The sequence below is a fragment of the Bos taurus genome, chromosome 1, assembly GCF_002263795.3.
Source record: "Bos taurus isolate L1 Dominette 01449 registration number 42190680 breed Hereford chromosome 1, ARS-UCD2.0, whole genome shotgun sequence".
Taxonomy (NCBI): Eukaryota; Metazoa; Chordata; class Mammalia; order Artiodactyla; family Bovidae; genus Bos; species Bos taurus.
The window spans coordinates 122,846,226-122,918,314 of NC_037328.1; positions in this window are offsets into that span (position 1 = coordinate 122,846,226).

The following is a 72,089-nucleotide window of genomic DNA, read 5'->3' on the forward strand; positions in this document are numbered from 1 at the left end:
GTAGAGAAACAGCAAATACAAGGAAACTTTTAAAATCAGGCGCAAATTTTTCTTTTCACAAGAAATTTCCATTTGTAAAGTTGTCTCCCTCTTGTACGAAGAGGGGGAGGACTCTGAACACCTCTTATCAATGGAAAAGGCACTTACTTAAGTCCTCATAGAAAAAGCTTATTAAAAACCCTTGTTTACTACACTTTACCTGGTCATCTTCATAAAATTTCCCTCTTCTACCCAGAAGCCCCATGTCCTATGTTGGGGCTTTATGTTGAACATTTCCTAAGTTCAACATAAAATAGTATATATGTCTAAGTTCTAAGCACCTATTTTGGTTATTCATCACTGGGTGCTCCCATATGTACATGAGCTATGTATATTAATAAATTTCTGTTTATTTTTCTCTTGTTTGTCAGTCTTTTTGAGGAAGGAGATAGATGGGCCCCAGGCTGAAGTTTGTGCCCTGTGGACAGGTACCCAAGGTAAAGATAATGACCAGTAGAGAGGAGCGGAGTCCTGCCCAGATAGAAGATAAAGAGGCCAAATATTTCTCATTTCTGAGATCAGGGAGACCTTCCTGGCTATACATATGAGGAAAGGCTCCTTGGGGGCCAAAAAATGAGGGGTGCCATGACATAATTTGTGATGTCAACCTTCCCACAGTCCTCTATGTTGGAATCTGTCTTAGCTAAGAGAATGAGTACACAGGCAAGGACTGTAGTTTCAGGAAAAGTAAGATGACTGGCCAGAGAAAACCCAGAAGAAATGCCCCATCTAAGTGACTCAAACTACCACGAAGGCACAATTCTCTGTGCATGCCCACGTGTTCCTCTTCACATGTACTTTTTTTCTCTCCTAATAAACCCTTGTTTCACTATTTTCTTTCTCTTTGTTAAAATTTAATTCTACAAAGCAGACAAGCCAGGGCCTTGTCACTAGCCACTGGCTCTTGTGGTCTAGTGGTTGGGATCCAATGTTCTCACTGCTGTGGCCTGGATGAAATCTCTGGTCATGGAACCGAGATCCTGCTTCAAGCCTCTGCAGCCTGAGGCCATCTGAGGCCATTCTGACAGAAATCTCCTCCAGTGGGGGCTGGAGAACCTAAGATGGGTAAAAGAAAAAGAGTTTCTCACCCTTCTCTATAATATAGAGCATCAGTATATATATATATGAACATTTAAATAAACTACTTCATTCTTATGCATATTATGCTTTTTATTTAATAATATGTGAGGTATTTTCCTTATCAATATTTCCTTTCCTTATAAAAAGGAAAGGTATTTTCCTTTCCTTATGTGTAGGTCTCTTTCTTTTTTTCCTCAATTGCATAGATCTATCATGATTTTTTTACACTAATCTTTCTATAGAATCTGAGGCTGTTTCACTGTTTTGCTATTACATAAAAATTGATATGAATATTTTACACAAATCTTTGTAGATTTCAATCATGTCTTTTGTATGCTAAATTAGCAAAATTTGTTAAATAAAGAAAAAATCTGGACTTGGATATAAAGAGCTTTTTTTTTTTTTCTTTTTGAAAAAACCTATTGTATTGGAGAGAAGGGCAATATTTTAATGGGGGAGAGGGTATGGTCATAGGAAGGTGCAATCAGAAGATCTATGAGTGTCTCAGAGGCAGACAAAGTGTTACCCAGCCAAACTTGAGTCCACTTGCCTTGTGCAGCAAAGCCAGTTCTACTGACACCAGGATGTGGTGGAGGAAAGCACAGCCTTTATTGCAGGACACTAACCAAGTAGTCTGGGACACCTAGTGCTGAGAAAATCTGAATTTCCAGCAGAGTTTCAGCAAGGCATTTTTAAGGCAACTTGAGGGGGTGGGGGTCCAGGCTATTTGATCAGTTCATGCATAGTTCTCTCATTGGCTGATGGTGAGGTAACAGGGTGGTGTCATAGGGGTTAGTGTTACCAATCCTTAGGCACCAGTAGACTTGGGTTTATGTGCTCATGGTCATCAAGTTATTAATTCCTTCTACTTGGTGGTGGTTTTGTCATAGTAGGCAGGTAGCTGGGTGTAAGCAGAGTACTTTCATTAGATGTTCTTCAGTCCTGAATGGCAGTGAGCAGTAAGATGGAGTTCCTTTGGTTGAGTCCTCATTTTTGATCTGATAGGAGATACCATTGACAATTGCTGAAACTGCGGGGAAGTACAGAGGCTGATGACCTCAGGCCACTTTACTTTCTTGAATAGCCTGGGAACTTGAGTAACAGACTTTACGAAGATAACAGAAAATCAGAGTGGAATATCCATCCTAAAGTAGACAATTTTACTAACCATGACTCAGCATCCCCCTTCATGTTTGCTATGGTAAACATTGGAAAGTGTGGATTAGGTAGATGAGAAATAATTATTCCATGACTGTGTATTTTTCAACTTGCTCATTTAGCTATTTATTATGCCTTGCGTTTATTAGTATTGTTGTTTTACAAACCTGTCTGATGATCCAATGTGACCATTTTTGAAAGAAAAGTGTGAAGTGAAAGAGGAAGCTTCTGTGTCAAGGACTTTTGACAATTCAGATAAATTTATTGATGAAAAATTACAATGTTTTGAGTCATTTCACTTAGTAGTATAACAAGGAATACAATGAAGTCTCTCTTCACAAGGAAGGGCACTTACCAATGGAACTAATAGTCCAAATTAGCCTCTCTGTGCATCATGAGTGGAAAACAACTTACGAATACAGCAATGGCTCCAGCAAAATTGGAAGGTCACTTACTACAAATCACAGTTGTTTGACAAGCAATGATACTGATTATGTTAAATACCTATTGGAACTTCAAAATAGATTTGAACTTCTGTTTAAAAAATCATGGTCAATGGAAAGACTAAAGAAGCTAATTATTTATACTGCCCAGAAAAGAAAAGCCACACAAATGGCAAGGATGTAATAATAAAGCAAATTGCACTGGAGTGAGTAAAATACTCAAACAATTTTTGTAGAAGAACTGATGCAATCCCACTCTCACACAGCTCCAGAAGTTGATATATTGATGACATGTCAAAGAGATTTTCTGCCAGGTTGATGAGTCATCAGTTTTCCTCAGTAAATGCTATGCCATTGTATTTGTAAGATTTGTAAGTGATAATGAAATTCAAGAAATGTTTTTCTTCTGCAAAGAGATGCCTGGAAAAGCAAAGGTTTAGTGTTTTGTCTTCCTATCTGGAAACAAAAAGGCTTGTTTTGGAGGAACTGTGTTGGCAGTTGTACTAGGGTGTCTCATCAATGGATGGCATTATGAAAACTTTGCTTCTCTCATAACAAGAAACATTTCTGATATTGTCACAATGAACTGCTTTCTTTGCAGATGTTTGCTGGTGTCAAAAATTCTTGAAAATGAAAGGAAAAACATTCTAGTTAGTCCTACATAAATGATTGGTGGTGGTTTAGTTGTTAAGTCGTGTCCAATTCTTGCGACCCCATGGACTCTAGCCCTCCAGGTTTCTCTATCCATGGAATTTCCCAGGCAAGGAAACTGTATTAGGTTGCATTTTCCTTTTCCAGGGCAGCTCCCCTATCCAAGGATCCAATACAGTTCTCCTGAATTGCAGGCAAACTCTTTACTGACTGAGCCACCAGGGAAGCCTATTAGTTTAAAAAGACCACTACATTCACTCAAAAATGTTTAAAATCTGGGGGAAAACTTGGACAAGGATCATATAGGCCTGCTATTTCATCCAGAAATCTGGCTGCTTAGCAGAGAATGATTTCCCAACAGAGAATTTGAGCCAAAAAGTGAATTGTAGGGGTGCTTTCAGAAAACAGAAATGCAGCTATTGCTTAATGCTTTGAAGATGAAGAGTGGATGCAGAGAATAGCTAACTTGTCAGAAATTTTCCTCCCATGAAGCAGTTGCAAGTCTGGAGAAAACGTGAGTTGTCTTCTTGAAATTTTCCATGTCTGCTCAGTTCAAGTGAGAAGACTCTTGGCTTTAAAAGAAAGCAAAATCTCTGGAAAATTCCCTTCACAAAAGAAAATCTTGAAATGTCTTTACTGTTGGTTGGTCTTAAGACTAAGGGAGAATATTAAGACATCAAAAATCTCCTGGAAGAACTTCAGTTCAAAATTAATACTTTTTTTTTTTTTTGCTTCTTTTCCATACAAGTATGTGATTGGGTAAGTAATCTTCTCTCTGCATTTTCTGTTAAACTTGAGAATTTGGCTTTGGAGAGAAAAGAGTAGAATTTATGAGCTGCAGTCTGATCGTGTACTCAAAAAGAGATTTATTCTATTCTTTTGAAAAAGTTCAGGATTATAAAAGACAACTATCCTCTCATTCTCTATTTAGTGTTTGTTTGCTGTTGTTTTCAACTTCTTCCATGTACCAGCAAGCTCTTCCACATTTAATAAGCTTCAAGACCAAGGACAGAATCATTTATTTTCCTCTGAAAACATCTCAGTGCTCATCTCAAAGTTAATCCTAAATTCAGTGCTGGTACTGCAAAATACAAGCTAAGTTCTCACATTAAAGAAACTTCTGTTCTTCATTTTTAGTTCAGGATAACACTGCTTATACATAGGCCTATAAAAGCAATTAAGAAGCCAAAACACAACATACATGAACAAAAATTTTGTACCTGATAAGCCTATACCATGGCCTTATTTTTCTCTTTCAGAAAGAAAATGTCTTTCACTTTTTTGTAGAATTGTATCATAGGGTGTGTGTGTGTGTGTGTGTGTGTGTGTGTGTGTGTGTAATATACATATATTTACATATATATAAATACATATATATTCCCCAATGGCTCAGAAGTAAAGAATTTGCCTGCAAAGTAGGTGATCTAGGAGACTCTTGTTTGATCACTGGGTCAGGAAGATCCCCTGGAGAAGGAAATGGCAATCCACTCTAGTATTTTGCATGAAAAATCCCATGGACAGTGGAGTCTGGTGAGCTACAGTCCATGTGGTCACAAAGATTCGGGCATAACTGAAGAGACTGAGTGTGGCACTGTTTAAACTGTCCCACTATTTATTTATTTTTTAATACGCAAAAGTAAAATTGCTCCAGCTGTAAGGTGTTCATTTTGTTCAACTTTTGGAGATGATAACTCTTCCCAGGATTCTGATTAAATGATTTCTGACTAAAGTGAAATCAGCTCCAACTCTTCAAGGCCCCTGAACATGACATCTGTTTAAATCAGATTTAATGATTTGAATGTAAGTGCTGAATGAAAGTGAACAAAGCAGAAGTCTTATTTAAAAAAAATAAATAAATCTTTTAACATTTTCAGTGTCCATCTGATGGTCTTGAGAAAAGATGGAACTGACTTTCCAGAGTCCTATAACTATGGATTTTGACATCTTAAACAATAATCACGTGGCTGCACTGCACTGGAGAGACTGAGGAGATACCCCATGTCCAAGGTCAGAGAAGCTCCAGCAAGATGGTAGGAGGGGCGAATGCATGTTTAGAATCAAACCCCATTCACACCAGAGACATTCAGAGGGCTCAAACAAACCTTGAGCACACCAGGATGCAGAGACCCCACAGAGACTGAAACAGAACTGTATTTGAGCATCTCCTGTGGAGGTATGGGTCAGCAATGGTCTGCCACAGGGGCAGGGGCTCTGGGTGCAGCAGACTTGGGTATGACATAAGCCCTCTTGGAGGAGGTTTCCATTAACCCCACCACAGAGCTGCCAGAACTTACATAGGTCTGGGAAATAGCCTCTTGGACAGCACAAACACAACGTTGTGTGCACCAGGACCCAGGAGAAAGGAGCAGTGACCCCACAAGAGACTGACCCAGAATAGCCTGTGAGTGTCCAGGAGTATTCAGCAGAGGTGTGAGTCAGTGGTGGCCTGCTGCAGGGTTTGGGGCACTGAGTACAGCAGTACATGCATGGGACCTTTTGAAGGAGGTGGGCATTATCTTCATTAACTCTACCATAGTTTGCTGCTGCTGCTGATGCATCACTTCAGTTGTGTCTGACTCCGTGTGACCCCATAGACAGCAGTAAACCAGGCTCCGCCGTCCCTGGGATTCTCCAGGCAGGAACACCAGAGTGGGTTGCCATTTCCTTTTCCAATGCATGAAAGTGAAAAATGAAAGTGAAGTTCTTCAGTCATGTCCTACTCTTCAAAATCCCGGCAAGAGTACTGGAGTGGGTTGCCATTGCCTTCTCCAAGGATAGTTTGGTCCCAGGTAAATAACAGGGAGGGCACACAACTGCACCCATCCACAGAAAACTGGATTAAAGATTTACTGAGTATGGTCCCGCCCATCAAAACAAGACCCAGTTTTCCCCTCAGTCAGTGTCTCTCATCAGAAAGCTTCCAAAAGCCTCTTATTTTTCTCCAGCAAAGGGCAGACAGAATGAAAACCACAATCACAGGAAACTAATCAATCTGATCACATGGACTACAGTTCAGTTCAGTTCAGTCACTTACTCGTGTCCACCTCTTTGCAACCCCATGAATCGCAGCACGCTAGGCCTCCCTGTCCATCACCAACCCCCGGAGTTCACTCAGACTCACGTCCATCGAGTCAGTGATGCCATCCAGCCATCTCATCCTCTGTCCATCCCCTTCTCCTCCTGCCCCCAATCCCTCCCAGCATCAGAGTCTTTTCCAAAGAATCAACTCTTTGCATGATGTGGCCAAAGTATTGGAGTTTCAGCTTCAGCATCATTCCCTCCAAAGAAATCCCAGAGCTGATCTCCTTCAGAATGGACTGGGTGGATCTCCTTGCAGTCCAAGGGACTCTCAAGAGTCTTCTCCAACACCACACTTCAAAAGCATCAATTCTTTGGCACTCAGCCTTCTTCACAGTCCAACTCTCACATCCATACATGACCACAGGAAAAACCATAGCCTTGACTAGATGGACCTTTGTTGGCAAAGTAATATCTCTGCTTTTGAATATGCTATCTAGGTTGGTCATAACTTTCCTTCCAAGGAGTAAGCATCTTTTAATTTCATGGCTGCAGTCACCATATGCAGCGATTATGGAGCCCCCAAAAATAAAGTCTGACACTGTTTCCACTGTTTCCCCATCTATTTCCCATGAAGTGATGGGACCGGATGCCATGATCTTCATTTTCTGAATGTTGAGCTTTAAGCCAACTTTTTCACTCTTCTCTTTCACTTTCATCAAGAGATTTTGAGTTCCTCTTCACTTTCTGCCATAAGGGTGGTGTCATCTGCATATCTGAGGTTATTGATATTTCTCCCACCAATCTTGATTTCAGTTTATGATTCTTCCAGCCCAGCATTTCTCATGATGTATTCTGCGTGTAAGTTAAATAAGCAGGGTGACAATATACAACCTTGTGTACTCCTTTTCCTATTTGGAACCAGTCTGTTGTTCCATGTCCAGTTCTAACTGTTGCTTCTTGACCTGCATACAGATTTCTCAAGAGGCAGGTCAGGTGGTCTGATATTCCCATCTCCTTCAGAATTTTCCACAGTTTATTGTGATCCACACAGTCAAAGGCTTTGGCATAGTCAATAAAGCAGAAATAGATGTTTTTCTGGAACTCTCTTGTTTTTCCATGATCCAGCAGATGTTGGCAATTTGATCTCTGGTTCCTCTGCCTTTTTCTAAAACCAGCTTGAACATCAGGAAGTTCATGGTTCACATATTGCTGAAGCCTGGCTTTGAAATTTTGAACATTACTAGCATGTGAGATGAGTGCAATTGTGCAGTAGTTTGAGCATTCTTTGGCAGTGCCTTTCTTCGGGATTGGAATGAAAACTGACATTTTCCAGCCTTGTGGCCACTGTTGAGTTTTCCAAATTTGCTGGCATATTGAGTGTAGCACTTTCACAGCATCATCTTTCAGGATTTGAAATAGCTCAACTGGAATTCCATCACTTCCACTAGCTTTGTTCATAGTGATGCTTTCTGAGGCCCACTTGACTTCACATTCCAGGATGTCTGGCTCTAGGTGAGTGATCACACCATCGTGATTATCTGGGTCGTGAAGATCTTTTTTGTACAGTTCTTCTGTGTATTCTTGCCACCTCTTCTTAATATCTTCTGCTTCTGTTAGGTCCATACCATTTCTGTCCTTTATCAAGCCCATATTTGCATGAAATGTTCCCTTGGTATCTCTAATTTTCTTGAAGAGATCTCTAGTCTTCCTCATTCTGTTGTTTTCCTCTATTTCTTTGCACTGATTGCTGAGGAAGGCTTTCTTATTTCTTCTTGCCCTTCTTTGGAACTCTGCATTCAGATGCTTATATCTTTCCTTTTCTCCTTTGCTTTTCACTTCTCTTCTCTTCACAGCTATTTGTAAGGCCTCCCCAGACAGCCATTTTGCTTTTTTGCATTTCTTTTACATGGAGATGATCTTGATCCCTGTCTCCTGTACAATGTCACAAACCTCCATCCATAGTTCATCAGGCACTCTATCTATCAGATCTAGTCCCTTAAATCTCTTTCTCACTTCCACTGTATAATCATAAGGGATTTGATTTAGGTCATACCTGAATGGTCTAGTGGTTTAATCTACTTTCTTCAACTTAAGTCTGAATTTGGCAATAAGGAGTTCCTGATCTGAGCCACAGTCAGCTTCTGGTCTTGTTTTTGTGGACTGTATAGAGCTTCTCCATCTTTGGCTGCAAAGAATATAATCAATCTTATTTCTGTGTTGACCATCTGGTGATGTCCATGTGTAGAGTCTTCTCTTGTGTTGTTGGAAGAGGGTGTTTGCTATGACCAGTGTATTTTCTTGGCAAAACTCTATTAGCTTTTGCCCTGCTTCATTCTGTATTCCAAGGCCAAATTTACCTGTTACTCCAGGTGTTTCTTGACTTCCTACTTTTGCATTCCAGTCCCCTATAATGAAAAGAACATCATTTTTGGGTGTTAGTTCTAAAAGGTCTTATAAGGTCTTCATAGAACCGTTCAACTTCAGCTTCTTCAGCATTACTGGTTGGGGCATAGAGTTGAATTACTGTGATATTGAGCGGTTTGCCTTGGAAAGAAACAGAGATCATTCTGTCGTTTTTGAGATTGCATCCAAGTACTGCATTTCAGACTCTTTTGTTCACCATGATGGCTACTCCATTTCTTCTGAGGGATTCCTGCCCGCAGTGGTAGATATAATGGTCATCTGAGTTAAATTCACCCATTCCAGTCCATTTTAGTTTGCTGATTCCTAGAATGTCGACATTCACTCTTGCCATCTCTTGTTTGACCACTTCCAATTTACCTTGATTCATGGACCTAACATTCCAGGTTCCTATGCAATACTGCTCTTTACAGCATCGTATCTTGCTTCTATCACCATTCACATCCACGAATGGGTATTGTTTCTGCTTTTGCTCCATCCCTTCATTCTTTCTGGAGTTATTTCTCCACTGATCTCCAGTAGCATATTGGGCACCTACTGACCTGGGGCGTTCCTCTTTCAGTATCCTATCATTTTGCCTTTTCATACTGTTCATGGGGTTCTCAAGGCAAGAATACTGAAGTGGTTTCCCATTCCCTTCTCTAGTAGACCACATTCTGTCAGATCTGTTCACCATGACCTGCCCATCTTGGGTTGCCCCAGGGGCATGGCTTAGTTTCATTGAGTTAGACAAGGCTGTGGTCCTAGTGTGATTAGATTGACTAGTTTTCTGTGAGTATGGTTTCAGTGTGTCTGCCCTCTGATGCCCTCTTGCAACACCTACCATCTTACTTGGGTTTCTCTTACCTTGGGTGTGGTGTATCTCTTCACGGCTGCTCCAGCAAAGCACAGCCACTACTCCTTACCTTGTAAGAGGGGTATCTCCTTACCACCACCCTTCCTGATCTTCAGCATGGGATAGCTCCTCTAGGCCCTTCTGCACCTGTGCAGCCACTACTCCTTGGAACACAGCTTTGTCTAATTCAATGAAACTATAAGCCATGGCATGTAGGACCATCCAAGATGGACGGGTCATGGTTGAGAGTTCTGACAAAATGTAGTCCCCTAGAGAAGGGAATGGCAAACCACTTTGGTATTCTTGCCTTGAGAACCCCATGAACAGTATGAAAAAGCGAAATGATAGGATACTGAAAGAGGAACTCCCCAGGTCGGTAAGTACCCAATATGCTACTGGAGATCAGTGGAGAAATGACTCCAGAAAGAATGAAGGAATAGAGCCAAAGCAAAAACAATACCCAGTTGTGGATGTGACCGGTGATAGAAGCAAGATACGATGCTGTGAAGAGCAATATTGCATAGGAACCTGGAATGTTAGGTCCATGAATCAAGGTAAATTGGAAGTGGTCAAACAGGAGATGGCAAGAGTGAATGTCGATATTTTAGGAATCAGTGAATTTAAAATGGACTGGAATGGGTGAATTTAACTCAGATGACCATTATATCTACTACTGCGGGCAGGAATCCCTCAGAAGAAATGGAGTAGCCATCATGGTCAAAAAAAGAGTCCAAAATGCAGTACTTGGATGCAATCTCAAAAATGACAGAGTGATCTCTCTTCGTTTCCAAGGCAAACCATTCAGTGTCACAGTAATCCAAGTCTATGCCCGAGCCAGTAATGGGCATAAAAAAACTCTTTTGCCAAGAGAACACACTGGTCATAGCAAACACCCTCTTCCAACAACACAAGAGAAGATGCTACACATGCACATCATCAGATGTCAATACTGAAAACTGATTAATTATATTCTTTGCACCCAAAGATGGAGAAGCTCTATACAGTCAGCAAAAACAAGACCAGGAGCTGACTGTGGCTCAGATCATGAACTCCTTATTGCCAAATTCAGACTTAAATAGAAGAAAGCAAGGAAAACCACTAGACCTTTCAGGTATGATCTAAATCAAATCCCTTACAATTATACAATAGAAGTGAGAAGTAGATTTAAGGGATTACGTCTGATAGAGTGCCTGAATAACTATGGACGGAGGTTCATGATACTGTACAGGAGACAGGAATCAAATTATTCCCAAGAAAAAGAAAAGCAAAATGGCTGTATGAAGAGGTCTTACAAATCACTGTGTAAAGAAGGGAAGTGAAAAGCAAAGTAGAAAAGGAAAGATATAAGCATCTGAATGCAGAGTTCCAAAGAATTCCCCAAATAGCTAGCCTTCCTCAGTGATCTGTGCAAAGAAATAGAGGAAAACAATAGAATGGGAAAGACCAGAGATCTCTTCAAGAAAATTAAAGATACCAAGGGAACATTTCATAAAAAGATGGATTCAATAAAGGACAGAAATGGTATGGACCTAACAGAAGCAGAAGATATTAAGAAGAGGTGGCAAGAATACACAGAAGAACTCTACGAAGAAGATCTTCATGACCCAGATAATCACGGTGGTGTGATCACTCATCTAGAACCAGACACCCTGGAATGTGAAGTCAAGTCGGCTTTAGAAAACATCACTACAAACAAAGCTAGTGGAAGTGATGGAATTCCAGTTGAGCTATTTCAAATCCTGAAAGATGATGTTGTGAAAGCGCTGCACTCAATATGCCAGCAAATTTGGAAAACTCAGCAGTGGCCACAGGGCTGGAAAAGGTCAGTTTTCATTCCAAACCCAAAGAAAGGCAATGCCAAAGAATGCTCAAACTACCACACAATGGCACTCATCTTACATGCTAACAAAGTAACACTCAAAATTCTCCAAGCCAGGTTTCAACAGGATGTGAACCGTGAACTTCCAGATGTTTAAATTCGTTTTAGAAAAAGCAGAGAAACCAAAGATCAAATTGTCAACATGTGCTGGATCATCAAAAAAGCAGGAGAGTTCCAGAAAAACATCTATTTCTGCTTTATTGACTATGCCAAAGCCTTTGACTGTGTGGATCACCACAAAGTGTGGAAAAATCTGGAATTGTTGGGAATGCCAGACAACCTGACCTGCTTCTTGAGAAATCTGTATGCGTCAGGAAGCAACAGTTAGAACTGAACATGGAAGAACAGACAGGTTCCAAATTGGGAAAGATTATATCAAGGCTGTATATTGTCAACTGTATATCAACCCTACTTATTTAACTTATACACAGAGTACATCATGAGAAACGTTGGGCTGGATAAAGCACAAGCTGGAATCAAGATTTCAGGCAGAAATATCAATAATCTCATATATGCAGATGATACCACCCTTATGGCAGAAAGTGAAGAGGAACTAAAAAGCCTCTTGATGAAAGTGAAAGTGGAGAGTGAAAAAGTTGGCTTAAAGCTCAATATTCAGAAAATGAAGATCATGGCATCCGGTCCCATCACTTCATGTGAAATAGATGGGGAAACAGTGGAAACAGTGAGTGACTTTATTTTTGGGGGTTCCAAAATCACTGCAGTTGCTGACTGTAGCCATGAAACTAAAAGGCACTTACTCCTTGGAAGAAAAGTTACGACCAACGTAGACTTCATATTACGAATCAGAGACATTACTTTGCCAACAAAGGTCCATCTAGTCAAAGCTATGGTTTTTCCAGTAGTCATGTATGGATGTGAGAGTTGGACCATAAAGAATGCTGAGCACCAAAGAACTGATGCTTTTGAAGTGTGGTGTTGGAGAAGACTCTTGAGATTCCCTTGGACTGCAATGAGATCCAACTGGTCTATCCTAAAGGAAATCAGTCCTGAATATTCATTGGAAGTACTGATGCTGAAGCCGAAACTCCAATAGTTTGGCCACCTGATGCGAAGAGCTGACTCATTTGAAAAGATCCTGATGCTGGGAAAATTTGAAGACGAGAGGAGAAGGGGATGACATGGTTGAATGGCATCACCTACTCAATGGACATGAGTTTGAGTAGGCTCCAGGAGTTGATGATGGACAGGGAGGCCTGGTCTGCTGCAGTCCATGGGGTTGCAAAGAGTCGGACACGACTGAGGGACTGAACTGAACTGAACCATAATCGAAGAAATACCCTGTTGTTCTCTGGTATAATGACAATATAGTAAGCTATTTGTACCTACTGCCTGATGGGTACTGCATGCCGTATTTCTGGAAGACTGTTTTAGTAAAATGACATGAGATGAAACTATGAACAAATACATAGCTTTGGCATTCCTAAAACTTGGAGTATGTTCTCTAGTACAAGGTCTATTTGCTCTGAAAAAGTGAGAAGGCCAGTTTTTCAGTGGAATTTGGTGTTTGAGGATTTAAGAAAATAAATAGTGGAACATATTTTCAAAATCACATTAATTCTGTAAGGAAACCACTGGTGCTATTGCTTAGCCCTATTTTCATTGAATACATTCAATCTCATTGAGTTAATTCAATTTTATTTCATTAGTGACAACTGCTAAACTTTTTCCAAAGTTGATTTCTTTCCAAGTGTAAAGGAAATTCTTGGCAAACCCACTATTGCTTATTAAATTATGAAAGGTAGAAAATGAATCTTTATTGAAAATAGTCTGAGAATCTGTTTGCAAAATTGAATGCAATTTCAAATTGTAACTGGAAACTCAGATTTGACAATGTTGAGGAAATAGTGCTTGAAGCCTTCAGAACATGTCACCTCAAAATATACAAGTTTACATGATGATTATTTTGAGCTAAAGGCAATCAAGATTCAACAGACTCAGAGAAAGCTCTTTACCTCCCCTTAACCCTCTTTGTGGAAGATATATACATTTATAAGGACGTTTACATTAGAAATTTTTATGCTTCTACTAGGGAGAGAGTTATTCCCAGAGATGATTTTTTGTACCTGAAAAATTACTTACATTGTGGGGCAAACTTGATGGTACATTTCCTCCTCTCACCTTTCTTCATTATTAACTTTCCATCACCATCTCCACCTGGAACCCCAAACCTCTATTTTTGACTCGGCTCAGGAGGGCATGTATGTCTTTATCATCTGGCCACATTTTTAGTCTCATATAATTGTGGGGCTCCTGTGTATATTGGTGCTAAGTCACTTCAGCATGTCTGACTCTTTGTAATCCCATGAACTGAAGCCCACCAGGCTCCTCTGTCCATAGGATTCTCTAGGCAAGAAAACTGGAGTCGGTTGCCATATCCTCCTCCACCAGATCTTCCCAACTCAGGGGTAGTGTCTTAACGTCTATCTGCATTGGCAGGTGGGTTTTTCTGTGCATACATGTAATTGATTTTTTTTTCTCCTGTTAATCTGTCTTGTGAAAGTGAAAGTGGTTCAGTCGTATCCGACTCTGCGACCACATGGACTATACAGTCCATGGATTTCTCCAGGCTAGAATACTGGAATGGGTAGCCTTTCCCTTCTTCAGGGGATCTTCCCAACCCAGGGATTGAATCTAGGTCTCCTGCATTGCAGGAGGATTCTTTTCCAGCTGAGCCACAAGGGAAACCCAGGAATACTTGGGTGGGTAGTCTATCCATTCTCCAGCGGATCTTCCTGACCAAGGAATCAAACCAGGGTCCCCAGCATTTCGGGCGGATTCTTTATCAACTGAGCTATCAGGGAAGCCTTATACCAAATTTAATTTGCCTTAAACACCAAATTTAATTTAATCTATTTTACACCGAATTTAATACTCAGACCAGCCACAGAACCTAGAAAAATAAAAAAGAAAAATTTTCCTTCCCTGAACACTACACTGCAAAGCTCTCACTTGACAGACACAGAAAAAATAAAATAAAAAATAACATTTAGAATATGTCTCTTTCATCTCCCCATGATAATTTATATGCCAAGAAAATAGTAATAATACTTCATAGGAAAGGCTATTTCACAACTAAAAGCCAATTATTGGACTATTATCTCTATTATACAGACACTTTTTTTCAGTGAAATTTTTCACATTTTGACATGAGTATTATGAAATGTTTCATATTTAGGAAATGCCTGCCTATAACTTCAACCTTAAAAATATAAGATTTTCCTTTCTAATAGATGTCTTGGAATTTTATCTTATGATCACTCTTTACCTTTCCCCTTTATCTTTTCTTTGATCACAACTTGCTGATTTATGTAGCTTATATTATCGTATTGCTTTCAAATCTTTTGTGAGTTTGGTTTTTACCTCTGATTTTTAAAAGTATATCTGGCAAAATATCTTATTCCCATAAGATTTTTATGAAGCAAATCATAAAAATTTAAATTTATGTGATACAAATAAAATGTGTTAGTAGTTATTTTTGATTTATATGAGCTTATTATACAACTCTAAAATATAAAATTTAGATTAACATGGAGAAGATATAAGCATTTATCATTTTATTTTTATCTCTTTTTCATAATAACATTCTTAAACCACTTCTGACTTCCTGGCTAAAATGTGAATATTAGAACTAAATATATAGGAATTTAAAAGTGGAGATAAAGGTATACAAAAATTGGAGTATACAAAAATTATGATTAATTTGTTATTATAGGAATTATCATGATGCAATTTGTAATATTTTCTAGAATTACATAAATTGCAAACTTCAGATTAATCCAGAAATATAGCTCACTTTTTTCTCTAAGGATCTGAACCACAAACTTTCTCTAGGATGCTTTGTGACTTTATTTAAAAGTTAAAGCAGAAACAGTGAACAAACCATCTTTAAAAGTTAAGAAAAACAGTGAATTAATAGGTCTAGTTTGTAAATATTTTTTATTTAATTGCTTGGATACATAGCTTTGGATTTTGTACAGAATTGTGATAGTTACTAGCCATTTCTAATAAAAAAGAAAAAATACTGAGAAAAGTTGAATAGCCCTGTTGTCAATTTTTCACATAACAATTTAGTCACATAAGATGGAGATGTCAAAGACAAATTACACTGTAAAATCTTGTTTGCCTGTTTTCTTACAAGTAGTGTTAGAGCAATATAGCCAAAACATGCAGGCAACAATCAATGATACTCTGTCAGGGTACTAATTATCATAGATTGCTTGCAACTACCCATCAGGGAGCTGTTACTGAGCTTGTAGGTAGCACATTTGTGTATGTTTGTGCCCCACTATTATACAGGCTTTCACAGAACTAAGAGAAGTAATAGGTTAGTCTTTTCAAAATGTCCATGCTGGGCATTTAAAATAGATTACCTTTAGTCCTCACAATAGTCTCATAAGGTAAATATCATCATTAAAACCATTTTATGATGGATTCACCAAATATTATAAGTATTAGGGAGCACATCCAAAGCCACAGAATTTGTCAGAACCAGGATTCCAACTGTTTCTTCTCTCGTTCCAAAGTCTATGCTTTTTCCTCTACATTTTACTCCTTCCCACCCTTTTTTTCTCCTTAAAGATTTTTTAAAAATACAGACCATTTTTAAAGTCTTTACTGAATTTGTTACAATATTGCTTCTGTTTTATGTTTATGGTTTTTTTGGCCACAAGGCATGTGGAATCTTAGCTCCCTGACCAGGAATTGAACCTACACCTCCTCCAGTGAAAGGGGAAGTCCCAACAACGGGACCACCAGGGAAATCACATACATCCTTCCTCTTTAAGATTATGGTATGATGAAAACCATTACAATTTTGTGAATGTTTGGTGTTAAGCACAGTGTTGAGTGCTTTGTATACATTTCCCTATTATATTATCCACTCAAGTGTCTTTGTAATAATAAAGGATTCAGACTGCTTTTATTTAAATCCTCCATTATTATAGATAAAAAAAGACTGGGGTTAAATAATTTGTCCCAAATCATGTGGCTCATAAGTGGACTAGCTAGGATTTAAACTACGACTCTCTGAGATCTCAGTTAAAGCCTTTGACATTTACACAGGGTTGATTTCAAACTGAGGCTTTGAGAAGAAGCTAAGGAAAGCTGAATGCATTCATAAAAGAAAGGATCATGTTTTAAAATAGTTTTCACTTCTCCAGAAGATTCTGTAGTCCCTGACAAAACTATCTGGTGGCTTTGGTCAGACTAGGAATGGCGATATTTTTCTCTCTTTTATTTATTTAGCAATAGCAATTACGCACTTGGATACCTTAGTTTGAAGTAAGGCATTGTCTCTGAAGTAAGGAATGTCTCTCGAGTTTCCTAAGAAAAGAGAGGTCAGGAAGGAAGAGAAAGTGTTCTTAAAAAAATACATTGGGCTTGTTAGGAAGTAGTTCTAGACATAATCATTCTTTTTCAATATCATACAGTTAGAGAAATTTCTATCAAAATTTTTGCAGGTATTTTTAACTTCTGAAGAAACTGGAAGAGGAAGCCGGTAGAGACAGTGAAAAAGGTGGGGAAGGAGCTGTGAAAGTAAGGCAACTGGTAGCACAGTTGCTGTGCTGTAGAATAACATGCACACATCTATTCCAAGTGCTGCAGGATTCACACTCTGAAATGTGGGAGACCTGGTTTTGATCCCTGGGTTGGGAAGATCCTTGGAGAAGGGAAAGGCTACCCACTCCAGTATTCTGGCCTAGAGAATTCCATGGACTGTATAGTCCGTAGGGTTGCAAAGAGTCAGACATGACTGAGTGACTTTCACTTTCACTCCTAGTTTCTGGTGACTGGCAGACCTTAGGTCTGCAGGGTTGACCCTAGGTCCTTGGGTTGCAGACATATCATTTCAATCTCTACCTCCATCTTCACGTGGCTTTCCCCCTGTGTTGCTGTGTGTCAAGTATCCCTCTCTGATTTGGAAATAAAGCAAAAGCTGAGGGGCAAGTCTCTTTTCAATGAGATCTTCTTTTTCAATTTCTCATCTATGCCCTATTTGGTATACCTATGTGGTATTCTGTAAGTTCTACAATCAAATATATATGAGCCAGCAGGTAAAAAGAGATGTGAATAACAGGGATATGAATAAATATTTCTTGAAAATCTATTACATTACAAGCACTGTATTTTACATATATTCAACACAGTTTTAAGAGGTAGTGTATCTTTCCCATTTTAAGAAATATAAACTGAAACTAATATCAAATATATTATTTTCTGATTCATGGTACATAGGTAAGTGTATGAAATAAAACCCAGGTTTTGCATACTTTGAAATCTCAGATCAGGCATAATGTACTTGAATATATGATGCAAACCTGCAATTCAGAAACATTTAAATAATAAATCCTTCATTATTGGGTTCTGAAAAGTTAAATGCACTTATTATAAAAAAGCAGGTCAGGAAGCAACAGTTAGAACTGGACATGGAACAACAGTTGGGTTCCAAATTGGCAAAGGATTATATCAAAGCTGTATTTTGTCACCCTGCTTATTTAACTTATATGCAGAGTACATCATGAGGAACGCTGGGCTGTATGAAGCACAAGCTGGAATCAAGATTGCTGGGAGAAATAGCCATAACCTCAGAAACACAGATGACACCACCCTTATGACAGAAAGTGAAGAACTAAAGAGCCTCTTGATGAAAGTGAGAGAGGAGAGTGAAAGAGTTGGCTCAAAATTAAACATTCAGAAAACTAAAATCATAGCATCTAGTCCCATCACTTCATGGCAAATAGATGGGGAAACAGTGGAAAGAGTGAGAGACTATTTTTTTGGGCTCCAAAATCACTGGAGATGGTGACTGAAGCCATGATATTAAAAGACACTTACTCCTTGGAAGAAAAGTTATGACCAACCTAGATAGCATATTCAAAAGCAGAGACATTACTTTGCCAACAAATGTCCGTTTAGTCAAAGCTATGGTTTTTCCAGTAGTCACGTATGGATGTAAGAGTTGGACTGTGAAGAAAGCTGAGCACCAAAGAATTGATGCTTTTGAACTGGGGTGTTGGAGAAGACCCTTGAGCGTCCCTTGGACTGCAAGAAGATCCAACCAGTCCATCCTAAAGGAGATCAGTCCTGAATATTCATTCACTGATACTGATACATACTTTGGCCACCTGATGCGAAGAGCTGACTCATTTGAAAAGACCCTGATGCTGGGAAAGATTGAGGGCAAGAGGAGAAAGGGATGACAGAGGATGAGATGGTTGGATGACATCACTGACTCAATGGCCATGAGTTTGGGTAAACTCTGGGAATTGGTGATTGACAGGGAGGCCTGGTGTGCTGCAGTTCATGGGTTGCAAAGAGTCGGACACGACTGAGCAACTGAACTGAACTGAACTGAACTGAATGGTGGTTTTATTCCCAGATTTTTAAGGAATCTTCATATATTCTTCCATAGTGGCTATATCAATTTAGATTCCCAACAACAGTGCAAGAGTGTTCCCTTTACCCTACACCCTTTCCAGCATTTATTATTTGTAGACTTTTTGATGGTGGCCATTCTGACTGGTGTGAGTTGATATCTCATTGTAGTTTTGATTTGCATTTCTCTAATAATGAGTGATGTTGAGCATCTTTTCAAGTATTTGTTAGCCATCTATATGTCTTCTTTTGAGAAATGTATGTTTAGGTCTTTTTCCCCACTTTTTGATTGGGTCATTTATTTGCCTTGTATTGAATTGTGTGAGCTGCTTGTATATTTTGGAAATTAATCCTTTGTCAGTTGTTTCATTTGCTATTATTTTCTCCCATTTTGAGGGTTGTATTTTCATCTTGCTTATAGTTTCCTTTCCTGTGCAAAAGCTTCTAAGTTTAATCAGGTCCCACTTGCTTACTTATGTTTTTATTTCCGTTACTCAAGGCGGTGGATCATAGAGGATCTTGCTTTGATGTATATCATCGAGTGTTCTTCCTATGTTTTCCTCTAAGACTTTTATAGTTTCTGGTCTTACATTTAGGTATTTAATCCATTTTGAGTTTATTTTTGTGTATGGTATTAGGAAGTGTTCTAATTTCATTCTTTTACATGTAGCTGTCCAGTTTTCCCAGCACCATTTATTGAAGAGGCTATCTTTGCCCCATTGTATATTCTTGCTTCCTTTGTCAAAAATAAGGTACCCATAAGTGCATGGGTTTATTTCTGGGCTTTCTATCTTGTTTCATTGGTCTATATTTCTGTTTTGTTCCAGTACCATACTGTCTTGATGACTGTAGCTTTGTAGAATAATCTGAAGTCAAGAAGGTTGATTCCTCCAGCTCCAATATTCTATCTCAAGACTGCTTTGACTATTTGGGGTCTTTTGTGTTTCCATATGAATTGTGAAATTTTTTGTTCTAGTTCTGTGAAAAATGCCATCAGTAATTTGATAGGAATCACATTGAATCTGTAGATTGCATTTGGTAGTATAGTCATTTCCACAATATTGACACTTCCTACCCAGGAACATGGAATATCCCTCAATCTGTTTATGTCATCTTTGATTTCTTTCATCAGTGTCTTATAATTTTCTGTGTACGGTTCTTTTGTCTCCTTAGGTAAGTTTATTCCTAGATATTTTATTCTTTTTGTTATAATGGTGAATGGGATTAATTCCATAATTTCACTTTCTGATTTTTCACTGTTAGTATACAGAAGTGCAAGTGATTTCTGTATATGTATGATTTTGTATCCTGCAACTTTGCTAAATTCACTGATTAGTTCTACTAATTTTCTGATACTATCTTTAGGGTCTTCTATTAAGTTGCTTCAGTCGTGTTCGACTCTGTGCGACCCAATAGATGGCAGCCCATCAGGCTCCACTGTCCCTGGGATTCTCCAGGCAAGAACACTGGAGTGGGTTTCCATTTCCTTCTCCAATGCATGAAAGTGAAAGTGAAGTCGCTCAGTCATATCTGACTTTTTGCGACCCCATGGACTGCAGCCCACCAGGCTCCTCCATCCATGGAATATTCAAGGCAAGAGTACTGGAGTGGGGTACCATTGCCTTCTCCGATGTATAGTATCATGTCATCTGCAATTAGTGAGAGCTTTATTTCTTCTTTTCCAATCTGGATTCCTTTTTATTTCTTTTTTTTTCTCTGATTACTATAGCTAAGATTTCCAGAACTATGTTGAATAATACTGGTGAAAGTGGACAGCCTTGTCTTCTTCCTGCTTATAGGGTGAAAGCTTTCAGATTTTCACCATTGAGAAATTGATATTTTGTCTGATATGAAGATTGCTTCTCCATCTTTCTTTTGCTTCACATTTGTGTGGAATGTATTTTTCTACCCTCTCACTTTCAGTCTATATATGTCTTGAGATCTAAAGTGGATTTCTTGTAGACAGCATATATATGGATCTTGTTTTTGTATCCATTCAGCCAAGCCAGTCTGTGTCTTTTGGTTGAAGTCTTTCATCCATTTACATTTAAATTACTTATTGATATATATGTTTCCATGGCCATTTTCTTATTTGTTTGGGGTTGATTTTATAAATATTTTTCTTCTCTTGTATTTTTTAACTATATAAGTCCCTTTAGAATTTGTTGTAAAGCTGGTTTGGTGATACTTAATTCCCTTAACTTTTGCTTGTCTGAAAAGCTTTTTATTTCTCCATCAGTTTTGAATGAGATCCTTGCTGGGTACAGTAATCTTGGTTGTAGATTTTTCCCTTTCAATACTTTAAATATATCCTGCCATTCCCTTCTGGCCTACAGAGTTTCTGCTGAAAGATCAGCTGTTAAGCATATGGAGTTTCCCTTGTATGTTACTTGTTGCTTTTCCCTTGCTGCTTTTAATAGTCTTTCTTTGTGTTTAGTCTTTGTTAGTTTAATTAGTATGTGTTTTAGCATGTTGCTCCTTGGGTTTATCCTGTATGGACTCTTTGTGCCTCCTGGACTTGATTGACTAGTTCCTTTTCCATATTGGGGAAAATTTCGAATATAATCACTTCAAAAATTTTCTCATATCCTCTCCTTTTTTTTTCTTCTTCTGTTTTTTTCAGTTCACTTCAGTTGCTCAGTGGTGTCCAACTCTTTGTAACCCCATGGACTGCAGCACACCAACCTTCCCTGTCCATCACCAACTCCTAGAGCTAACTCAAATTCATGTCCATCGAGTCAGCAATGCATTCTAACCGTTTCATCCTTTGTCATCCCCTTCTCCTTCTGCCTTAAATCTTTTCCAGCTTTCAGGGGCTTTTCCGAGTCAGCTCTTCACATCAGTTGGCCAAAGTATTGGAGCTTCAGCTTCAGCATCTGTCTTTCCAATGAATATTCAGGACTGATTTCCTTTAGGATGGACTCCTTACAGTCCAAGAGACTTTCAAGAGTCTTCTCCAACACCCCAGTTCAAAAGCATGGTGCTTTTGGTGTTCAGCTTTCTTTATAGTCCAACTCTCATATCCATACATAACTACTGGAACAACCATAGCTTTGACTAGACGGACCTTTGTTGGCAAAGTAATGTCTCTGCTTTTGAATATGTTATCTAGGTTGATCATAACTTTCCTTCCAAGGAGTAAGCATCTTTTAATTTCATGGCTGCAGTCACCATCTGCACTGACTTTGGAGCCCCCCAAAAGAAAGTCTGTCACTGTTTCCATTTTTTCCCCGTCTATTTGCCATTAAGTGATGGGACCAGATGCCATAATTTTAGTTTTCTGAATGTTGAGTTTTAAGCCAACTTTTACACTCTCCTCTTTCACTTTCATCAAGAGGCTCTTTAGTTCTTCACTTTCTGCCACAAGGGTGGTGTCATCTGCATATCTGAGGTTATTAATATGTCTTCCATCAATCTTGATTCCAGCTTATGCTTTGTCCAGCCTGGCATTTTGCATGATGTAATCTGCATATAAGTTAAATAAGCAGGGTGAAATATACAGCCTTGATGTTCTCCTTCCCTGATTTGGAACCAGTCTATTGTTCCATATCCAGTTCTCACTGTTGCTTATTGACCTGAATACAGTTTCCTCAGGAGCCTCTTCAGGTGGTCTGGTATTCTCATCTCTTGCAGAGTTGTTTTTTTTTTTTTTTTTAACAGTTTATTGTGATCTACACAGTCAAAGGCTTTGGTGTAGTCAATGAAGGAAAAGTAGATGATTTTCTGAAACTCTCTTGATTTTTCTATGATCCAATGGATGTTAGCACTTTGATCTCTGGTTTCCCTGGCTTTTCTAAATCCAGCTTGAAAATCTGGAAGTTCACAGTTCACATACTGTTGAAGCCTGTCTTGGAGAATTTTGAGCATTAATTTGCTAGTGTGTGAGATGACTGCAATTGTGCAGTAGTCTGAACATTCTTTGGCATTTCCTTTCTTTGGGTTTGGAATGAAAACTGATCTTTTCCAGTCCTGTGGCCTCTGCTGAGTTTTCCAAATTTCCAAATTACCTTCTTTTTCTGGGACCCCTATAATTTGAATGTTGGTCCATTTGATATTGTCCCATATGTCTCTGAGAGTATCATCAGTTCTTTTCATTATTTTTACTTTATTCTGCTCTTCAGAAAGTATTTCCACCATTTTATCTTCCAGCTCACTGATTCATTCTTCTGCTTCAGATATTCTGCTATTGATTCCTTCTAGAGTACTTTTCATTTTAGTAATTGTGTTGTTTGTCTCTGTGTGTTTATTCTTTATGGCATCACTGACTCGATGGACATGAGTCTGAGTGAACTCCTGGAGTTGGTGATGGACAGGGAGGCCTGGCGTGCAGCGATTCATGGGGTCGCAAAGAGTCGGACATGACTGAGCGACTGATCTGATCTGATCTAGGTCTTTGTTAATTGATTCTTGTATTTTCTCCATTCTGTTTTCAAGGTTTTTAGTTATTTTTACTATCATTATTTTGATTTCTTTTTCAGGTATTTTGCCTATTTCCTCTTCATTTATTTGGACTTCTGTGTTTCTAGTTTGTTCCTTCATTTGTGTGGTATTTCTCTGCCTTTATTATTACTAATATTAATTTTTTTTAAAGCATTGTTTTTGAGGTCTGCTTTTTCCATGGCTTCAAGGTTGAATTCTTTCTCCCTTTTGGTTTCTTCCCTCCTAAGGTGAGTCCAGTGGTTTGTGTAAGCTTCATATAGGGTGAGATTTGTGATGAGTCTTTTTTGTTTGTTCGTTTTTCCTGTGATGAGGAAGGCTGAGTGCAGCAGTAATCCTGTTTGCTGATGATTGCATTTGTATTTTTGTTTCGTTTGTTGTTTGGATGAGGTATCCTGCACAGGGTGCTACTGGTGGTTGGGTGGTGCTGGGTCTTGTATTCAAGAGGTTTCCTTTGTGTACATTCTCACTATTTGATACTCCCTAGGGTTAGTTCTCTGGTAGTCTAGTGTCTTGGAGTCAGTATTCCCACTCCAAAGGTTCAGGGCTTGATCTCTGGTCAGAAACAAAGGTCCCACAAGTCGTTAGTAATGGCATTAAGTGAGATTAAAAAAAAAGAATACCCAAATTCGAGAAACCAAAGATGAACCCCAGACAAATGGCAGTTACAAAATTAGGCAAATAATAATTAAAATAATGGAATATACACATGTACATATACACCCATAAGCAAAATAAAAACAGTACATCTAATTTACAGTATATTGACCCAGAAAACAAAGGAAATAATCTTCCAGTTAAAAGCAAAACTAACTAAAGCACAAACTGGAAAACCCAACTAAAGCAAGATGCCAAGTGAGGACTAAAGCAATGAAAACAAAACTAAGAAATATGTTGAGAGAAAAGGAAAGAAAGAAAAGAAAGAAAGAATAGCTATGCAAAGTTAAATAGAGGTAGACAAAGAAGATTTATATACATTAATGATTAACTGTAAGGGGAAAAGAACAGTAGGGAAAACAACCAAAGGGAAAAAAGTAGATAAAATAATAATAGATTTAAAAAATTTGAAATTAAAATTAAAGAAAAAAATGAAAAACTTCACAGAACTACAAAAGCCCAACATAGAGGCAGAGGTTTATAACAACAATAAAAAGTGTGACTGAATATACATATTTACATATACACCCATAAGCAAAATAAAAACAGTCCAACAAAAATAAAGTGAAATAGATTGAACGGTGAACAAAGGTAACAAAAAATGATATCTACCAGTTAAAAAGAAAACTAACTAAAGTACAAACTGGAAAACAAAACTGAAACAAGGTGCCAAGTGGGGAATAAAGCAATGAAAACAAAACTAACAAATGTGTTGAGAGGGAAGGAAAGAAAAAAAGAAAGAAAGAATAGATATGCAAAATTAAATAGAGATAGATAAAGAAGATTTATATACATTAAAGATTAACTGCAAGGGGGAAAGAACAGTAGGAAAAACAAACAAAGGAATAACATAGAAAAAATAATAATAGGTTAAAATATTTCAAAATTAAAATTAAAAAAAAAAAGAGGAAAACTCCACAGAACTGCAAAAGTCCACCGTAGAGGCAGAGGTTTATAGCAACAACAAATAATGTGACTGGGAAGGAAAAAAGAAACCTCAAAAGCTTAATTAGATTTCGTAGTGGCAATAAAATCAACAACTACATCAAAGGGGAGAGAAAAAGGGGAAAAAAAGAAAAGAAAAATAAAATAAAATCCAAAAGAATCTACAGAACAAATTAAAGCATAAGAATAATAAATGTGTTACTTGAGTCACTGCTTTGAGAGCCCTTTCCCTCACTGGGAGTCACAGTCCACCTCAGCTCTCTAGGATGCCCTCCAACACTCTGTTGGTCCCTGGACCTGGTCCTACTCCTGTGTGTTCTTGCCTCCAGTGTCCACAGCTATCAGTACTAGTGCGTTTTCTTTTGCGGGAGCTCTCAATGTCCTTTTATATATTCCGTAGACACAGAGTCTGCCTAGTTGATTGTGTGAATTTAATCTCCAGGTTCTACAGCTGGTGGGAAGATTTTTGGGTATTCTTCCTTAGCCACATTGCCCCTGGGTTTCAATTTTGATTTTATTTCCACTTCTGCATGTGGGTGATCCACTGGCATTTCCTCCTGAGGCTTCCCTGGAGGACTTGGACCTGCCCCAGTGAGGGCCAGGTGTGGAGGTGGTGCAGCTGCTTGGGTTGCAGGGTTTTTGGCAGGACCAGGTACTCAGGTGAGCTGGTGGCTAGGGCACAGGAACTATAGTGCTCTAGAAAGGTATCGCAACCTGTGTTGGCCAATACACTCCAGTATTCTTGCCTGGAGAAACCCCTTGACAGAATCCTGGTAGGCCACAGTCCACAGGGTTGCAAAGAGTTGGACATAACTGAAGCAACCCTGTGTGCATAGATGTAAGACTTCTTCTGCCTGTGGCAGCTCTGTCCCATTGAGGGTTAAGCATGAAGGTGGTGCAGCTACCTAGCTTGTGGGGACCTTGGTGGCGCCAAGTGTGCAGGGACACAGATTGCCTCTGCCACAGGAGTTACGGCCCTATCGGTATTTTTTTGAACTTCTTGTCGGTGGTGATCAGAAGGCCTCTTTGGCCAGTTTTTCTCCATAGTGCCACCCATTCAGGCACTTAGAGGGCTCCATTGCCTGGGTCCTTCTCTGTTGTTTGGTGTCTCAAGCACATAGAAGGCCTACCCTGGCTGGGATCCTACTCTGTAGCTGGAGCATCAGGCACTGAAAAGGGCACCCTTGGTGGGGTCCTACTGTGTAGTTCAGTGCGTCAGGCTGTTTGATGGGCCAGGCTCTCTATTGTTCAGCTGCTGATGCTGGCACATGGGGAGAGAGAGGCTAAGGTGATGGCTCCACCTGATATGCGTGGACTCAGCAGTATTGCCTTGCTTCCATGGCTGTCTGACTTTCCTCCACGGGCACTTCCCATCACAATCTCCCCCCTCCCATCCCCTTAATCTGTCTCTCCACAGTCAACAGCAACCCTTGCCCTAGAATTGCTCCACAATCCCTGAACTCCAGCTCCCAGCCTCTACACCTTCTAGGAAACCTGGGTCTGGTGTCTGGGGTATGTATGGCTTCATCAAGGACTGTGTTTGATTCTCATTCCATTTAGGCTGTAACAGATCAGTTGTTTCACTCTCAGCCTTAAATATTTCTCCTCTGACTCAGACAATTGCCTCAACATGGGGATTGGACCCCTGCTTCAGTTCCCCTGCCCGCTGAGCGCGGGTCCAGTCCTACTAATAGTCCTGTTTTCCCCCCTAGTTCCTTCATCCTATGAAGTTTTGCATGGTTCTATATATTCTTTTTCTCTGGTCAGGTACTCCTGTCGGCTCTCATCTGGTGTTCTGCACGCACTTCTCTGTCTGAAGATGTATTCCTGATGTGGAGATAGAGGTACTCCATGTCCACCTACTCCTCTGCCATCTTTTTCTCCCTCGGACTTATTGCTTTCTTCAGACTGTTACAAAAATTTCCATGTATTTTGTCAATAAATTAAAATAGTACAAATTCAGTGAAATTCACTTAGTCGTGTCTGACTATTTGTGACCCCCATGGACTATACAGTCCACAGGATTCTCCAGGAATAGGTTGCCTTTTCCTTCTCCAGGGGTTCTTCCCAACCCAGGGATTGAACCCAGGTCTCCTGCACTGCAGGCAAATTCTTTACCATCTGAGCCACCAGGGACACCCTAAATAGTACAACAGTGAAAATAAATACTTCACTTTTCATTTTTGGTGTGAACTTCACCATTCTGATCTTTCACTTCTTGGGCTAAGGATTGAAATCAGACCAAATTATGTCAAAATTAATAGCAAACATCAACTCTTACCAACGTTAACGGAAATACAAGTGACATTTTAGCTGCTAAATCTTTGTTAAAAAAAATGGATTGCATGCTAAGTCGCTTCAGTCATGTCTGACTCTTTGTGACACTATGCACCGTAGCCCACCAGGCTCTTCCGTCCATGAGATTCTCTAGACCAGAATACGGGAAGGGGTTACCATGCCCTCCTCCAGGGGATCTTCCAGACCCAGGGTTCAAACCCCAGTCTCTTAAGTCTTCAGAATTGGCAGTCAGGCTCTTTACCAGTAGCACCATTTGGGAAACCTCCTCAAAATGGCATGATAGTTTAAATCTTAGATTTCAAGAAAATAACTAAAATTTGATTGATTACATGCATTTCAAAACATTCTCCTTTTATGTTCTCTGAATATGTAGTTTCAGTATTTTTTAATTTGCCAAGTTCTAACTTTGAATTTAAATTATGACTTGAATTTTTAACCATTATGACTGAGTTTCCTTTTTACAAAATTGAATTTGATAGCATGAAGGTGTGTTTATAATTAAAATACATTTAATGAGTGCATTAATATGGAGCAATTATACTCAGAATTCACCATCAAAATACAAAATGAAAATATGATTATTATTTGGCAAAGTTAGATCATAGTTACTAAAATTAATAGCTAAAACTTTATTAAACTATACAGATTTGGATACAGATTGAAAATAAAACTATTTTACTCCATGTCAAATGCACTTGACATAAATTTCTCTGGTGTTTGGTATTTCACTTGAACAAAAATCCTGAATCATATTAATTTGAGTAATATTTCAAAACAGTTTTCTTAGTTGAAAAGGATATGAATAATATATAATAGAATAGGAAAAGATTAGAATCAGGTCTGGACCAAATATAATTTCTGTGTTAGATTTTCAGTTGAAGTTTTGGCTTAATAACTAACAATCTAAACCATTGATTTTGTGACTGAAAAATCAAGATGCTTTATGGAAATCTTGAAAAAAATAGTGAATTTAATAAAGTTCTGATTTTTATTTACTTATACTGTTCCTTATCTCTTTAATTTCTGTTGAACAACATAAATACTATACTCCTATTTGACTGTGTCTTATAATGAGACACCATGTCACTAAGATTAGCAATTGTTAAGAACACTTATGTTGTGCTGCATGTTCTATATAGATGTAATACTTACAATAATCTTTACAATGTGATAGAATAACACTTAAAATAAAATTTTACAAATTTTATCTTCTCTGTTAGATAAATATTCTTATTAGCAATTTAAATATCAGGACACTGAGGTACAGAAAAGCTACAGATTAGGAGTAGGTTACCATTTCCTTCTCCAGAGGATCTTCCCAACCCAGGGATCAAACCCACGTCTCTTGCATCTCCTGCATTGGTAGGCAGGTTCTTTACTGACTGAGTTAGTAGAGAAGCCCTTTTCTGATATCCAACCATCAACTACTAGCTATGATGATGTATCACTACAGTAGAACATTGAAAATGGAAAATTGAATTTATTAATAAGAGACTGTTTTACAATTTGATGGTAGTAGATTTTGGCCATGTTCTGAATGACTAGGTGAATTGGATAGTTACATGAAAGCCCTAAGGGCAAACAGTATTTTTATTTAATTAAATTAATTAATAAATTTTTGCTGTCCTGGGTCTTCTTTGCTGGACTTTTTCTAGTTGCAATGAGTGGGGGCTATTCTCTATTTGTGGTTCATAGGCTTCTCATTGTGGTGACTTCTTTTGCTGCCGAAGTTCTAGGTGCCTGGGCTTCAGTAGTTGTGACTAGCAGACCTGGTTGCTCCTGGGCATGTGAAATCTTCCCAGACCAGGGATAGAGTCCGTTAACTACTGAACCACCAGGGAAATTCTTAAAGGCAAACAGTTTTGACTGTATCACAAGTGATCTGCTTCAGATAACATAATTATGACCATAATAATTACCTATACAGCAGATCCAATGGGTGGCCACATGTCCCAAGGCTTTATAGGTAAATGCACACAGTTTTTAAAACAATTCTGAGAGAACTGTTTTTAAATTGTTTTAAAATTTTTAAAACCATTCTGTTTTTAAATCAATTCTATAGTGGTAAATTATTGAGTTCATAAGGGAGAGCAATGAGAAATCTGTGTTTGTTATCCTCATTTAGAGTGGAAATATGTGATAAGGGGAAGGAAAATAGGTTTTGCATAGAATCCAAATTATTAAACACAGTCTATTTTTTTCTGCAAAAAAATCAGGTTATAAACAAGCTTCTTTGAGGCTGATAATAATGTAATGTTTAGATTAAATGAGTGAAAAACAGTTTTGCACCACTGACTATGCAGAATCTAGTCACTGAGGTCAATGCATTCAGTTTCCATTCTGTGCCATCAGTACAGACAAACCAGGTAAATGAAGATATATCCCTGGGATATAGCTTTGGTTTGTCCTTTAATTTTTCTTATATCTTGAGGTAGTGATTATATTTTATCCAAAGCAAACAACATTCTCACGTCCACAAAATGTCTCCAGTTTTCCCATATAAAGTGACACCACACGTTGTTCTGTTTATTATTCTTGCATCACCATGCAGCACTTATCTGTTTTAATGATATATGGCTGCCTCAGTGATTGTTAATCTAATGATGGAATATGTCCCTGGAGGTTACAGGTACCATTTCCTGAGCCTCTTGCCTACAGCTGAATTACAAGATGATTGATATCATAAATATTTTTTATTCTTTACTAAAATACGTGCACATTTATAATAATAGGAAGTTATAGTTATGATCCTAATAAGAGCACTTCCCAGATAATCATGTTGCAGGCTTTGCAGAAATGGCCATTTTTTTTATACAATTCAATCTCTTTCTCTGACATTGAGCTCTTGCAGAAGATAGAGAAGCCAGAAAAATAAGAATGTCAGCAACTTATGCATTCTGATTTCACTCCCAGTTGAATATCAATGTAAATATAATAAATATACATTATGTAAATATATTTAAATATGCAACATATATTTATATTTAAATGTAAATTGGATATATTCATGTTAGATTCTGAATGTCAGTAATTAAAATCCACTGATTTCCTGACCCAATGCTACCATTCAGTATAATGTATGCTTGTTAATTAACCATTTAGTAAGTCCACAAAAGTGATAATTCTGACCCAGGTGCATACTGTAATTTGCAGGATGGATCTCTTAAAGGAACTGGCAATTGGAGTGTGGGGTGACCAAATTGTAGAGGTGGGAGGAGATAGAGATAAATATAGAACTGAAATAGGAAAATAGAAAAACAAAGGTCAAAAAGGAGAATGTAAATGTGTATGAACCAAAGAGATTCAAGTTTCCAAATAAATCTATGTTACAATGATGTTAAAGAGGAAGAAATTTTCCTCTAACCTTCCAGGTTTTCTAGTTGGTCTAAAAATTAAATTGACGAGATCGATTAACAGGAGACAGTCAAAATTCACTAATGTGTAAATATGAAAGGGACACATGAAAACTAACTCAACAAAATGGCTGGAATCCTCATCTTAAATATCATCTTTAGCAAAAGACAAAATAGGAAGTTGGGGTTGTGGTTTGGGACATGAAAGGGGAGGAAAACTAAACATGTGAAGATAGAAAAGCAAACATTTGGCAAACAGACATTGTTGGGCATTGCAGACACAATAGGGACACACAGTGGACTCTGATCTCTGGGTCCTGCTGAGTTTCCTTCACCACTTCTAGGCCATATTTTTTGCAGATATCTCTGGAGATAGTTGTCTTCTGGAAGCAGGACATTTACCTAATTCTTTTGGGCAGTTAAAAGGAAGGTAACAGAAAAGATTCCTGACTCTTCAGTTACTTGATTATAAGCAATCTAACTGAATTTTCATGCCAAAGATACACATTTTGGAGTCACAAATTTTGGCCCCCTGGAATGACTTTAAAATCTGGTATTAAAAGACTGGTCAAGTAGCATGTCAGTAAAGAATCTGACTACAATGCAGGAGACCCAGGTTTGATACCTGGATTGGGAATATCCTCTCAAGAAGGAAAGAGCAACTCACTCCAGTATTCTTGCCTGGAGAATTCCATGAACAAAGGAGCCTGAAGGGCTACAGTTCATGGGGTCGCAAAGAGTTGGATATGACTGAAGCGACTGAGCATGCATGCATGCACTAAAAGAGTGGTCAAGTACCATGTTCCTATAGGTAACTAGGTAAAATGTTGTTGTTCAGTCACTAAGTTGAGTCCAACTCTTAGCAACTTCATGAACTGCAGCATGCCAGACTTCCCTATCCTTCACTATTTCCCAGAGCTTGCCCAAGCTCATATCCACTAAGTCAGTGATGCTATCCAACCATCTCATCCTCTGTTGCCCTCTTCTCTTCTTGCCCTCAATCTTTCCCAGCATCAGGGTCTTTTCTACTGGGTCAGTTCTTCCCTCAGGTGGCCAAAGTATTGGAGCTTCAGCTTCAGCATCAGTTCCTCCAGTTAATATTCAGGGTTGATTTCATTTAGGATTGACTGGTTTGATCTCCTTGCAGTTCAAGGGACTCTCAAGAGTCTTCTCCAACACCACAGTTTGAAAGCATTCAATTCTTCAGTGCTCAGCTTTATTTATGGCCCAATTCTCACATCCATACATGACTACTGGAAAAACCAGAGTTATGACTAGACAGATATTTGTTGGAAATGATGTCCCTGATTTTTAAGAAATTGTTTGGGTTTATCATAGCTCTTCTTCCAAGGAGCAAGCACCTTTTAATTTCATAGTTGCAATCACTGTCCACAGTGATTTTGGAGCCCAAGAAAATGAAATATGACAATTTTCACTTTCCCCCCATCTATTTGCCATGAAGTGATGGGACTGGATGCCATGTTCTTAGTTTTTTGAATGTTGAATTTTAAGCCAGCTCTTTCACTCTTCTCTTTCACCCTCATCAAGAGGTTTTTAGTTCCTCTTCACTTTCTGCCATTAAAGTGGTATCATCTGCATAACTAAGACTGTTGATATTTCTCCTAGCAATTTTGATTTCAGCTTGTGCATCATCCAGCCTAGCATTTCATATGATGCAATCTACATATTTTACAAGTAAAATAAGCAGAGTGGCAATATACAGCCTTGATATACTCCTTTCCCAATTTTGAACCAGTCTTTTGTTCCATGTCCGGTTCTAACTCTTGCTTCTTTTCCTGCATACAGGTTTCTCTGGAGGCAGGTAAAGTAGTCTAGTATTCCCATCTCTTCAAGAACATTCCACAGTTTGTTGTGATCCACACAAAGGCTTTAGTGTAGTCAATGAAGCAGAAGTAGATGTTTTTTGGAATTCTCTTGCTTTTTCTATGATCCAGCAGATGTTGACAATTTGATCTCTGGTTCCTTTGCCTTTTCTAATCCAGCATGAACATCTGAAAGTTCTAGGTTCATGGACTGCTGAAACCTAGCTGCAAAGATTATGAGCATAATCTTAATAGTATGTGAAATGAGTGTAATTGTATGATAATTTGAACATTCTTTGGCATTGCCTTTATTTGGGGCTGAAATGAAAACTGACCTTTTCTAGTTCTGTGGCTGCTGCTGAGTTTTCCAAATTTGCTGGGATATTGAGTGTAGCAACAGCATCATCTTTTAGGATTTAAAATAGCTCAGCTGGAATTTCATCATGTCTTCTAGTTTTGTTTGTAGCATGCTTCCTAAGGCCCACTTGACTTTATATTCCAGGATGTCTGGCTCTTGGTGAGTGATCACACCATTGTGGTTATCTGGGTCATTAAGAGCTTTTTTGTACAGTTCTGTGTATTTTTGCCTCCTTAATCTCTTCTGCTTCCATTAGGTCCTTGCCATTTTGTCCTTTATTGTGCCCATCTTTGCATGTAATATTCCCTTGTTATCTCCAATTTTCTTAAAGAGATCTCTAGTCTTTCCCATTCTGTTGTTTTCCTCTCTTGCTTTACCCTGTTCATTTAAGAAGGGCTTCTTATCTCTCCTTGCTTTTCTCTGGAACCCTGCATTCAGTTGTTATATCTTTCTCTTTTTCCCTTACATTTCACTTCTCTGTTTACCTCAGCTTTTGTAAGTAAGGCCTCCTCAGATAACCACTTTCCTCTTGCATTTCTTTTCTTGAGGAATGGTTTTGGTTACTACCTCCTGTACAATGTTATGAACCTCCATCCATAGTTCTTCTGGCACTCTGTCTACCAGATCTCGTCCCTTGAATCTATCTGTCATTTCCACTGTATAATCATAAGGGATTTGATTTATGTCATACCTGAATGGCCTAGTGATTTTTTCTACTTTCTTCAATTTGAGCCTGAATTTTGCAATAAGGAGCTAATGATCTGAGCCAGTCAGCTCCAGTCTTGTAAATAATTAGATATTTACAGTCAGTTCCAGGTCTTGTAAATAAGCTCCAGGTCTTATAAATAGGCAATTGAGAAATGAATAAGGTACGAGGTACCTGTTAATGACAAATCATAAGAGAGTCTGTAGTATAGGAGTTTAAAATGTGCTAGAAGTGCTCACTGGTATCATCTAAGTTCAGACTTTCAACATTCATCCCATATATTACTAAAGCAGTCTTCTTTCTATTTTCATTTTCTTATGGATGAATTTCTATTTTCTTTACTACCTGCCCATACTAACTACATCCTTCTAAACACAAATCTAATCATATAAATTCCTCTTTAAAGGAATCCAGCTGTTTCCTTTACAATGGCTTCATCTTCAAATCCAAACACCTTCAAATACTTCTTCTTAATTTTACTTTTTTATACTTTTTTACTCTTATACTTTTTACTTTTGCTTTTTACTTTTACATCAGGTCTTAGCTTCTGCCATCCTTTGGCTCACACCTCATAATGTTATCATTCCAAATTACTTTACCTTTCCCAAATTACCTGGCTTTTGTCTGTTTGCTTTTGTTTGGATCCTCCTAGAATGTCAGTTTCTTGTTTTATCCTGTGAGTATATCCTGTGTTCTCTTTGAGGCTCACGTCAATGGTGATCTTTTGTGGAAAATCTTTATCCATGTTCTCCCCAAGCATGTTCACACCATTACAGTCCTCTTTCTCAGGTTCCTGTCATCCCAGAAAGCTCCCATTCTTTTGTGTTTGAAAAGGACCATCCTAACCTCACACGTTTGGATAAAACTCACTTACACTTTTCCTCGATGTCTCAAATGACTGTTGACTGTGTTGAATATTAACTATTTTAATTTATAAAGGTCAGGTTTTTTTTTTCCCCGCATTTTTGGACATGTTTCTCAGTAAAGAATAGTCTGTATTGCAACATTTTGAATATGGTTATCTCCTAAGTTATCTTGGGTCTTTCGTCTTTCACACTGGGCAAATGAGTTCAGTGACCTCATCGGTGCGTTCGTATTGTACTGTAACTGTGGCTTTGCTTGCCTGTCAGGCTTCCCTGGTGACTCAGGTGGTAAAGATTCTGCCTGCAATGCAGGACACCCAAGTTTGATACCTGGATTGGGAAGATCCCCTGCAGACAGGATTCCAATATTGTTGCCTGGAGAATTTCATGGACAGAGGAGCCTGGCAGGATACAATCCATGGGGTGACAAAGAGCTGAACATGACTGAGGGACAAACACTTTCACTTTCATCCTAATTAGACTAAGCTGGAACTTTTGCTAATATAAGATTCTCAAAAGTCTTGGCCTTTGTGTAATTCATGAGGGTCTAACCATTAGGCAAAGGGGATTGTCCATCCATCTTTCCCAGAAAGTTGCATCCCTATTCCTGGCTCCTGTTGAGATGGTTGACTAGATTCATGAGTTGTACCTGTAATCTCTTTAGCCAATGATTGTCCAGCTGCACTTTTCAGAACTCTGCAAATCAACTATGCATCAATTTAAAATGAATGAATGAATAAATAAAAAAAAATATTATGGATAGTTTCCCCCACTACCAAAGCCACTTCCACGTTTTCATGTGTCTGTTAGAGCAGCACCCCACTGCCTGGTACCAAAATCTGTTTTAGTTTGCTAGGGCCATAACAAAGTACCACAGATTGGGTAACTTAAAAAACAGAAATTAATGAGTTCTGGAGATTAGTTGCATAAGAGAAAGTGGAATTGCTTTCTTGGTTTTAGAAAAGGCAGAGGAACCAGAGATCAAATTGCCAACATCCGCTGGATCATAGAAAAAGCAAGAGAGTTCCAGAAAAACATCTATTTCTGCTTTATTGACTATGCCAAAGCCTTTGACTGTGTGGATCACAATAAACTGTGGAAAATTCTTCAAGAGATAGGAATACCAGACGACCTGATCTGCCTTTTGAGAAATTTGTATGCAGGTCAGGAAGCAACAGTTAGAACTGGACATGGAACAACCGACTGGTTCCAAATAGGAAAAGGAGTTCGTCGAGGCTGTATATTGTCACCCTGTTTATTTAACTTATATGCAGAGTACATCATGAGAAATGCTGGACTGGAAGAAACACAAGCTGGAATCAAGATTGCTGGGAGAAATATCAATAATCTCAGATATGCAGATGACACCACCCCAATGGCAGAAAGTCTTGAAGAGGAACTAAAAAGCCTCTTGATGAAAGTGAAAGTGGAGAGTGAAAAAGTTGGCTTAAAGCTCAACATTCAGAAAATGAAGATCATGGCATTCTGTCCCATCACTTCATGGGAACTAGATGGGGAAACAGTGGAAACAGTGTCAGACTTTATTTTTCTGGGCTCCAAAATCACTACAGATGGTGATTGCAGCCATGAAATTAAAAGACGCTTACTCCTTGGAAGGAAAGTTATGACCAACCTAGATAGCATATTCAAAAGCAGAGACATTACTTTGCCAACAAAGTTTCATCTAGTCAAGGCTATGGTTTTTCCTGTGGTCATGTATGGATGTGAGAGTTGGACTGTGAAGAAGGCTGAGCTCCAAAGAATTGATGCTTTGAACTGTGGTGTTGGAGAAGACTCTTGAGAGTCCCTTGGACTGTAAGGAGGTCCAACCAATCCATTCCGAATGAGATCAGCCCTGGAATTTCTTTGGAAGGAATGATGCTAAAGCTGAAACTCCAGTACTTTGGCCACCTCATGCAAAGAGTTGACTCATTGGAAAAGACTCTGATGCTGGGAGGGATTGGGGGCAGGAGGAGAAGGGGACGACAGAGGGTGAGATGGCTGGATGGCATCACTGACTCGATGGACGTGAGTCTGGGTGAACTCCGGGAGTTGGTGATGGACAGGGAGGCCTGAAGTGCTGCAATTCATGGGGTCGCAAAGAGTTGGACACGACTGAGCGACTGATCTGATCTGATCTGAGGCCTCTCTCATTGGCTTGCTGCTGACTTTCTTCTCTCTGGGCTTCCATCTGTACATATCTTTGTTATAATCTTTTCATTTATAAAGATACTAGTTATATGGGTTCAGTTCAGTTCAGTTCAGTCGCTCAGTTGTGTCTGACTCTTTGTGACTCCATGAATAGCAGCACGCCAGGCCTCCCTGTCCATCACCAACTCCCGGAGTTCACCCAGACTCACATCCATCGAGTCAGTGATGCCATCCAGCCATCTCATCCTCTGCCCTCCCCTTCTCCTCCTGCCCCCAGTCCCTCCCAGCATCAGAGTCTTTTCCAATGAGTCAATTCTTCGCATGAGGTGGCCAAAGTCCTGAAGTTTCAGCTTTATCATCATTCCTTCCAAAGAAATCCCAGGGCTGATCTCCTTCAGAATGGACTGGTTGGATCTCCTTGCAGTCCAAGGGACTCTCAAGAGTCTTCTCCAACACCACAGTTCAAAAGCATCAATTCTTCGGTGCTCAGCCTTCTTCACAGTCCAACTCTCACATCCATACATGACCACTGGAAAAACCATAGCCTTGACTAGACGAACCTTTGTTGGCAAAGTAATGTCTCTGCTTTTCAATATGCTATCTAGGTTGGACATAACTTTCCTTCCAAGGAGTAAGGGTCTTTTAATTTCATGGCTGCAGTCACCATCTGCAGTGATTTTGGAGCCCAGAAAAATAAAGTCTGACACTGTTTCCACTGTTTCCCCATCTATTTCCCATGAAGTGATGGGACCGGATGCCATGATCTTCGTTTTCTGAATGTTGAGCTTTAAGCCAACTTTTTCACTCTCCACTTTCACTTTCATCGAGAGGCTTTTGAGTTCCTCTTCACTTTCTGCCATTGGGGTGGTGTCATCTGCATATCTGAGATTATTGATATTTCTCCAGCAATCTTGATTCCAGCTTGTGTTTCTTCCAGCTACCCTAACGACCTCATTTTTACTTAATTACCCATTTAAAGACCTTATCTCCAAATACAGTTGTAGTCTGAGAGCCTGGGGTATATACATTTTGGGAGAATGCAAATTAGCACGTAACAATTATCCATGATGCCCAATATTGATGTCAAGCTTTTGGTTCTTGATAACGCCTGAATCCTGCTGGCCCAGTGACCCTTCTAATTTTCTGTCTTTGTGTTTTAACCTATTTTTGGCTTAAATAACTTATTTCATGCTTTGCCATTATATTTTCCCATGTGATCCTTCCCTTTGGAGTCACCACATTCTTGAGAAATGTGAAAAATTCTGTGTACCCCCTTAACATATAAGAACTAAAGAAGGCCTGGGAGTAAAAACTCTAAGGCCTTCTGGTTTGACCTTATTGCTTGGCTAAAGTTACCTCATTTTGGAGTAAGACAATCTTGCTTAGGTGTACACTCCCAGAGTTCCAAATGCAACAACAGTTTGACTCTTTTCCTCTAGCTATGACCAAATGCATTCTATTGATATTATCATCCTTGCCTTGAACTTATCTTAAACATTTGTTTTTCTCTCAGCTTCACATCTGTCAAAGATAGGTCCAAGGAGGATATTATTTGATTTAATTTGCTTCTCCAAACTATGTTTGTCTTCCTTCTCAAATTCCCCAGGTGAAAGGGTATGATGGATTTATTATTATTATTATTATTTGGTCATGTTGACTTTCTACTTTAGGGCAGGTGGTCTTATGACCATCATGGGCTAAGGGAACATACACTACTCAATGAACTACATTCTAAGATATGAGTCTCTAGGGCTTTATTTCTGATAAGTAAAATGGCAACAAATGAATTTATAAAGCCATTTTTTCTCTAAAAAGCTTGGTTTTGAAAACCATTTTTAAATTATAATATTCCATTTGCTAGTCCAAAAATGTAACAAGATACTTTTTTTTGTATTCCTGATAAAATACTCTCCCTAGCCACTCACTCGGAGAAGGCAATGACACCCCACTCCAGTACCCTTGCCTGGAAAATCCCATGGACAGAGGCACCTGGTGGGCTGCAGTCCATGGGGTCGCTAAGAGTGGGACACGACTGAGCGACTTCCTCTTTCACTTTTCACTTTCATGCATTGGAGAAGGCAATGGCAACCCACTCCAGTGTTCTTGCCTGGAGAATCCCAGGGACGGGGAGCCTGGTGGGCTGCCGTCTATGGGGTCACACAGAGTCGGACACTACTGAAGCGACTTAGTAGCAGCAGCAGCAGCAGTCCCTCACTGGCAATTTCCCTAAAGTGTATGCAACTTCAGTTGGAGTAAATACAAAGAAGAAACTCACAGTTCACTGGTGTTATACTCATTCTGTTTTTCATAGTATGTCTAAGTCTATCATGTTGTATGATATCTTTTTTTGGAAATTAACCAGGGAAAATAGATGAGTGAAGTTTGTTTTTACTCACATAATCATATTAAAGGCATTTGGATAAACTTGTTTTAGATGAGCCCCTTACCACAAATGTTGAGTGCTCAAAAACATTATTCAAAGGTTGCTATTGTTTATTCATGGGTTTTGTTTAGGCTTCACTTTTTTCCAGTAGGAACACAAAATATCCATGTTTAGCAGTATCTGTATATTCCTAGCTAGAAGGCTCTTGGATCCAGGTGTTTGGGACTTGAATTAGCCAATGAAAATTAAAAGACTGTGGAGCCAAGTTTTCAGCTGTAGATTTCATTTTACAAATTGTAACTTTTACTTTTGCTATTAATCTCACCTCTAAAATTGCATACACAGCTAATTAAGCCACCAGGTGGCTTATTACAAGACTATTTAATTGCTTGCATCTTATTTTGAGGGCAATGGTTATAATTATCAAGTTGCAAGTGAAATTAAATATGATACCATTTCCCTGCCAAATGAACTGTGATTATAAAAGGAAGGCTAACTTAGGTCAAGCTGGAAGACTAGTGTTAGAATTGCTTTTCGATCTCACTATGCAGTCTCATTGTTAATCTCTGCTGCTGCTAAGTCACTTCAGTCGTGTCCGACTCTGTGTGACCCCATAGATGGCAGCCCCAGGCTCCCCCGTCCCTGGGATTCTCCAGGCAAGAACACTGGAGTGGGTTGCCATTTCCTTCTCCAATGCATGAAAGTGAAAAATGAAAGTGAAGTCACTCAGTCATGCCCGACCCTCAGTGACCCCATGGACTGCAGCCTACCAGGCTCCTCCGTCCATGGGATTCTCCAGGCAAGAGTACTGGAGTGGGGTGCCATTGCCTTCTCCGTGTTAATCCCTATGCCAATTTAAATGCAAAACATAAACATCACAAATTAGATTCTTATGATTTGCTATTCTTCAGTTATAAATTAGGCAAATTGGGAGATTCATAATTCTCAGAATTTTCCCAAATATGTTCTTTAGATCAAATTTTAGAAGCCCAATATTAGATATATTTTACATATTGACTTCCAAGACAGAGTAAATATGAGAATTCTGCATTAGATATGAAAATCATTATATTTTAAATATGTCCCCATAGTAATCTACAAATTTATGTAACATTTCAAAACATATTTGAGCAAGGACACTATTTCAGAACATCTTAGAAATAGAGTGAAAGAAGGAAATTCCAGGTTTCAATGAATTTATTTTAGAAAATATTGCATTGACTCATAAACCTTATTGTTCATTGATGCAGGAAATGATAGGTCTAGATCAATAAATGTTACCAGGAAAAAATATGTGTTGCAAAATGCTTAAATGTCAAATCAACTTGTTGTTGTTTTTTGTAAAGTGTATACTTTTAAGTGATTAATTGGCTTTTTTAAGTCTAAAAAAAAGAGATTTCAAATATACATTCAAACTAGGGCAGTCTATCCATCTATAAAATTGAGTAGTACACCATGGCTCTGATTGAATTTCTTATAGACATTGTGGATATAAAACTTGGTGAACTTTGGACACGTTTATGGACTTATTAAAATGTCAATGGTTTAAAGACTAAAAGTGAAAAATGACCTGTCAAAAATTCTGTCTTTATGAACTTTTATTCATCTCAAAAATGAAATTTTTAAGACAACACATTAATTTTCCTAATAATTTCTTAGAATGACTTTAGTCACTCCAAATTGTGAGAGAAAAAAAAAAAAAAAAAAACATGCAACGTTTCCCACTCCTTAGGTAGTGAAGCTATATTAAATTTGATTTTAGTCAAAGAAAAAAATCTGAAAGTATATTAAGGCAATAATAAACTATATATTAATATATGGTTATTATCTTAATATAATAATATAATTATTATATATAATAATATAAAATATGATCACATACTCTGGAATCTTTGTTTGATAGAACTTAAACAATGAGTGAATTCTCAACTGTCTGAAATAGGCTAGATACAGAAATATCTAAAGATGATGAAGGGAAATAGTACTTCCTAGGGACCCCATCCATTTTTTTTGATAATTTGTAACTGGTTTGAACTGCTGCACCATACTTAGCAGATAAGGATTTGCAACTCTAATTTCTACATAACAAAGGAAAATCAGGTTGGGCTATCACCTGTCAGATTGCCTGGGTCTTCAGTGTTATCTTCTTGGACTAACCCAGTTCTCCTGGTGCATCCAAGAAGATTATTATTTTTCTCTTGTGTGTGAATTCCCTGGTGGTCCAATTGTTAGGACTTGCTGCTTTCACTGTCAGAGGGCTGGGTTGAGTCCCTGGTTGGGGAACTAAGATCACACAAGCTGTGCAGTGCAGCCAGGGAAAAAAAAAAAATTAAAAACCTTTTCTTGTGTGTGTGTGGCTGCGATGGAAGTGTTGCTGAAACTTACGTAGTTTACATGAAAGGACCAACTATTTGGTCCTCTTTTTTCAGAAAAGCTGAGGAGCCAAGGTGTCTGGTGATGATGATGGTGATGTGATTGTTCCTTACTGCCTCATTGTCTTGATGTTGAAAGCTGCATGTGCTTCCATGATTAAATACTTAAATGGTGTGAGGTCTGCTGATACATTTCAAGGAAACTGTGAGCTTTTGCTCAGAGCACAACACTGAAGGTGAATCCCCTCTAAAATGCCAGTTTATTCAAAGAAATCTTGGTAGATTTCCCGGAAGCTCTGAGAACCTAACCATGTCACTTTGCAATTTGCATTTTGCAATTCTCATTTAGGACCCAGTCATCCTGGAAAGGCTGTGCCGAGTTGGTTTGAGTATCTATCCTGTTCTTTACCACAAACATGGCCAGTAATTCTAATTCCAGCAAATCTATTACTGCTGGGTTATATTCATTTCAATACTCAGAGCACAAACAAACTCTTTTATCCCACTTCTTAACTATTGAGAGGGAAATGGCAACCCACTCCAGTATTCTTGCCTGGAGAATGCCATGAACAGAGGAGCCTCATGGGTTCATGGTGTCACAAAGAGGTGGACATGACTGAGCAACTAACACACTGACTATTGATTTACCCAGATATACTTCTGTCTCCTCAGAAATGCCTCCTTGTCACCAGCCACAATATCCGGTTTGACTTAATCACAAAAGACAGGTTGGATAATACATTTTTAGATAATAGGCTTCATTATTTATCTTACACATAAATGTTTGAAATCAAGTATCTTCTTTTATCTTTTGGAGGATAATTATGACTATAAAGCCAAAGTTTAAAATTCTTTAATATTGTCATACACATTAGAATATTTTATGTTCTAAGTTATTATTGGAATGAGTAGCCATACCCTCCTCTAGGGAAGAAGGGTCAAACCTGAGTCTCCATCATTGCAGGCAGATTCTTTACCATCTGAGCCCCCAGGGAGCCCATAGGTATGATACTAAATGGAACTATGAGGTTGAGAATTGTTGGTAAAGTTATAGAGGTATACTTTGAAAGTTTTAAGCACAATAAAATGATATGGAAGCATAAAAGAGGTTTAAGTAGATTGGCACCCTAGATAAGAAATTGCTCTGAATATATTTGAGAGAGAAAAAAGGAAGACAAGAAGGATATATAAGAAGCAATTGGGTTAAGCTGAGTTAGGAACCAGTTATAAGGTTGGCTGCACTTCCTTATTTTTCTCTTTGAGCTTGTCATAGTTTCACCCATTAATATCAGTAATGGAAGTACCAAATGCCCATCGTTTCATGTTCCAGAAGCTTTATTTTTCATGTGTTTCTTTGTTCCCCTACTATCATCTCCCATCCCATCCTTCCAAACTCCAATAGGGCAGGGAGCTATTTTCATTTTAATTTTGATGTATTCCAAGTGCACAGAGTAGTTCTTTACACATGCATATAATGGGAAACACAAGTAGACATATATACAATTATTTGCTGTATTTCTTTATTCATTATTCAGTTATTTCATTTATGGTTTTTATAATTCTAAAAAGGCATTTTTCATGGATCATAGAAATACAAACAACACACTAAAATAAAATTTAACATAAAGCTAGGTGAGAGAACTGAGGAAAAGAAAAATAAGTTAGAAATAAGTTAGATGAAGAAAGGAACAGATTAAGGTTGCCAAAGGTATTCTGCAAAATTTTGTTAGACTCTCGTTATAGATCACCACAAATTTGGCTCTAAAGTTTGTAACAACTAACATAAAAAAAGAAATATAATAAATTATATAATTTATGTTTCGATGCCACACACATACATAAATACATAGAGACAGTCAGGAAGATGCTAGTTATTCATGATGTTGAAATCAGAAAATCTTCTGATCTTCATGGAGAGAACACTTTGTAATGAGCCTGGTAAAGACCTCAATGAAAACTCTATGAACATGTATAATAGCAATTTCAATAAGTTGTTTCTTAGATTATTCCTACCATAAATATATATGGGCTAATAAAGGCTTTGTGAAAGATGAACAGAATTGGAAATATTCGATTCCTCTTAGGAATAAAATCTCTAATTTTATAATAGTTTTAAGCAAAGATGATGCCTCACAATGGTACTGTGTGACTTAGGGTTTATCAGTGCAGTTTCCTCAGTGGCTCTGAATAAGGTTCCCAAGTTAGATTTATAGATTAGACAATAAAATCTGAGATAATTTCTCTGTTGCACTTTCCTCATCTGTAAAATAGGCTTAACCATAATACTTACTTTGCATGTTGTTAAAGACTTGAACTATTTCAGGTATGAAGTGAAGTGAAGTGAAGTCACTCACTCATGTCTGACTCTTTGAGACCCCATGGACTGTAGCCTACCAGGCTCTTCCGTATTTTCCAGGCAAGAGTACTGGAGTGGGTTGCCTTTTCCTTCTCTGTCGGGGAGTGTTTAACAGGAGGATTCCTACGTGCTGTTTCTCACAAGTCCTTTGTTTCTTTTTAAGCAGAACAGCAGGCTGCTCCCAGGAACTGAGGTCATTCTGTGAGGCAGGATTGAGTCTCCTTTAGTAAACATTCTCTTTAAGACAAACTCAATTAATCAAGACCCGTTTTACAAATATAATAAATAAGGGGGAATTGTCAGGGAACATTTAACAGGAGGATTCCTGCATGCTGTTTTCTATTTCTCAAGGATTCTCTGTTCCTTATCAGTTTCTATTCCAAGAATGAGTAAAGCTGCATGCAGTTCTCAGGACTGAGGTCATGGGATGAGACATGCAGTGACCCTTTTCAGCGTCAGTAACCTTTTATGTATTAGACTATCCATAATGTGGCTATTGATAAAATTTCATCCTGTGTAATAGCTGAGTAATCATCTTACTAAAGATATATAAGCCTGTATTTCTGCTAATAAAGCACCTTTGCTCCATCAGAGCTTGGGTCCCCATGTCTTTCTTTCTTTCTGTCTCTCTCTCTCTCCTCGGCTAATTCTCTGGCGTGCAGAAACCCATCTTGCTCACTCTCCTGTCTGGGCTTCTAAGACTCTCTTGAGAAGGCACCCCGTGCCTTCACCCCCCCAACCCCGCCTTGAGAGGGTGCCTGGTGCCTTCGTGAGAGATGCAAGTGCTGTGTCAAGGACTTTATTGGTTCTCTGCGTAAACCAGAGAGTATCAGCCTCTTTCTCTCTTTCACTTTTCTTATTGTCACCTCTGGACTGCCAGGTCCCGGTCCATTAAAGGACCCCAACACTTCTCCAGTAGATCTTCCTAACCCAGGTATCAAACCTGGGTCTCCCACGTTGTAGGCAGATGCTTTACCCTCTGAGCCACAAGGGAAGTCCCATTTCAGGTATAATTATACATAAATCACTCTGGTAAGAGCTTTGTCATTTAGATTAACCTATACAAATCTGCCAATAATTCTATATTCACAAATTGTCTTAGGTATCTATCAGTTTAAAGCCAACTATTTGAAAATTATGAGCTTTTCTATTGGACCCATTGAATAAAATAATTGTGCTCTTCTGTGCCTAGTCACTCAGTTATGCCCTACTCTTTGTGACTCTATGGACTGTAGCCCACCAGCTTCCTCTATTCATGGGATTCTCCAGGCAAGCATACTGGAGTGGGTTGCCATTTCCTTCTCCAGGGGATCTTCCTGACCCAGTGATCAAACCCAGGTCTCCAGCATTGCAGGAGAATTCTTTACCATCTGAGCCAACAGAGAAGCCCAGTTCAGTTCAGTTCAGTTCAGTTGCTCAGTGGTTGACTCTTTTCCAACGCTATGGACTGCAGCACGCCAGGCTTCCCTGTCCATCACCAACTCCTGGAGCTTACTCAAACTCACGTCCATCAAGCTGGTGATGCCATTCAACCACCTCATCCTCTGTCGTCTCCTCCTCCTGCCTTCAATCTTTCCCAGTATCAGGATCTGTTCCAATGAGTCAGTTCTTTGCAGCAGGTGGCCAAAGTTTTGGAATTTGAACTTCAGTATCAGTCTTTCCAATGAATATTCAGGGCTGATTTCCTTTAGGATGGACTGGTTGGAATTCCTTGCAGTCCAAGGGACTCTCAAGAGTCTTCTCCAACACCACAGTTCAAAAGCATCAATCCTTTGATGCTCAGCTTTCTTTTATAGTCCAACTCTCACATCCATACATGACTATTGGAAAAACCATTAGCTCTGACTAGATGGACCTTTGTTGGCAAAGTAATGTCTCTTTTTTTTAATATGCTGTCTATGTTTGTCACAGCTTTTCTTCCAAGGAGCAGGCATTTTTTAATTTCATGGCTGAAGTAAACATTAGTTTTCTAGTGTGTGAGAAAAGTGCAATTGTGTGGTAGTTTGAACATTCTTTGACATTGCGTTTCTTTGTGATTGGAATGAAAACTGACCTTTTCTAGTCCTGTGGCCACTGCTGAGTTTTCCAAATTTGCTGGCATATTGAGTACAGCATTTTCACAACATCATCTTTTAGGATTTGAAATAGCTCAACTAGAATTCCATCCCCTCACTAGCTTTGTTTGTAGTGATGCTTCCTAAGGCCCACTTGACTTTGCATTCCAAGATGTGTGGCTCTGGGTGAGTGATCACACTATCGGTGTTATCTGGGTCATGAAGATCTTTTTTGTATAGTTCTGTGTATTCTGGCCACCTCTTCTTAATATCTTCTGCTTCTGTTAGGTGAAACAGGGAAGCCCAATGGTTGACAAAAGAAATATATTTAAGCTGATGAGTCATTAGGAAAATGCAAATTAAAAGCATTTTGAAATACTATTTCACACCTACTAGAATAGCTAAAATTCAAAAATAATTTTAAAAAGTTAATAATTTAAAAAAATTGAAATACTATTTCACACCTACTAGAATAGCTAAAATTCAAAAATAATTTTAAAAAGTTAATAATTTTAAAAAATTGAAATACTATTTCACATCTACTAGAATAGCTAAGATTCAAAAATAATTTTAAAAAATTAATATCATGCTAAAGAGAATCTGGAACAACTGAGCTCTCTTAATGTCCTAGAAGATAAATAAAGTAACAAAACCACTCTGGCACCTGTTTATTTGTTAAATAAACAATGTCTTCCCGGGTATTTACCCAAGTAAAACGAAGATATATACCTCCAAAACTTGCTTACAAATGTTTTCAGTAGTGAAGAGCAACAAGAATAATTGAACCTTAAATATGCCACTTTGGCATAAAGCTTATTTTGAGCCACAGGCATTTAAGAAAAAGCAGATACAAGAAAAGTTCCATTCCTTCCTTCTTTTTGCCTAAAAGGAGAACATAAATTTACAATGGCTCTACTCTATCTTTCTACCAGGATGGACAAATGCTAATTCACCTAGACAAGTTCATGGCTTATGAGCCTGGAGGCAATACCAGAGAAACATGACAAACTTCATTAATTAGACTTTAACCACCTTTGAAGCTTAAAATGGCTTATTTTATTGCAGCATTTTTCCCTCACAAATTTATTTTTCATAGTTATATTATAAGATGTTATATTAGCCAGAGTTCTAAGCAATCTCTTTGAGTTACTCATCTCCCTTCTCATGTCCAACTCTGTGCGACCCCATAGATGGCAGCCCACGAGGTTCCTGTCCCTGAGATTCTCCAGGCAAGAACACTGGAGTGGGTTGCCATTTCCTTCTCCAATGCATGAAAGTGAAAAGTGAAAGTGAAGCCGCTCAGTCGTGTGCCTTCTCTGCCATATGAAGTATACAAGCTAGTAAACTTCTGTTTGTTTTTCTCTTGTTAATCTGTATTTTATTATGTACTTGAATATGTAAATTCAGAATGGCACCCAATTCAACCCTTAACAGTTTCAGGATGAGAAAACAAAGTTAAAGCACACTAGTTACTATTTTCGGAGAAGGCAATGGCACCCCACTCCAGTACTCTTGCCTGGAAAATCCCATGGGCGGAGGAGCCTGGTAGGCTGCAGTCCACGGGGTCGCTAAGAGTTGGACATGACTGAGCGACTTCACTTTCACTTTTCACTTTTCACTTTTCACTTTTATGCATTGGAGATGGAAATGGCAACCCACTCCAGTGTTCTTGCCTGGAGAATCCCAGGGACAGGGGAGTCTGGTGGGCTACCATCTATGGGGTCACACAGAGTCCGACACGACTGAGGTAACTTAGCAGTAGCAGCAGCAGTTTCCCTCAAGCTCAGATGCTAGCTTTGCTTTCTCATTAGTGTGAGCTGCTGGGTGGGCTCCCTGGTCATGCACATGTAGAGCCTATGCTTATCAGCTGGGAGGGGTTGCTGGCTTGTTTTGTTTCCTTCCAAATCTGAGCAAGGCTGTTTTACCAGTTCCTTGGCTGCCAAGGATTTACTGTATGAACTTTACTTGTGGGTAGAGCTAGAGGTTCTGCCCAGCAGTTGGGTGAAGCTGTTTACTTGATTCCTTGATGGAATAGAGTCATAGGCCAGGCTCTGAGGCTGTCCTAGGGTCACTGACTGGGTTCCCTGGTTAGGTGGGATTGGAGACAATGGTCATTATATGTCAGGGCTGCTGGCTTGTTTCTCTGCCTGGGTAAACCACACAGCCTATTTGCTGGGGACCCAAACTAGGCAAAACTAATGGCCAGGCTCCCTGGACAGATAAGACACAGCTGGGCTCTGCAAATATGCAGAGCTGCTGACTGGAATCTCTGTTTGGGTACCTTCCCAACAAATGTAGTCTGCCAAGATCCACTTGCTGGTTGCTGTGAGCCCTACGAATGCCTTTCTCCATCTCTAACTGATCCTGGATGGTCTAGTCTAGACTCAGGATTTATTCTCTCAATAATCCCCATGAGGCAAGACCTAAGTAGACCTGCAGGGAAATGTCCTGCAGCACTGGATAAGCAGGATGCCCACCTTGGACTCCTTTTTTTTCCCACTGAAGAATCTATAGGCCCAGGGGACTGTCTCCATGCTCCACTGTGCATGGGGAAAGGGTGATGTAATTAAAGTAAAACAACTCCTGTTATGCCTCTATTGGGTTTTAACTTGTTTTTTCTAGTCAATAGGGATCTTCAGGCTCACCTCGGTTTGTGGGATACCTATAGTTGGTAGTTAGTCATTTTTGAAGGGGACGGAATTCACGAATCATGTATCCTGCCATCCTGCTGATGTCACTCTCTCTAAAAATTATATAAAAGATTCAGAAGCTATAAGCAGTGGCATTAATTTAATGCAAAGATTTAATATTAAGACTGAAGTTAGAGGTGTTACTAAAAATAATATAAAACATTTAAAAATTATTACTTTTCTTTTTAATTTAAAAATATTTTAAATTTTATTTATTTATTTTAACTGAAATATAATTGCTTTAGAATGTTGTGTTAGCTTCTGCTGTGCAGCAATGTGAATCAGCTATATACTGTATCTCCTGTGTATACATGTATATACAGCTAAAGCTCCCTGTTGAGCTTCCTTTTCACTCACTCCTATCTCATCCACCCATCTAGGTCATCTTAAAGCACTGAGCTGAACATCTTGTTCTATATAGCAGCTTCCCACATTTAAAAAAGATGTGCTTGATATTTCCCTTTTCCCCTCCACTTCCAGTCTTTATCCTATTTTTAACTTTCCTGCCTTGGAGTAGGAAGGGTAGAGGAACTTTGATGGGCCATTTGCATCAACTTTCTCTTGAGGTTGGCCAGTGTGGGCACCAGCAGATATTAATGTTTGAGGCAATTGTTCCACTCTGCACATTTTGAGGGTTATCACCTGCATCCCATTACCACTGTCCCCTACTCACTGGATACCCATGTTAACTCTCTTTGCCCTTTGGGGTGATACACTTGCTCCCATGGGTGATACACTTCCAGCTGATATTTGTTCCTGGTTGCTTTGCCATTCCATGACAAACTTAGTGTATTAAAAAGCAAAGACATGATTTTGCCAACAATGATCCATATATTCAAAGCTATGGGTTTTTCCACTAGTCATGTATGGATGTGAGAATTGGATCATAAAGAAGACTGAGTACTGAAGAACTGATACTTTCAAACTATAATGTTGGAGAAGACTCTTGAGAGTCCCTTGGACTGCAAAGAGATCAAACCAGTCAATCCTAAAGGAAATCAATCCTAAATACTCACTGGAAAGACTGATGCTGAATCTGAAACTCCAATACTTGGGCCAACAGATGTGAAGAACCAACTCCTTGGAAAAGATGCTGATGCTGGGAAAGATTGAAGGCAGGAGGAGAAGGGGATGACAGAGGACAAGAGGGTTGGATGGCATCATTGACTCAATGGGCATGAGTTTGAGCAAGCTCCAGGAAATGGTGAAGGACAGGAAAGCCTGGCTTACTGCAGTCCATCGGGTTGCAAAGAGTCAGACATGACTGAGCGATTGAACAACAACAACACTACTATGTGTAAAATAGATAACCAACAAAAATCTACTGTATAGTACAGGAAACTGTACTCAATAATATGTAATAAGCTAAGTGGGAAAAGAATTTGAGGAAGAATAGATATATGTATATGTTTAACTGAGCATCTTTGTTGTAAACCTGAAACCAACAGAACATTGTAAATCAACTATATTGTAATATAAAATAAAAAATGTTTTAAAAGAAATAAAAGAACACTCATAATAGTAGCAGAATATGGGCTACTGTTCTGTTCAATTACAACCATGCAGGCCATATGCACATAAATGCATAGGGCTGACTGAAAACAAAAGATGAAAAGAGGAAGGGAGGGTGAGGGAAGGGCAGAATAAAAAAACCCCACCAAAATTAGATCAATGATACATTTTCTAGGATAATTCTCTCTGTTTACATTGCTTACAGGATAGAATTTCTCAAGTCCATTCAACCTTTAGGCTGCCTACTCCTCTGTAGCTTGGTCAACAGAAACTTGATGACATTCTCTTGATGACAGAGAATCATATTTCCCTTGTCATTGCTTCTCAGTCTTATTTAGGTCTGTTTTTAGTTTACCTTTCCTAGAGAATATAATCATTTTAAAAAGGAACAATAAATAGAGTTAGAGTTGAGATGGTCACATGTGTTGAGAGAAATCTTATTTTAGCAGGAATATAATGCATCCAGTAAGTACAATCACCACTCATGATTAAATGAGTTAGTTTCAAACTATATTTCTTATTTACTAAACATTTATGTCTTCTCCAAATATGTGTGAAGTACTATTGTAAATGCCTCACAAATATACCTGCTTGACTTCTCATAACTCTATGAAGTGTGTACTATGGCCACTCAATATTTTACAGATGACAAAAATAAGACATGGAAAAATAAACTTGTCCAAAGACTCAAGACTTGAAAGTGATATAAGAAGGATTTAAACCTAAGCTGGCTGACTCCAGATGTTGTACTCAGTTGCAATTGCTGAATCAATAAATATAAACATCTAAGTGTCTTAGGAAAGGCAACTAAGTTTCTCAAAATAGAGGAGATACACATTGATCATGTCCTAGTTAAGAGACTTTAATAGGAATCACAGAAGTCAGCAAAATCTACCTAATTAAAAAAAAAAAAAACTAAGGAGTTAATAAGAAAATTAAAGACGTTTTACAGAAATTGAGAGCAAAGATGAAGCTATCAGGGTATGAAAGGACAAAATATTAAAAAGAATAAAATAAAAAAATAGATATCATGATAAAATTTTCTCTATATCTCCTTTAACTGCATTTTTTTTTTTTTTTTGCTTCATTCTCTCTTGAACTAATTTTTTTGGCCTCTTCCTGAGTGAGGCAAGTCAAGTATTAACAGAATATAATCTCTAGGATGCTTTTAGGTTTATAACTTCTCCATTGGGAATCCCTACTCTCAGTCCCCTTTTCAACTTCTTTGACAGAATCTCTGTTGTTTGGCTTTGGTCTAGTGTCCACTTCTGGTCTGATGGACAGAGGCAGGTTTGTCAGAGTCACAGAGTACAGATTGACAGCGGTGACCAGTTCTCAGAGAAAGGAAGTCACTTTGTCTAGGCAAATTCTGCCAAATGCATATGCCATAAATGGTACCTTGAGAACTGTGCTCCATTGAACAGGTGGGCATTAAGTGTGAAGCATGCCTGGAAGTTTTCAAGCTCTAGTTATGAGAATGGTCTTTAGAGCAGAACTCAGAACCCTGAGAAAGAAATTGACAAAGGACAAGGAAAGCAGCTAGAACACTCTTGGGGAGGGGGTGGGGGGGTGGGCGGGGGAAGTGTGAGATGCAAACGTAGCATGATGTTGAAAGAGGTTGCTGTTGTTATCAAGTTGTGTCCGACTCTTTTGTGGCCTCATGGACTATTGCCTACCAGGCTCCTCTGTCCATGGGATTTCCCAGGCAAGAATACTGGAGTGGGTTGTCATTTCTTCTCCAGGGAACCTACTCACCCAAGGATTGAACCTTGGTCTCCTGCATTGGCATGCAGGTTCTTTACCACTGAACCATCTGGGAAGGCCATTGAAAGAGGTACTTATCACAAAGACTGCTAATTATGTGCTTGCTCCAAAATTTTTCTTTGCTTTAGTTCTTATTCATTTATTTCTTCATTTAACAAATATTTTTTCAATATCTCCTGCCTCCCTGGTGGCTCAGACCTGCAATGCAGGAGGCCTGGGTTCAATCCCTGGGTCAGGAAGATCCTCTGGAGAACAGAATGGCCACCCACTCCAGTATTCTTGCCTGGAGAATTCCATGGACAGAGGAGCCTGACAAGCTACATTCCATGGGGTCACAAAGAATCAGACACTACTGATTGACATTCACGTGTAAGAAATGTGTGTAAGAAATGTAGTGCTGTTTTCTAGTTCATAGGTGACTAAAACATGTCCTTCCTTTTTGTTGAAGGGAATCACATTTAAATTACACAATGCAATTACAATGTCTATCTACAACTTCTCTGATATTTTCAAGGTAAACACCCTTGCTGCAAGTAGTTTTATTGCATAACTAATAGGCCATAAGAAAAATTTTACCATAAAAGATAAAATAATTAAATAAAAGAGGGACAGTCAATGGGATTGCAAAGAGTCGGACATTACTGAGCAGCTAACACATTATAAAAGACATAATAAAAAATTAAAAATTAATAAAATTTAAAAAGACTTTACCTTGGAAAATGAAAATATAAATAAATTGAATACATTTAAAATGTGTGTAGATTCATGGTTACAGTTGTATCTTGATATATCTTAGAGAAAGCCTTGACACTTCCTTTCTCAAAGTTGATCATTAAAGATTCAGGATCTAATGTTGGACATAATTCTTTATGATATGAAAAAAAATTGCTTTAAGTCTCTGCTGCTGCTGCTGCTAAGTCAATTCAGTTGTGTCCGACTCTGTGCGACCCCATAGACAGCAGCCCACCAGGCTCCCCCGTCCCTGGGATTCTCCAGGCAAGAACACTGGAGTGGGTTGCCATTTCCTTCTCCAATGCATGAAAGTGAAAAGTGAAAGTGAAGTCGCTCAGTCGTATCCGATTCTTAGCGACCCCATGGACTGCAGCCTACCAGGCTCCTCCGTCCATAGGATTTTCCAGGCAAGAGTACTGGAGTGGGGTGCCATTGCCTTCTCCAACATTTCCCCAAAGGTAAAATGAACAGATGAAGGACACTGGTAGGTCTTGTTAATATATGTAACTATATGTGACTGGTAGTATACATACGGACTGCATTTAAATGTACCATCACATGCTCAGTTCTTATATTTTAACAAATAATCTAAGCCAGATTCTGTGCCAAAGACCAAAATTCTGTCCATACCATGTTCTCTACTATCAAATAGTAGAACATCTTCAGACTTTTAAAAACTCTTATAATCACCAGGTATCACATAACCACTTCTTTTGGAGGGGATAAGAGAAGCTTTATTCTTTTTTTGTCTCCGACTTATAATAACACATGATAAATTTAAAAGATGGCATTAGAGAACAAGCTGTTGTATCTAAATTAGCTGGAAAATTGATAAATAATGCTCTCAAAGATTGCTGTGAATTACTAGTTGCCTCTTTTATGTTTGCCATAGCTTGGTATGTGTTTGGCTTTGACAGGTGGGAGGAATGTCTGTGCTCACTGAAGGATTTAAAAAACTGATATGTTACCATTTTCTAGTGTAGTAACACCAAAACTAGCTATTTTGTCTTTTACAACAAAATGTTCTTAAAGCCGATAGTTGTGTGATGAAACTGATTGTGGCAAAGATTTTAATGGCTAAAATAACTAGAACCTATCTATCTGTGTCTATTTATATTATTTTCAAAGAAATATTAAAAAGACATTTATATCTACTGTCACCATTATTATTTAACATTATTTTGGAAATTTGGAGTAAAGCAATAAGCCCAGAAAAGAATCTCAATCATAAATTTGGGAGAAGATTGCAAAATGTTATTACTAGCAGATGATATGCTTGTCTAACAAGAAAATCAAAGAGGATCACTAAAAGATTCAAAAATGTTTAAGTGAATTAAGCATGCTGGCTAAAACAAATATATAAAATTTACATATTTCTAAAATATGAAGAATAATCAGTTAAAATAGGGAAGAAAGATCATATATATTTGCAGCAATAAGCCATACAGAGGTGATAAATTAAAAAAAAAAAAACTAAGTAATGAACTTCAAAAACAAGTATACTGAACTATACAGAAATGTCCAAAATTCTACCGTGGAACAAACAAAATTATTTTAATGGGAGAAGAATAACCAATTTCTTTATTGTAATACTTGATAAATATATCCCAATGTAAACAGAGGGGCTTTCCTGATAGCTCAGTTGGTAAACAATCCACCTGCAATGCATAAAACCCTGGTTCGATTCCTGGGTCAGGAAGATCTGCTGGAGAAGGGATAGGTTACCTACTCCAGTATTCTTGGCTTTCTCTTGTGGCTCAACTGGTAAAGAATCTGCCTGCATTGTGGGAGACCTGGGTTCAATCCCTGGTTGGGAAGATACCTTAGAGAAGAGAAAGGCTACCCACTCCAGTAGTCTGGCCTGGAGAATTTGGACATGATTGAGCAACTTTCACTTTAATTTAAACAAAAGACAGATTTAGGAAACTTATTCATTTATAAAGTTTACTTCCAAGAAGAAATGAGTTTAAAAAAAAGTGGTAGAAAAGCCAATCATACAGTTTAAAATATAGTCATGTTTTATAATTTATTGTGATATTTGCACAGTATCACATAGATCAGACTACAACAGGACAGAAAGTCCAAAATGTTGTCCAGGAGAAGAATTATGATGAATATAGTTCATTACAAAGATAATATTTTAAAAGTGGAGAAAGACTAAATTATTCAATAAGTGTCCTGTTATACCTTGGCTCACTATTTGGAAAAACAAAAGAATCTATGACTCTCATAAAATATGTAAGCAGCAATTATTGAAGAACTAAATGAACAGATAATAAAAATAATATTCAACCTCACAAATACTATCACAAAATACTTCAAAATATTTATATGTCTTTATGGGACTAGTCTTTGTAAACATAAAGTAAAAAATCATAAGGAAAAATTGATAATTTTGACTATATAAAAATATGAAACATTTTTTAAGATAAAAAGTTAACCACCATTAAAAGATATGTGATGAATCAGTTAACAAATGTTTTCTAAAATTTAAAATATAAAAGCCACAATATAAAGCATTTGGCCTTGAAATATTAAGATATCCTATACCAGTTATATTTGAAGAAAAACATAGCTTGCAAATGCTTGTATCCTGCTATATTATATAAATTTTAATTAAAATTTCAGATTAAAATTTTGGCAACTCATTATGAAAGTTCAAATAACTTTAATTTTTCATACAACCCAACTACAAGAAAGCCTGCAAATCTTCACTTATAAGGTAGAGGTTTCTCTGTGTAGGCTCAGTAGTTTGTATTTTCTCACACAAAGTACTATAATGATACCTCTGTGATGAAGCTGCTAGTTTTATTGTTCAGCCCACTCTGACATCAATGGCAATGTCATTGATGATATCTTTTGGATTCAGATTGTTAATCTCATCATTATACATAGGTGAATAAAACAAAATACCTTTTAGCTGCTATGGAAAAAAAGAATAAATCCCGTGACAGCAGGTTCTTATAATGAAACAGATCATGCATAGAGGACTTTGAAATTTGATGCTAAGGCAATAACAGCTTCTGTCAGATCTGGGTAACTTCATTTGACAGGCATAATGTTTCTACTTTGTCTTCATTTAGGAGAGCTTTGCTTCAGTGACTGGGAAACATGACGATGAGTTGTAACAGCTAGCAGCTAAAACTAGTTTCCAGCTGAATCTTGAGGTGAAGATAACAGATTTTTGCAAATAGGGAAATGAATGGTCTTTCACTAGCTCCCTCTTGAAATCACACAACTACGATTTTTTTAAAAATGTAGATGTGTAATGATAGTTGAAATCATTATGGGAAACTGTATTGAATATTAGCAATAGATTTAAGTAAGAGTGACTTTTGCTGCAATGGATGTTTTTATTTGGATGTGCTTCTCCAAAGCCATGCTTCATGCTACAATGGTTTTCTTTAGGAATGAGTTTGGGTTTCAAGTCAAGCAAGTATTTGTAGATTTCCTCAAGGATTGAGGCTAAGTAGTGAGAGGTCTACACTGAAAAAATGTTATTGCAGAAAATTAAGGTGTTATATTGACTTAATTGTACAGAGCTATCACTGCATTACATTCTATTCATGAATCCCTGAGTATTCAGAGAAACATAAGGTGAGGTTACTTTGTGAAAAATTCAGTGGAATTCAGATGTGAGCTCTGAGCCCTCCTTTGCAGGTGCTATCTGTGTGACCTTGGAAAATTTAATTCACTTATTTGGGTTAGGATTTTCTCATCTGTAAAATGAAGAATTGGCTGTCATTTATATTGGGGTGCTTTCCATTAGAAATCACTCTGAAATTTCACTGAACATTAAAGGGATGTTTTCTCATTACCATCAGAGTAATCAGCATGAAGATTTCTAAACATAAGCCATTTGCCATGTTACAAAGTGACAAATGGTGTAATTTCAGGGCAAAAGGTAACTAGGAAAATATCTGTTTATGATGGACTGTCAATGTAAGCCGTATGAAGTATAATAAGCTTATTTACAGTGATTTCTTCTGCATCTGCATAGAAAAATATAAACCTTCGTATTTTTCTTTTGCCTCAAGATAAGCCCTTATGCTTATCTATCAGAGGACAGATAGACTGAAAACCACAATCACAAAAAACTAACCAATCTGATCACATGGACAACAGCCTTGTCTAACTCAATGAAACTATGAGCCACATAGTATAGGGCCACCCAAGGTGGAGAGTTCTGACAAAATGTGGTCAACTGGAGAAGGGAATAGCAAACCACTTCAGTATTCTTGCCTTGAGAACCTCATGAACAGTATGAAAAGGCAAAAAGATAGGACACTGAAAGATGAACTCCCAGGTTGGTAGGTGCCCAATATTCTACTGGAGATGAGTGAAGAAATAACTCCAGAAAGAATGAAAAGGCAGAGCCAAAGCAAAAACAACATCCAGTTGTGAATGTGTCTGGTGATGGAATCAAGTACTGATACTGTAAATAGCGATATTGCATGGGAACCTGGAATGTTAGGTCCATAAATCAAGGCAAATTGGAAGTGGTCAAACAAGAGATGGCAAGAGTGAATGTTGCCATTTTAGGAACCAGTGAACTAAAATGGACTGGGATGGGCTAGTTTAACTCAGATGACCATTATATCTACTACTGTGGCCAAGAATCCCTTTGAAGAAATGGAGTAGCCATCATAGTCAACAAAAGAGTCTGAAATGCAGTACTTGGATGCAATCTCAAAAATGACAGAATGATCTTTGTTTGTTTCCAAAGCAAACCATCCAATATCACAGTAATCCAAGTCTATGCCCCAACCAATAACACTGAAGAAGCTGAAGTTGAACAATTCTATGAAGACCTACAAGAACCTTTAGAACTAACACCCAAAAAAGATGTTATTTTCATTATAGGGGACTGGAATGCAAAAGTAGGAAGTCAACAAACACCTGGAGAAACAGACAAATTTGGACTTGGAGTACAGAAAGAAGCAGGACAAAGGCTAAAAGAGTATTGGTAAGAGAACGCACAGGTCATAGCAAACACCCTCTTCCAACAACACAAGAGAAGATTCAACACATGGACATCACCAGATGGTCAACACTGAAATCAGATTGATTATATTCTTTGCAGCCAAAGATGGAGAAGCTCTATACAGTCAGCAAAAAAAAAAAAAAAAAAAAGAAAGAAAGAAAGAAAAGAAAAGACCACAAGCTGACTGTGGCTCAAATCATGAACCCCTTATTGCCAAATTCAGACTTAAATAGAAGAAAGTAGGGAAAGCCACTAGACCATTCAGGTATGACCTAAATCAAATCCCTGAAGATTATAGAGTGGAAGTGAAAAATATATTTAAAGCATGAGATCTGATAGAGTGCCTGATGAACTATAGACAGAGGTTCATGACATTGTACAAGAGACAGGGAGCAAGACCATCAAGAAAAAGAAATGCAAAAAAGCAAAATGGCTGTCTGAGGAGGCCTTACAAATAGCTGTTAAAAGAAGAGAAACAAAAAGAAAAGGAGAAAAGGAAAGATATACTCATTTGAATGCAGAGTTCCAAAGAATAGCAAGGAGAGATAAGAAAGCCTTCCTCAGTGATCAATGCAAAGAAATAGAGGAAAAGAGTAGAATGGGAAAGACTAGAGATCTCTTCAAGAAAATCAGATATACCAAGGGAACATTTCATGCACAGATGGGCTCAATAAAGGACAGAAATTGTAGGGACCAAACAGAAGCAGAAGATATTAAGAAGAGGTGGCAAGAATACACGGAAGAACTGTACAAAAAAGATCTTCATGATCGAGATAATCACAATGGTGTGATCAGTCACCTAGAGCCAGACAACCTGGAATGTGAAGTCAAATGGGCCTTAGAAAGCATCACTATGAACAAAGGTAGAGGAGGTGATGGAATTCCAGTTGAGCTCTTGCAAATCCTGAAAGATGATGCTGTGAAAGAGCTGCACTCAATATGCCAGCAAATTTGGAAAACTCAGCAGTGGCCACAGGACTGGAAAAAATGTCAGTCCATTCCAATCCCAAAGAAAGGCAATGCCAAAGAATGTTCAAAGTACCATACATTTATACTCGTTTCACATGCTAGTAAGACTATGCTCATAATCTTTCAAACTACCACACAATTGCACTCATCTCACACACTAGGAAAGTAATGCTTAAAATTCTCCAAACCAGGCTTCAACAGTACATGAACCATGAATTTCCAGATGTTCAAGCTGGATTTAGAAAAGCGAGAGGAACCAGAAATCACATTGCCAGCATCCACTGGATCATTGAAAAAGTAAGAACGCCAGAAAAACACCTATTTCTGCTTTATTGATTATGCCAAAGCCTTTGACAGGTGGATCAAAATAAACTGGAAAATTCTGAATTATATGGGAATACCAGACCACCTGACCTGCCTCTTCAGAAACCTATATGCGGGTCAGGAAGCAACAGTTAGAATCCGACCTGGAACAACAGACTGGTTCCAAATAGGACAAGGAGTACATCAAGGCTATATATTGTCACCCACTTATTTAACTTATATTCAGAGTACATCATGAGAAATCCTGGGCTGAATGAAGCACAAGCTGGAATCTAGATTGCTGGGAGAAATATCAATAACTTCAGATATGTAGATGGCACTACCCTTATGGCAGAAAGCAAAGAAGAACTAAAGAACCTCTTGATGGAAGTGAAAGAGGAGAGTGAAAAAGTTGGCTTAAAGCTCAACATTCAGAAAACAAAGATGATGGCATCCGGTCTCATCACTTCATGGCAAATAGATGGGGAAACAATGGAAACGTGAGAGACTATATTTTTGGGCCCCAAAATCACTTCATTTTGGGACTGCTGCCATGAAATTAAAAATATGCTTTCTCCTTGGAAGAAAACTGATGACCAACTTAGACAGCATATTAAAAAGCAGAGACATTAGTTCGCCAACAAAAGTCTGTCTAGTCAAGGCTATGGCTTTTCCAGTGGTCATGTATGGATGTGAGAGTTGGATTATAAAGAAAGCTGAGTGCCGCAGTTTGATACTTTTGAACTGTTGTGTTGGAGAAGACTCTTGAGAATCCCCTGGACTGCAGGGAGATCCAACCAGTCCATCCTTAAGGAAATCAATCCTGAATATTCATTGGGAGGACTGATGTTGAAGCTGAAACTCCAATATTTTGGCCACCTGATGCAAAGAGCTGACTTATTGGAAAAGACCCTGATGCTGGAAAAGATTGAAGGCAGGCAGAGAAGGGGAAGACAGAGGATGAGATGATTGGTTGGCATCGACTGATTGACTGAACTGAGCTGAACTGATGGAGTTAGGAAATGTTCTAATTTCTTTCTTTTACATGTAACTGTCCAGTTTTCTGAGGACTGTTTGTTGAAGAGGCTGTCTTTTCCCCATTGTATATTCATGCTTCCTTTGTCAAAAATAATGTACTCATAGGTACATGGGTTTATTTCTGGGGTTCTATCTTGTTCCATTTGTCTATATTTTTGTTTTTGTGATAGTACCATGCTGTCTTGATGACTGTAGCTTTGTAGTATAACCTGAAGTCAAGAAGCTCATTTCCTCAAGCTCCTTTCTCAAGACTACTTTGGCTATTTGGGATCTTTTGTGTTTCCATATGAGTCGTGAAATGTTTTGTTCTAGTTCTGTGAAAAACGCCGTTGGTAATTTGATAGGGATCGCATTGAATCTGAAGATTGTGTTTGGCAGTATAGTCAATTTCACAATATTGATTTTTCCTTCCCAGGAACATGGAATATCCCTCCATCTGTTTACATCATCTTTGATTTCTTTCATTAGTGTCTTGTAATTTTTTGTGTATAATTCTTTCATCTCCTTAGGTAAGTTTATCCCTAGATATTTAATTCTTTTTGTTGCAATGGTGAATGGGATTGATTCCATAATTTCTCTTTCTGATTTTTCGTTGTTAATGTATAGAAATGCAGGTGATTTCTGTGTGTTTATTTTGTATCCTGCAACTTCGCTAAATTCACTGATTAGCTCTAGTAATTTTCTGATAATACCTTTAGGGTTTTCTATGTACAGTATCATGTCATTTGCAAACAGTGAGAGCTTTACTTCTTCTTTTCTGATCTGGACTCCTTTTATTTCTTTTTCTTTGCTGATTGCTGTAGCTAGGACTTCCAGAACTATGTTAAAAAATAGTGGTTAAAGTGGACACCCTTGTCTTGTTCCTGATCTTAGGGGGAAGGATTTCAGTTTTTCATCATTGAGAATTACGTTTGCTGTAGGCTTGTTGTATATGGCCCTTACTATGCTGAAGTAGGTTCCTTCTATTCCCATTTTTTGAAGAGTTTTAATCATAAATAGGTGGTGAATTTTGTCAAAGGGTTTTTCTATATGTATTGATACGATCATATGGTTTTTATCTTTCAACTTGTTAATATGGTGTATCACATTAATTGATTTCCATATATTGAAGAGCCCTTGCATCCCTGGAATAAACCCAACTTGATCATGGTGTATGAACTTTTTGATGTGTAGCTGAATTCCATTTGCTAAAATTTTGTTGAGGACTTGTGCATCTATGTTCATCAGTGATATTGGCCTATAGCTTTCTTTTTTTGTGTTGTCTGTCTAATTTTGGTATCAGGGTGATGGTGGGCTTGTAGAATGAATTTGGAAGTGTTCCTTCCTCTACAATTTTCTCAGAGTTTTGGAAGGATAGGTATTAGCTCTTGTCTAAACATTTGATAGAATTCTCCTATGAAGCCATCTGGTCCTGGGTTTTTGGTTTTTTTGGGAGATTTTTTTATCACAGCTTCAATTTCAGTGCTTGTAATTGGGTTGTTCATAATTTCTATTTCTTCCTGGATCAGTCTTGGCAGATTGAACTTTTCTAAGAATCTGTCTATTTCTTCCAGGTTATCTATTTTATTGCCATATAGTTGCTCATAATAGCCTCTTATAATCTTTTGTATTTATGCATTGTCTGTTGTAACCTCTCCATTTTCATTTCTAATTTTGTTGATTTGATTCTCCTCTCTCTCTGTTTTTTTTTTTTTTTTTTTTGATGAGTCTGGCTAATGGTTTGTCAATTTTGTTTATTTTCTCAAAGAACCAGCTTTTAGTTTTATTAATATTTACTATTGTTTCTTTCTTTTTTATTTTTTTTCTGCTAAGATTTTTATGATTTATTTACTTCTACTAATTTTGTTGTTGTTGTTCTTCTTCTTCTTCTTTTTCAAGTTGCTTTAGGTGTAAAGTTAGGTTGTCTATTCGATATTATTCTTCTTTCTTGAGGTAGGGTTGTATTGCAATAAACTTCCCTCTTATAACTGCTTTTGCTGTATCCCATAGGTTTTGAGTTATCTTGTTCTTACTGTCATTTTTTTTTTCTAGAAAACTTTTGATTTCCCTTTGATTTCTTCAGTAACATGTTGGTTATTTAGAAATGTGTTGTTTAATCTCCATGTGTTTGTGTTTCTTACAGTTATTTTCTTGTAATTGATATCTAGTCTCATAGCGTTGTGGTCAGAGAAGATGCTTGATATGATATCAATTTTCTTAAATTTACTGAGGTTTGATTTGTGACACAAGATGTAGTCTATCTTGGAGAATGTTCCATGTGCACTTGAAAAGAAGGTGTATTCCGAATTTGGATGGGGTGTCCTGAAGATGTCAATGAGATCCATCTCATCTAATGTATCATTTAAGACTTGTGCTTCCTTATTAATTTTCTGTTTTGATAATCTGTCCATTTGTGTGAGTGGGGTATTAAAGTCTCCCACTATTATTATGTTACTGTCAATTTTTCCTTTTATGTCTGTTCAGTTCAGTTCAGTCGTTCTGTCCAACTCTTTGTGACCCCATGGACTGCAGCACACCAGGCCTCCCTGTCCATCACCAAATCTGGAATTTACTCAAACTCATGTCCATTGAGTCAGTGATACCATCCAACCATCTCATCCTCTGTCGTTCCCCTCTCCTCCTGCCCTCAATCTTTCTCAGCATCAGGGTCTTTTCCAATGAGTCAGCTCTTTGCATCAGGTGGCCAAAATATTGGAGTTTCAGCTTCAAAATCAGTCCTTCCAATGAATATTCAGGACTGATTTCCTTATGGATGGACTGGTTGGATCTCCTTGCAGTCCAAGGGACTCTCAAGAGTCTTCTCCAACACCACAGTTCAAAAGCATCAATTCTTTGGCACTCAGCTTTCTTTATAGTCCCACTCTCACATCCATACATGACGACTGGGAAAACCGTAGACTTGACTAGATGGACCTTTGTTATGTATGTTAGTGTTTGTCTTATGTATTGAGGTACTCCTATGTTAGCTGCATAGATATTTATAATGGTTATGTCTTCCTCTTGGATTGATCCCTTGATCATTATGTAGTGTCCATCCTTATCTCTTGAAATCTTCTTTATTTTAAGCTTTATTTTGTCTGATATGAGGATTGCTACTCCAGCTTTCTTTTGCTTTCCATTTGTATGGAATATATTTTTCCATCCTCTCACTTTCAGTCTATATGTGTCTTGAGGTCTGAAGTTGGTTTTTTGTAGATAGCATATATATGGGTTTTGTTGTTGTATCCATTCAGACAGTCTGTGTCTTTTGGTTGGAGCATTTAATCCATTTACATTTAAAGTAATTATTGATATATATGTTCCTATTGCAATTTTCTAATTGTTTGGGGTTGATTTTGTAGATCTTTTTTCTTCTGTTATATTTCTTGACTATAGAAGTCCATTTAATATTGTTGTAAAGCTGGTTTGGTGGTACTGAATTCTCTTAACTTTTGCTAGTCTGAAAAACTTTTTATTTCTCCATCAGTTTGGAATGAGATCCTTTCTGGGTACAGTAATCTTGGTTGTAGATTTTTCCCAGTCAGTACTTTAAATATATACTGCCGTTCCCTTCTGGTCTGCAGAGTTTCTGTTGAAACTGTTAAGCTGTTAAGCATACGGGGTTTCCCTTGTATGTTACTTGTTGCTTTTCCCTTGCTGCTTTTAATATTCTTTTTTGTATGTTTAGTCTTTATTAGTTTGATTAGTATGTATCTTGGTGTGTTTCTCCTTGGGTTTATCCTGTATGGGACTCTTTGTGCCTCTTGGACTTGTTTGGTTATTTCCTTTTCCATGTTGGGGGAATTTTCAACTATAATCTCTGCAAAAGTTTGCTCACACCCTTTCTTTCTCTCTTCTTCTTCATGGACCTCTATAATTCGAATATTGGTGCATTTTGTATGGTCCCCTAGGTCTCTGAGACTGTTGTCAGCTCTTTTCATACTTTTTACCTTATTCTGCTCTTCAGAAGTTGTTTCCACCATTTCATGTTCTGGCTCACTGATTCGTTCTGCTTCAGATATTCTGCTATTGATTCCTTCTAGAGTATTTTTAATTTCAGTAATTGTCTTGTTTGTATCTGTATGTTTATTTTTTAAATTCTTCTAGGTCTTTGTTAGTTGATTCTTACATTTTCTCCATTTTGTTTTCAAGGTTTTTGATCGTCTTTACTATTAGTATTCTGAAATCTTTTTCAGATAATTTTCCTATTTCCTCTTCATTTTATTTGGACTTCTGTGTTTTTAGGTTGCTCCTTCATTTGTGCAGTATTTCTCTGATTTTTTCCCCCCCTTAAGTTATTGTGTTTGTGGTCTCCTTTTCCCAGGCTTCAAGGAAAGTTGAATTCTTTCCTTGAAGAAGATTGAATTCTTTATTCCTTTTGGTTTCTGCCCTCCTAAGGTTGGTGCAGTGGTTTGTGTGAGTTTCATTTAGGGTGAGATTTGTGCTTAGTTTCTGTTTGTTTGTTTGTTTTTCCTCTGATGGGCAAGGCTGGATGAGGTGGTATGCCTGTTTGCTGATGATTGGGTTTGTATTTTTGTTTTGTTTGTTGTTTAGATGATGCATCCTGCACAGGGTGCTACTGGTGGTTGTGTGATGCCAGGTCTTATATTCAAGTGGTTTCCTTTGTGTGAGTTCTCACTATTTGACACTCCCTAGGGTTAGTTCTGGAGAAGGCAATGGCACCCCACTCCAGCACTCTTGCCTGGAAAATCCCATGGACAGAGGAGCCTGGTGGGCTGCAGTCCATGGGGTCGGAAGAGTCGGACATGACTGAGCGACTTCACTTTCCCTTTTCACTTTCATGCATTGGAGATGGAAATGGCAATCCACTCCAGTGTTCTTGCCTGGAGAATCCCAGGGACAGGGGGAGCCTGGTGAGCTGCCCTCTGTGGGGTCGCACAGAGTTTGACACGACTGAAGCGACTTAGCAGCAGCAGCAGCAGCAGCAGCAGCAGCAGGGTTATTTCTCTGGTAGTCTAGGGTCTTGGATTCTAGACTCCAAAGACTCAGGATTTGATCTCTGGTCAGAAACAAAGATTCCACAAGTGGTTTGTTATGGCATTAAGGGGGAGTAAAAAAAATATCCAATAACAAGAAACCAAAGATGAACCCCAGACCGATGGCAGTTACAAAATCAGGAAAATAATAATTAAAGTAATGGAATAAACACATTTACACCCATGAGCAAAGTGAAAACAGTTTAACAAAAATAAAGAACAGTAGATTGATCTGGAGAACAAAGGAAATAAAAAATTATATTTATCAGTTAAGAACAAACTAACTATGCACAAACTGGAAAACAAAACTAAAGCAAGGTGCCAAGTGGGAAATAAAGTAATGAAAACAAAACTAACAAATATGTAGGTAGGAAAGGAAAGAAAGAAAGAATAGGTATGCAAAGTTAAATAGAGGTAGATGAAGAGGATTTATATACATTAAAGATTAACTGCAAGGAGAAAAGAATAGTAGGAAAGGCAAAGTAATAAACGTAGAAAATATATAATAGGTTTAAAAAATTTAAAAATTAAAATCATAAAAAATAGAAAAGAGGAAAAAAAAAAAACAGAAGAAGAAAGAAAAGGGGGGGCGGGGGTGGGGAGCAAAATGCCATAGAACTGCAAAAGCCCAATATAGAGGTGGAGATTTATAACAACAATAGACAGTGTGATTATGTATACACATATACATCTACAGCCATAAGCAAAGTCAAAACAGTTCAACAAAAATAAGATACAATAGACTGACCCAAAGAACAAAGAAACCAAAAATTATATTTATCAGAACAAAACTAATTAAAGCAGAAACTGGAAAACAAAATGAAAGCAATGTGCCAATTAGAGAATACAGCAATCAAAATAAAACTAACATATATGTTGAGAGGAAAGGAGAGAAAGAAAAGAAAGAAAGAATAGATATGCAAAGTTAAATAGAGGTAGATAAAGAAGACACATAAACTAAAGAGTAACTGCAAGGGGAAAAAAACAGTACAAAAAGCAAGCAAAGGAAAAAATGTAAAAAAAAAAAATTATAATAGGTTTAAAAAATTAAAGCAATAGAAAATTTTTAAAAAAGAAGAAAACACCACATAACTGCAAAAGCCCAAATGTAGAGGCAGAGGTTTATGACAAAAATAAAATATACGACTGAGAAAAAAAAACAAACTCAAAAGCTTAATTGGATTTCTCAGTGCCAATAATATCAACAACTACAACAGAGGGGGAATTAAAAAAAGAAAAGAAAAGAAAGAAAAAATTCCAAAAGAATCTACAGAACAAGTCAAAAAATAAGAAAAATAAATGTTTTTCCTGAGTCACTGCAGTCAGAGTACTTTCCAGTGCTGGAAATCACAGTCCAGTTTACCTCCCTAGAATGCCCTCCAACACTGTGCTGATCTCTGGACCTGCTGTGGGGGCAGCTCAGATTCTAATCTGGTCCTACTTCTGTGTATTATTCTTGTTTCCAATGTCCACAGCTATCAGAGCCAGTGCATTTTCTTTTGTGGGAGCTCTCAGTGTCCTTTTAAATATTTCATAGACACAGAGTCTACCTAGTTGATAGTGTGGATTTAATCTGCGGACTGTACAGCTCGTCTGAAGGTTTTGGGTATTCTTCCTTAGCCACACTGCCCCTCGGTTTCAATTGTGGTTTTATTTCCACCTCTGCATGTGGGTTGTCCACTGGGGTTTAGCTCCTGAGGCTGCCCTGGAGGGCTTGGGTTTGTCCCTGTGAGGGCCAGGTATGGAGGTTGTGCAGCTGCTTGGGTCACAGGGGTTCTGACAGTACCAGGTACTCAGGGGGTTGGCGGCTAGGGTAGTAGGAAATATAGTGCTCTAGAAGGGTATGACAACCTGTAATGTCCAATACGCTCCAGTATTCTTGCCTGGAGAACCCCCTCTCTGACAGAGAAGGCTGGCAGGACACAGTCTACAGGGTTGCAAAGAGTTGGACAGGACAAAAACGACCCTCCATGCATAAATACAATATAATTTTTTTTTTTCTTTTTTTGGCCTGTCACAGCTCTGCCCCAGTGAGAGTTGAGCATGAAGGTGATGCAGCTGCTTGGCTTGAGGAGACCCTGGCGGTCCCAAGTGTGCAGGGACACAGACTGTCTCCCTGGTAGGAGTTACGGCCCTATTAGTGTCTTTTTTCTAGGTTCTATAACTGGTGATCAGAAGGCCTCTTTGGCCAGTCTTTCTTCAAAGCTCCAACCGTTCAGGCATTTAGAGGGATCCCTTGCCTGGGGTCCTTCTCTGTTGATCTGTGTGTCAGGCACATAGAGAAGACACCCGATTGGGGTCCCACTCTGTAGCTCGGCACATCAGACACTGAAAGAAGCACCCGAGGTGGGGTCCTAGTCTTTAGGCAGTGTGTCAGGCATTTGATGGGTCAGGCTCTCTATTGTTCATCTGCCAAAGCTGGCGTGTGGGGAGAGAGAGGCTATGGTGATGGCTTCACCGCCTATGTGTGCCTTGCTTCCATGGCTGCCTGGCTTTCCTCCACAGGCATTTCCCACCACGAACTCTTCCTTCACATCCCCTCAATCCAACTCTCCACAGTCAACAGCAGCCCGCACCCGGGGATTTCACCACAATCCCTAAACTCCAGCTCCCAGCTGCTGCCCTTCCAGGAGACCCATGTTCCTGCCCATGTTTTGCATGGTTCTGTATATTATTTTCCACTGGTCAAGTACTCCTGTCTGCTCTCAGCTGTTGTTCTGCACTTACTTCTCTGTTTGAAGGTGTATTCCTGACGTATCTGTGGAGACAGATGTGCTCCACATCCATCTACTCCTCTGCCATCTTGTTCTCCCTCCCTTTAATTCTTAATATTGGATGTAGAACCTTCTAGAAAATTCCTCTAATTTTAAAATCATTCTCTCCCAGTTATTATCACTTCTTTTCACTTTAACAGTATTGAAAAAAATTTTAAATGTTGCCTTATACACATCCATACTTTCCAAAGAATCTGTGTGTATGTAATGTGTACATGTTATACAATATATATTTTTATTTTCATATATCTTATTATTAATTCCCAAGAGACCTTTCTAATTTTTCTTTCATATATGCATTTTCATTTTTTTTTAATTACCTTCTATGAAGAATGTTCTCCATTTATCCCTCCAGATTCACTTTACACTCCTTTTCTGCTTTGTGTCCCCAACTTATCACAGTGGGCTGATTGATACAAATTGCCTCTCTAGGGCTTCCTGTCCTCTGACTTCTGGTTGGGATTTGTCAATAGAGTCTGGTCCCATTTTCAGTAGTAACTTTGCTTTGCCTTCTTTACAGTGCTTGGTTTCCCTGATCTGGTGTCTCTCTGCTTCCACTTTTTTTTATGACTTAAATTTGTAGTCTCCTGGTGGATGGAGGAGGAACGGTCCCCTGGATGTGCTGAATCTGGGAGAAGACTGATGATATTATTGCTCCTTATATAGACTTTCTTTCTTTTTTTTCTTTTGTCTGTGCTACAGGCATATGGGATCTTAGTTCCCCAGTGAGGGATCAGACCAATGCTTCCTGCATTGGAAGTGTGGAGTCTTAACCACTGGAAGCCCACTGAACCACCAGGGAAGTCCTTATATAGACTTTAAAACATGCCTCCTATTTTCAACTTTTGCCTCACATAGTCTTTCTGCAATTCCTCAATCCTTCCAGTGTGGTACAGAAGAGATTGGCCTGCTTTTCATGGCATCTGCAGGCATTCAGTTATCGATTTTACGAGATAAATTTGTTTCATATATTCTAAAATTATACCAGCACCTTTCAGGTCTTCTTGCCCATTGTCTTGGTGTGTGTTCACATTAAAAACAAATATTCTTGCAATTGTTATGACATAATTTTATTTGAAGAAATTTAAATTTGAATTTGTTTTTGGGTGGTGGAGATTATTGCCTCTAATAATCAAAGTCCTTTGAGCTAATCTCCTTATGAGACTTTATATCTCCCATGCGGTTGGAGAGTTAAAAGAGAAATTGTAAACAGTTACTTAGGGCTTCCCAGGTACAGCTAGTGGTCAAGAATCCACTTGCCAATGCCAGAGACATAAGAGATGCAGTTCAGTCCTTTAGTCCTTCGGTTGGAATGATACCTTGGAGGAGAACATGCAGTATTTTTGCCAGTAGAATCCCATGGGCAGAGGAGTCTGGCAGACTGTAGTCAAGAGGTTGCAAAGACTCAGATATGGCTGAGTTTCTGAGCAAACAGCTCCTTCAAAGATCAGTTTTGGGGTGTTGTCCTTCCCAGGACTCCTAAGGAGTATTCTAGATAAAACGAATTTTTGTCACTTAAACACAGTAGAAACGAGATGCCAGTCCAGGTTCAATGCACGATGCTGGATGCTTGGGGCTGGTGCACTGGGACGACCCAGAGGGATGGTATGGGGAGGGAGGAGGGAGGAGGGTTCAGGATGGGGAACACATGTATACCTGTGGTGGATTCATTTTGATATTTGGCAAAACTAATACAATTATGTAAGGTTTAAAAATAAAATAAAATTAATTAAAAAAAAAAACACAGTACTAAGTATAATCTTTGCTCAAAAGATCAAAATAAGATGCCTGTTTTTCCTGACCACACATTTAATAGTTCCCTTTTATCAAATGCAATGAGTAACAATGTTAAGAACTTAGAAGTGAATTAAACACACACACGCACATTTCTGACATGACAATTTGTTTTGCTAAATTCACTTTTGAGCACTCCATATTTCTGTGAGATCATACTTATTATATTTATACACTTCAAACTACTAAAATACATTTTGACAATGCTGTAGACTTCTTCAAAATCTGGAGAATAATTACTTTCTAAAACTGTAGGTTCCATAATGGAACATGTAAATGTGAATCCAGAAATAAAATAAATACATATCTTGCCTTATATCTAAGCTCTTTCTTAATCTTTAAATAAAATTCTGTCAATAATGACTTCTATTATGGAACAACTTTGTATCATATCTGTATTGATTAAAATTTATGGCCAATGTTTAATTTCAATATAACTCTAACTTGCTATCTGCCACTTTGGACAGTTTTTAACATAAACGAAATTGTTAGGACATTTAATCTTTAAGGCCTTAATGGCCTTAAGTTGATTTTCTTTATGTAGTCTTAAGGTTATATTAAAAGAATCATTTGGAAATAAAATTTTTGGACAGTTAATATGCTACTTAGCATATTTCTACTACTGACATGTTACTGCATCTTATAGATGTAGACAATTTTTGTTAGATTATAGACTTGATAATCCAAGACTTTTTTCGGTTAACTAAAACAGTGGAGCTAAATTGAGGCTGCATCATTAATACATTTATTCAGTTCAGTTCAGTCAGTCAGTCGTGTCCAACTCTTTGCGACCCCATGAACTGCAGCACGCCAGGCCTCCTTGTCCATCACCAACTCCCGGAATTCACTCAAACTCATGTCTATCGAGTCAGTGATGCCATCAAACCATCTTATCCACAGTCGTCCCCTTCTCCTCCTGCCCCCAATCCCTCCAAGCATTAGAGTCTTTTCCAATGAGTCAACTCTTCGCATGAGGTGGCCAAAGTACTGGAGTTTCAGTTTTAGCATCATTCCTTCCAAAGAACACCCAGGACTGATCTCCTTTAGAATGGACTGGTTGGATCTCCTTGCAGTCCAAGGGACTTTCAAGAGTCTTCTCCAACACCACACTTCAAAAGCATCAATTCTTCAGCACTCAGCTTTCTTCACAGTCCAATTCTCACATCCATACATGACCACTGGAAAAACTATAGCCTTGACTAGACGAACCTTTGTTGGCAAAGTAATGTCTCTGCTTTTGAATATGCTATCTAGGTTGGTCTTAACTTTCAGATTTGTGCCATTGTCTGCATTCTTGTATTTGTGACCAATCAATTTCGAAAGAGGAGCAACCCCGCATCCAAGGAAAGGTGGCTGTGTGGGTGCAGGAGGGCTGAAAGGAGCTACTCCACGTTCAAGGACAGGAAGGGCAGGCATGAGGAAATACCCCTCGTCCAAGGTAAGGAGCAGTGGCTGCGCTCTCCTGGAGCAGCCATGAAGAGATACCCCACGTCCAAGGTAAGAGAAACCCAAGTAAGACAGTAGGTGTTGAGAGAGCCATCAGAGGGCAGACACACTGAAACCATAATCACAGAAAACTAGTCAATACATTTGTTCAGTTCAGTTCAGTCACTCAGTCGTGTCCAACTCTTTGTTACCCCATGAATCGCAGCATGCCAGGCCTCCCTGTCCATCACCAACTCCTGGAGTTCACTTAGACTCACATCCATCGAGTCAGTGATGCCATCCAGCCATCTCATCCTCTGTCGTCCCCTTCTCCTCCTGCTCCCAGTCCCTCCCAGCATCAGCGTCTTTTCCGAGTCAACTCTTCGCATGAGATGGCCAAAGTACTGGAGTTTCAGGTTTAGCATCATTCCTTCCAAAGAAATCCCAGGGCTGATCTCCTTCAGAATGGACTGGTTGGATCTCCTTGCAGCCCAGGGGACTCTCAAGAGTCTTCTCTAACACCACGGTTCAAAAGCATCAATTCTTCAGTGCTCAGCCTTCTTCACAGTCCAACTCTCACATCCATACATGACCACTGGAAAAACCATAGCCTTGCCTAGATGAAACTTTGTTGGCAAAGTAATGTCTCTGCTTTTGAATATGCTATCTAGGTTGGTTATAACTTTTCTTCCAAGGAGTAAGTGTCTTTTAATTTCATGGCTGCAGTCACCATCTGCAGTGATTTTGGAGCCCCCCAAAAATAAAATCTGACACTGTTTCCACTGTTTTCCCATCTATTTCCCATGAAGTGATTGGCACCGGATGCCATGATCTTCATTTTCTGAATTTTGAGCTATAAACCAACCTTTTCACTCTCCTCTTTCACTTTCATCAAGAGGCTTTTTAGTTCCTCTTCACTTTCTGCCATACTACTATATATTTAAGATGTTTCTGCTGCTGCTGCTGCTGCTGCTGCTGCTGCTAAGTCACTTCAGTCATGTCTGACTCGGTGCGACCCCATAGACGGCAGCCCATCAGGCTCCCCTGTCCCTGGCATTCTCCAGACAAGAACACTGGAGTGGGTTGCCATTTCCTTCTCCAATGCATGAAAGTGAAAAGTGAAAGTGAAGTCACTCTGTCGTATTCTACTCTTAGCGACCCCATGGACTGCAGCCTACCAGGCTCCTCCGTCCATAGGATTTTCCAGGCAAGAGTACTGGAGTGGGGTGCCACTGCCTTCTCCAATTTAAGATGCAGATTATTTTAAATACTAATATTAATATCTGTGAATAATTATGCATTTGATGGAGGGAATATAGTTCATTCTATAAGAAATATAAATCCCTAATAAGCATACATGTTTCAGAGAATGACTGATAAGAAGTGTTGTTTTAAGGAAAACATTTTTTGTGAGAAAAAAATACTTTCTCAAACACTGTTATGAAAC